This window comes from Acomys russatus, chromosome 28 (genome assembly GCF_903995435.1).
Source record: "Acomys russatus chromosome 28, mAcoRus1.1, whole genome shotgun sequence".
Classification (NCBI taxonomy): Eukaryota; Metazoa; Chordata; class Mammalia; order Rodentia; family Muridae; genus Acomys; species Acomys russatus.
The window spans coordinates 22154699-22226787 of NC_067164.1; the positions used below are offsets into that span (position 1 = coordinate 22154699).

At 44.5% G+C, this 72089-nt stretch overlaps 1 protein-coding gene across 1 annotated transcript; it reads right to left on the reverse strand.

The window, feature by feature from the left end:
- Positions 1-21052: 21052 nt before the first annotated feature.
- Positions 21053-57614, reverse strand: Rasgef1b (RasGEF domain family member 1B). Its single transcript, XM_051170183.1, has 14 exons — positions 57441-57614; positions 45290-45472; positions 43593-43715; positions 43022-43159; positions 36972-37184; positions 36567-36641; positions 34775-34870; positions 34558-34660; positions 32087-32166; positions 30906-31001; positions 26107-26202; positions 25482-25605; positions 24537-24609; positions 21053-21194 (listed from the first exon to the last, which is right to left on the reverse strand). Exons 2-14 carry the CDS (start codon positions 45464-45466, stop codon positions 21053-21055), a joined length of 1536 nt encoding a protein of 511 aa, XP_051026140.1. The 5' UTR covers positions 45467-45472; positions 57441-57614.
- Between the last annotated feature and the right edge of the window lie 14475 nt (positions 57615-72089).

A 72089-nucleotide genomic window follows, 5' to 3' on the forward strand; every position in this document is an offset into this window, starting at 1 on the left:
TTCAGAATCACCTCTATTGTGTCCTATAAGTTTGAATATGTTGGGCTTTCATTTTCTTTCAATTCTAAAAGTCTTTCATTTCTTTCTTTCTGCCTTGATTCATTTTTGCACTCTGTAGGGAGTTGTTCAGCTTCCATGGGTGTGTAAACTTTCTGTTGTTGAAATCCAGCTTTAACCTGTAGTGTTATGTCAATTTTCTACTACCTTTTGAGACTTGCCTTGTGTCTGAGTACATGGTCAATTTTGGAGGTTTCATGACATGCAGAGAAGAAAGTATATTCTTTTGTGTTTACATAAATTTTTCTGTAAATATCTGTTAGGTCTGTTTGTTTTGTAATGTCTGTTAGCTCCAATATTTCTCTGTTTAGCTTTTTTCTGGATGGTCTGTCTGTAGCGGCCTCTTGGAGTCTGTACAGAACAGACCCAGGTGCCAAGTTCTCCACACAAAGGAGATTACCCCAGATGGACAAGCTGGGAGAGTGGGGGCGAGCTGCCTCTGGATCAGAAGCAGATGTTTTTGCAGGAATCCGTTAAGGAGGAAAAGGGGGAAAGTCTTTGTATTAGGATGAGCTGGTAAGTCCTGATTGGACAGGCTAGCCAGGGTAGTCAGATAACTATTGATTGTTGGACCTTGGTGTTTTGATAGTTGGACCTTGGTGATCAGTTTCTGGAGTGAGTCAGTGCCCAAATAAGGGTGTGGACCTTGAGGAGCTAGCTTTAGGAATGTAATCTAAAGGTTTAACAAGGGAGAGGGAAGAGGAAAGGGTGAAACCTGCCGACACCATGTTTGCCATGCTTGGGCCTGTTAGAGCCCTTCAACTGTCTACAGGCGTGTTTGCTATTGCAGTCTCCCACGATCAGTGTATGAGGGTCAATATGTGATGTAAGCTGTAGAAGTGCCTCTTGTATGAAGTTGGGTGCCTGTGTGTTTGCTGCATACTTGTTAAGAATCACAGCGTCCTCTTGGTGTATTGTCCTTTGGTGAGTATGTACTGTCCCTCCCTATCTCTTTTGATTAGTTCTGGTTGGAAGACTGTTTTATTACATATTAAAACGGCTACACCAGCTTGCTTCTTAGGTCAGAATATCTTTCTCTAACCCTTTACCCTGAGGTAATGTCTATTCTTGATGTTGAAGTGTGTTTCATGGATAAAGCAAAAGACGGATAGAATTTCTGCATCCATTCTGTTAGTCTGTGTCTTTTTATTGGGGAATTGAGACCACTGGTGTTGAAATTTATCAATGAGAAACTTGGTGATTTCTTTTATTTTTATCATTGTTCTGGCAGTGTGAGTAGCAGCAGCAGAAGTGCTGGTTGTGGCGAGGGCAGTGGTGGTGGCAGTGGTGGTGGTGGTGGTGTGTGTGTGTGTGTGTGTGTGTGTGTGTGTGTGTATGTCTGTCTCTCTGTCTGTGTCTGTGTGTGTTTCCCCTTTTAACTTGCTAGTCTAGGATTATTTATTATTTATTTATTCCTTTTGGTTTGAGGGATGTGGTTAACCTCTGAAGGTTGGAGTTTTCCTTCTAGCACCTTCTTTTGAGCTAGATTTGTAGATAGATACTGCTTAAATTTATCATGGAATGTATTGTTTTCTCCATCTACAGTGATTGAAAGTTTTGCCAGGTATAGTAGTCTGTATTGGCATCTATGGTCTCTTAGAATCTGCAGCACATCTCTCCTGGTCTTTCTGCCTTGTTGAGCTTCCACTGAGTGTTATTCTAATAGGCCTGCCTTTATGTTTCTTGATCACCCCATCCCCAGCCCTAGCCCTTTGCTGCTTTTAATATTCTTTGTTCTGGGGCGTGGAGAGATGGCTCAGAGGTTAAGAGCACTGCTTGCTCTTTCAAAGGTCCTGAGTTCAATTCTCAGCAACCACATGGTGGCTCATAACCATCTATAATGAGATCTTTTGGTTAGGAGATTTTCTTCTATTATTTTGTTGAAAATATTTTCTGTGCCTTTGACCTGGGTTTTTTCTTCTTTCTCTGGTTCTATTATTCTTAGATTTGATGTTTTCATAGTGTCCCGGATTTCCTGAAAGTTTTGTGCCAGGATTTTTGTTTGTTTAGATTTAACATTTTCTTTGACCATGGTGTCCATCTCAGCTATCATGTCTCTAGCACCTGAGATTCTTTTCCACCTCTTTCAGTTTGTTGGTGAGGTTTGCCTCTTAGGTTCCTGCTCATGTTTCCAAAGTTCTTATTTCCAGTCTTCCCTCAGTTTTGGCTTTCTTTATTGGTTGTATTTCTACTTTCCACTTCCAGCTCTTAAACTGTTTTATTCATTTCCTTCCACTATTTGTGTTTTCATAGATTCCTTAAAGGGATTTATTTATTTCATCTTTAGGACCTCTAGCTTATCTCTAAGTGCTACTTTAAATCCCTTGTCTTGTGCTTCAGGTATGGAGCCGATCTCAGGGCCCACTGTAGTAGGGTTTCTGGGCTCTACTGGAGGCATACTATGCCAGCTATGATTATTATTGATTGTGTTTTTACTCTGACATCTAGCCATCTGGGTTTGGGATTATTGTAATTCTAGTTGTTGCAATCTGTTCTTACCTTTGGTGGGTGGGTGTTTTATTCATTGCTTTCTGTTGCTCTCTCTGGTTCTCAGGAGGGTATCCTGGTTGTGTAATGTCTGGTATTCTTCTGGGAATTCTTCTGGACTTGTGGCAGGTATTGCCACTGGGAGTCCTGGGTTAAATGTATCTGTAGGCATTGGGCTCAGACACTTAGGTATGGGGATGGGCCAGGAGGGACCCTTTCATGAGAGGGTCCACAGGAGGGAAGGAAGCAGGATTGTCTACAAGGATCTGTTTATTCCCCTGGGAATGGGGGCAGAGAGTGAGGAGAGGCCACAGCAGGTAGTCTGTTAGAGAGCTGGACATGTGGCTGGAGGATTTGGAGGACAGGAGGGAGAGAGAAGGTATAAGCTTGCCTACTTGTTTCTCTGGTCTACTTCTTCGCTGTAGGCTTGACAAGCGGGTTCCCAGGGAATGTCTTCAGGTGTTGTAGGATGGGATAATGGATGAGTGATGAAGAAGGCTGGAGAAGATGCGGGAGATGGGGCAGAGCCGCCATATTTTTAAATGAGCAACATTTGTATACCCTTAGCATCAATTCAAGCATGCTTGATACCTTTTTCTCTTCTTGAGAGGATGGGAAAGTATAAGAAGCTTCGTCAAAAAAAAAAAGGAGGAAAATAACTCTGTGTGTGTGTGTGTGTGTGTGTGTGTGTGTGTGTGTGTGTTGCTGATGTAGATAAGGCTGAGAAATGTATTCATTCATACAGAAGTGGCCGGACTACAAATCAAAAGTAGCATATTCAGTTTCCTCTAGGAAAAAATATTAATGTCGACAGTTAATTCGACTGGAGTCACAGTTTTGCCTGCAAATAAATTCTGATTTCAAAGGTCCTGCCTTCTCAGAAAGCTGATAGTACACACTGGCTAAGGTCACAGATCTTCTCACAATTTCCACAAGATGGCAGCATTTCACCAAAGACGCTCCTCTCGGTGGACTATAAGAGAAACAAGTAGCAATCAGTAGACAGCTGGTCGAGAATTCATAAAAATAGACAAAGCTCAAAATAGTTTCAAACTTGGATGGTCCCCCAATTAAATAACGGTCCTTTAACCCGAGCGGTTGATTTCAAGTGCAACAGCTTTCTGCCTCCTCCTGCTTAGCCCAAGTCCCATTTTGGTTTCTTCAGCACTGTCCCGATCTCACCACATGGGGGCAGTAAAGGCCCTTTCACCTCAGAGGTCAGCGTTGCTGTTTCTGAATCCATTCTGTTCAACATGCTCTGAGTTCCTCTGGAAGGAGGATGTGCACTCATCTCTTGGGGCTGCTACGCCTCCCTAAGCTGTCACTAACACACCATGGGAGCAAAGGCAGGGTCACGGGGCCGACTCACACTTTCTCCACAATCAACCTAATACATTTGGTTGTTTTTTTATTTTTACGTTTTATTTTTGGCCTTCATCCATCCCCGTGGTTCCACAGTTGATTAAGCCTGTTGAGCTTTTCTTCAAGCGCATCTCTATTTGGTTCTATCTGATTTCTTGAGGGATGATGACTTTTAGTATTTGCAGTCAGCAGACCACATACCCTGGGGGGCAATCCATGAAGATGATAACAAGATGGGTGACTCAGTGTCACACCTGAGACAGAAACGCCATGAGGAGAGTCACAATGTTTGGTGTGGCTTACAGCAGTAGTAAGGGACCATACAGATCCGTCCTCGCTGTCTGGGATGATACGCCTCCAGGATCAACAGCCGCTTTGAGTACAATGTCCGGGCTGTTGTAGATCGCTGCCTACACACGGCACACCAGACAGGAGTTATTTACATACCTTACACAGTAACGTGCTATTGCTTTGGCAATCAGTTCTCAGGCAAACACTGATGGAAAGAAACAATGGAGAAAATTCAGGAAGGCCAGTTAGGAGATGAAGAAAAGCAAGAAAAAGAGGCTTCTGAGGTGTGAGTAGTTTAAAGTTTATTGGAAAAAGGGATAAGTAGGTGGGTGAGTGGACATACTGACAGACGGTATTCTCAGCATAGAAGTAGGCTTCGTGAAATCACTTCAGTCATTACCCCCCCCACACACCCCTCTACTTCAGGATGCTGCGTCTGAGGCTCTGTCTGCCTCGCTACTGCTCAGATTGTATCTCAGTGCTGAGTGAGGCAATGCCTTGTTGGCACTCCCATCCTACACACATGGTGTTTGTAGACAGTTATCGTATCATTAGTCACCGCCTAGCAAGTCCTGCTTTCATGTTTCCACACGGATGAGGCCCTCCCACCCCTCCACCACGTCTGCCCCACTCTCTGATCTCCTTCCAACACTCCCTCTTCTTCAGGCACCCGGAGCTCTTCACTAACAACTTACTGTCTCAGGTAAAAGATCAAAGTTATCCGGGGAGGACGGGGGCGTGCTGTATGGACTCAGGGGAGAGTTAACACTTTTCACACAAAAGCCAGAACCAGAGTCAAAGAAGCTTCATTACCAGCACCTTATTCGTACAAAATGTCTAAACTTTTTTTTTTTTTTTTTTTTTTTTTTTAAGTATGTGACTATTGCAATTCAGATTTTGGGAGCATACCTTTAAAATATATTGAACACACTCAATGCTTTTCCTTTCTCCTCGTTAGAGAAAATCCATTACAGAAACCATAAACATTTGTAGAGCCAAGAGGAACAAGACCCACGAATATAAGAGGTATAGGGTTCACAGGAAGAGGCCTCAGCCTTGGACTTCTAAGGCCTTAGCAAGTGGTCCTGCTGAGAGCAGACATGAGCCAATTGGAAAAGAAGATGGAAGTGAGCTGATTTATGTCTCTTGGCCTCCTTTATCTTGATGTATCAGGAGGAGAGAGCGAATGGCAGTGAAGTATTTCTGCAGAAGGTCAGACCAGCACAGCCTCAGGAAAGAAAGAAAAAAAAAAAAAAAGCATTTAGGACTCAGCAAAAAGTGGATGCCCCCAACCTGCTGGGGCTTTAATCAAAGTCCAGTGCCTTCCACCCCACATGCCAGGGACATCCTCTGCACGTGTCATTCCGACTCGCCACATTCTTGATCCTGCCTGCTCTTCCCCATCCTGGCAGCTCGTCTCTCGCTACAGACCCGCTGCTTGTCTCACCATCCGCAGTGTCACACAGTTGAACCTCCTCCTCTGTGTCCCGGGTAACAGCTACTGAACCTCACTACATAGCTCCATGCCTTGTGTGTCTTCAGTGATGCCCTTGACTATGAGGCAGAAATCATGCTCCTTTTTTTTTTTTTTTTTTTTTTTTTTGATACATACAGTGTTTGAGTAAGAATGGCCCCCATAGGCTCGTTTATTGGAGTGCAACTTGACAGGGATTAAGAGGCATGGCCTTATTGGAACAAATGTGTCACTGAACAAGGCCTTTTGAGTTTCAAATGGCCAAGCCAAGCCCAGTCTCTTTCTCTCTCTCTCTCTCTCCCAGCCCCATCTCTAGCACCATGTCTACCTGCATGCGACTATGCTTCCCACCAAGACTATAATGGACTAAACCTCTGAAACTGTAAGCCAGGTCCAATTAAATGTTTTGTTTTGTTTTATAAGAGTTGCTATGGTCACAGTACCTTTACAGCAATAGAGCATGGGCTGAGACACAATCACAATTTTTCATCTCTTCTTTTTGAGCCATCTTGACTTGGGCTTAAATAAGAAAGCATGTGTAGCCTTCCTGATCTTCTCTGACACCCGGAGAAGTCCACGTGAAGAAGCTTAGCTCAGTGAGTCAGAGAGGGCACCACAGGGAGAGACTGAGCACCATCCAAGTTGCAGGCAAGAACATCACTGCCCAGGTAGGCCCAGCTGATCACACAAGAGTAGCCCAGCTGGATTCACCCCAAAATATTGACCCACTGGCTAATAAACTAAACTACGAAGGATTGGGAAGGCTGGAGGTGAGGCTTGAGATAGAGCAGCTGAAGCACTTGGGGTACAAGTTCCAAGACTGTGACCATGAATGCTCCTTAAAGCTCCTGTGGTCATGCTTATCTTACCTGCCTACGCAACATTCATTGGTTACATGGTCGTGGAAAGGGATGCAAGGATCTTCTTTACCGGGTTGCTGGAAATTAATGTCTATTTTATTTATTCCAATTTATTTACATTACATCCCAATTGTTATTCCCTTCGCTCTTATCTTCCTGTTCCCACCCTCTCTCCTCTCACGTAGACCTCTGATGGGGGGAGGGGATCCTATCCCACAGTCTGGCCACAGCCCATTATGTCTCATCAGAATAGCCTGCATCACCTTCCTCTCTGTCTCAGCAAAGCCATCTTGTCAAGGGGCAGTGACCAAATCATGAGCACCAGAGTGCATGTCAGAGGTACAGCAGAAGTCCCTCCCCCCACCCCCGGGGAGAATGAGCTGTCCATCAGCTACATCCAAACAGGGGGTCTTGGTTCTCTGCATCCATTGTCCATTGTCCTTGGTTGGTACATCAGTTTGTACAGGCCCCTCGTGTCCAGATCCGGAGGCTCTTGCTCCCTCCCAGACCTTCCATCCCCCCTACAATTCTGAGCACTCCACCCGAGTCCAGCTCTGAGTCCCAGTATCTGTCACGATTGCCTGCTGGGTGGAGTCTCTCAGAGGACATCTATGTTGGACTAATATCCACTGATAAGTGAGTATATACCATGTGTGTCTTTCTGAGTCTGGGTTACCTCACTGAGTATGATCCTTTCTAATTCCATCTATTTGCCTTCAAATTGCCTGCATCCCCTTCCTCTGTGTGCCTACAGATTTCCTTGCTTTTATTAGCTGAGTAGTATTCCATTGGGTATATGTACCAGAGTTTCTTTATCCATTCTTCAGTTGAGGGACATCTATGTTGCTCCAGATTCCAACTATTACAAATAAAGCTGCTATGAACATAGTTGAGCAAGTGTCCTTGTTGTATTGTGGACTATATTTTGGATATATACCTAGGAGTTCTTGAGGTAGCACTATTCCCAGTTTCCTGAGATAGTGCCAGATTGATTTCCAAAGTGGTTGCACAAGTTTGCACTCCCACCACCAATGCAGGAATGTTCCCCTTTCTCCACATCCTGGCTAACATATGCTGTCACTTGAGTTTTTGATCTTAGCCATTCTGATAGGTGTAAGATGGAATATCTGGGTCATTTTGATTTGCATTTCCCTGATGACTAGAGATGTTGAGCATTTCTTTACGTGCTTCTCAGCTATCTGATAATTTTTTGTTGATAATTTTCTGCTTAGCTCTGTACCTCATTTTCACTGGGTCATTTGGTTTGGTGGTGTTTAATTTCTTGAGTTCTTTATATATTTTGGATATTAGCCCTTTGTCAGATATAGGGTTGGTAAAGATCTTCTCCAGTCTGTAGGCTGTCATTGTTCTGTTGACAGTACCACTTGCCTTACAGAAGCTTTTCGGTTTCAGGAGGTCCCATTTATTAATTGTTGACCTTAGAGCCTCAGCTATTAGTGTTCTGTTCAGGAAGTTGTCTCTTGTGCCAATGAGTTCAAGGCTCTTCCCTACTTTCTCTTCTAACAGATTTAGTGTCTCTGGTTGTATGTTAAGGTCTTTCATCCACTTGAATTTTAGTTTTGTGCAGGGTGATAAATATGGGTATAATTGCATTTTTCTATATGTAGACATCCAGCTAGACCAGCACCATTTGTTGAAGATACTATCTTTTTTTCCATTGTATGGTTTTGGCTTCTTTGTCAAAAATCAAGTGTCCATAGGTATGTGGATTTATTCCTGGATCTTCAATTTGGTTCCATTGCTCTACCAGACTATTTCTGTGCTAATACCATGCTATTTTTATTATTGTTGCTCTATAGTACAGCTTGAGATCAGGGATAGAGATTCCTCTGGAAGATCTTTTATTATACAGGATTCTTTTAGCTATTCTGGGTATGTTTTTCCATATGAAGTTGAGATTTGATCTTTCTAGGTCTGTGAAAAATTGTGTAGGTACTTTGATAGGGATTACATTGAACTTGTAGACTGCTTTTGATAAGCTGGCCATTTTTACAATATTGATTTCCCCAATCCCCTGAGCATGAGAGATCTTTTCATCTTCTGATGCGTTCTTCAATTTCCTTCTTCAGAGACTTGTAGTTTTTTCATATAAGTCTTTCACTTGCTTGGTTAGAGTTACACCAAGATACTTTATAGTTTTTGTGGCTGTTGTGAAGGGTGCAATTTCCCTAATTTCTTTCTCAGCCTGTTTGTCATTTGTATACAGGTGGGCTACTGACTTTTTTGGGTTGATTTTATTTATTTATTTATTTATTTATTTATTTATTTATTTATTTATTTTGGTTTTTCAAGACAGTCTCTCTGTGTGGCCTTGGCTGTCCTGGACTCGCTTTGTAGACCAGGCTGACCTCAAACTCACAGCAATCTGCCTACCTCTGCTTCCTGAGTGCTGGGATTAAAGGCGTGTGCTACCATGCCCAGCTCTTAAGTTGATTTTATATCCAGCCACTTTGGTGAAGGTGTTTATTTACCAGTTCTAGGGGTTCCTTGGTAGAATTTTTGTGGTCACTTTTGTGTACTATTATATCATCCATGTGAATAGTGAAACTTTGACTTCTTCCTTTTCAATTTGTATCCCTTTGATCTCCTTTAGTTGTCTTATTGCTCTAACTAGAACTTCAAGCACTATAATGAAGAGATACGGAGAGAGTGGACAGCCTTGTCTTGTCCCTGATTTCAGTGGAATTGATTTAAGTTTCTCTCCACTTAGTTTGATGTTGACTATAGGCTTGCTGTATATTGCCTTTCCTATGTTTAGGTATGTGCCTTATATTGCCTAGCTCTCTAAGATTTTTTAACATGAAAGAGGTGGATTTTGTGTCAAATGCTTTTCCAGTATCTAATGAGATGATCACGTGGTGTTTTTCTCTCAGTTTGAAATTTGTCCCATCCAGTTGGCACCTGGACCATGGCCATTATCTCTCCATCTTCATCATGTTTCCTATCATATTAGTCTTCATGCGTCATGATACACACCATGGCTGGGCACATGCCTTAGACGTCCAGAAAGTTGAGAAATGCATTTGGGGTACAGAATCCTTGTGAGGTCAAGGCCACCTTTGATGATATACTGAGTTCCAGGACAGCCAGGACTACATAATAAGGAGAGAGAGAGAGAGAGAGAGAGAGAGAGAGAGAGAGAGAGAGAGAGATTCTTGACCTTGAAACAGCCCATATAAAATGCCCAGATCATGAGGATGCTGGATTGAATTCCAGAACTGGCCCCATGGAAGCATCATAGTGCTGTCTTATCCCCAGTGGGATTCCTATGTGATTGCTGCCTCCGTTGAGCAAGTGGACTTCTTTCTGACCACCCTTTGTATCCCCATGAAGCTGCATCTATCTCTCTAAGTATGTGTTCTATCCATCCCTTTGCTTGCTCAGTTGTTTTGATGGAAGACTCTCTCTCATGTCCCCTAATGAAAGATACTGTTGATGTTCCTGCTTCATGACATCATGTATATTACTCTATGTCATGTATCCATCCTCCAAGCTCCTTCTGTTTGTCTTGATTCCAAGGGCTCATCGGCCATACATATACTCGCCATAGAATTTTAGCACCTGACATGCTAGGAATGTTCCATCTTTGGCCTCCCTCCATCAAAGTAGCTCATAATCAACCAATGGGGGTGCAGGTACAAAAGCTAAACAAATACTGGGGTATATTATATGCTATAGAGTTCCCTTGGGAATCAAGCTGCATCTGGAACTTCACTTAAAATACCCCCTTGATTGGCTTCTTCCTGTTCTTATATGATGCTCTTAGCTCCCTTGTGGTTCAATTTAGAAGCAATTTTATAGCATTTATTCCCTAAAGAAATGCTTATGTTTGTAAATTAAAATAAATTAGCCTTTCTTTCTTTTTTTTTTTTTTTTTTTTTTTTTTTTTTGGTTTGTTTGTTTGTTTTGTTTTGTTTTTTGAGACAAGGTTTCTCTGTGTAACAGTCCTGGCTATCCTGGACTCACTTTTGTAGACTAGTCTGTCCTGGAACTCGCAGTGATCCGCTGGCCTCTGTGCCCTGAGTACTGGGATTAAAGGCATGTGCCACCATGCCCAGCTATAAATTATCCTTTCTATAAAGTGCCCCTGATCTCCTTGAGAAAAAGAATTAATCCCTCCTTTCTCTAGGCCACTACTGATGTTTAGTCATTGCAATGCCAATGATTGCAATTACACAAATCAACATCTGTAATTGACCAAACCTCCCCTCTTACGTCACTGAATATCAAAGAAGTGAGTAGTTGTTACTATCCACTGATATATCTTCCACAGCCATTAGCAATGAGAAACATATTTATTGATTAGAAAACTTTTGGCATTGACTTGAAATCTGCCTCTTTAGAATTTTCTTACTGGTGCCAATTCTTGCCTCTTCACGCAGCAAATTTAATTTCCCATCAAGTTGTAACTCTCTATAATTCTTCACCTAGAGACAAGAGGAAAGAGGCAGCAAGCGTAGACCTTACGCAACCTTACTCATCATTTGGAGGATAATAAACCATCATCAGAATATGAGCAATGACATGAGCCGTGTAAACAAACTGTTCTAAAGGACCACCTTCAGTGTTATGTGGTTAGCAGGCCATAGGAAATCAAAATCTGGGTGACTGCTGTAGAGATTTAACAGGAGGTGTTGGGGGTCCTGAACCTAGCAAAACTTGTGGATGTGGTAAGCAGTGGTCAGTTCTAGATATATTTCAAGATGCAGTATTCAGGATGGGTAGTGACAGATGGGATGAATCAAGGATAACTTTGTGATTCGGCAGAGCCTCTCAGTTTATGTTTGGACGAAGTTCACAAGAGGCACAGTCTTGAAAGGCAAGCCAGTGAGAGCAAGCTATGCTGTGGTAACAAATGTCCTCTGTGTTCCGGTGCTTTAATCCATAAAAATCTCCTCCTCCCTCTCAGCTGTGTGTCCAAAGTAGATTAGAATGGGACTCCACTCAGGGTATTCCCCCAGGAACCTAGGGTACCCGTGCTATCCTCTTGACCCTCTGGCCTATCACAGCCTAGCAGCAACAGACCGAGAACTGGAGACTGGCTTGAAAAGTTTCTGTCACAGAGCTCTGCTTGACTGCAAAGTAGTGAATGAGAAGTTCAGCCTACCATAGGCCTAGACACGGGGGAGTAGAAACTATTTGGTTGTTAACACTGGGAGAGGAAGGTGTGCCCAGTGGTACATGCCTGTAAAGCCAGAACCTTGGGAGGCAGAGGCAGGAGGATTGCTGCAAATTCATGGCCATCCTGGGGTTCATAGTGAATACAGGGAGATGAGGGGGTATGGAATCCAGTGTTTAAAACATTAAGCGGCCAATGGTATATATTTGATAAGATAATTTATCTTATTTTCCCATTTCCTTGTGCCTGCTCTCCTATGGGCTATTTATTGTCATCACATCATTCCTTAAATTGATATAGGATGGCATCTCTTAAACCTTAATCATATGTGCAAGATAGGCATGCGACCAACGGGCCACATTGGCAGTTTTCTGCTCTCTTGTCTTTTAACATCTGTGTCTCATCATGGGAGGAGGGGCAATAGGGGGATGGACATCAGACAGCTTGAGTTCCAGGATGACTTTAACATTTCCCAGCAAAACAAAGGGGAAAAAGGGCTGGGATCAGGCTTCACCTCTGGTCCTCTCACTGGTGGTTTGCTAGATCACATGTGCAAGGTCATATAAAGCCTCTGGACCTTGGTATGCCTGTCTACAAAACAAAGGATGTACCATTTTCTTTGCATCCTCTGTAGTTCATCCTGAGGAGGATTAGTCCTCATGTATAGACAGTACTAGTTTCTAAGATGAGTGTTTAACTGCATTCATGAATTTGAGAGCACACTTCCAATTTCAACTCGATTTACCTTAAGACCTGATACAATTGAATAGGATAAATAAGTCAGTTCTAAATAAAAAGATGTTTGGCGGCTATGCTAGTTATCAATTTGATGCAAATTAGAAGTACCCTCACTGAGGGATTTCCTCTATCAGATTAGTCTGTGGACAAGTCTTTGAGTATGATCTTGGTTGCTAATTGACATGGGAGGGCTCTGCCATGGGAGAGCTGTGGGAGGTGCTACTCCTGGGTAGGTAGTCCTGGGCTATGTAAGAAAGTTTGCTGGGGAACAAGCTAGTGATTAGAACTATTCATGGCCTTTGCTTGAGATCCTGCCTCCAGCTTCCTGCCCTGGCTTTCCTCAATGAGGAGTGTAACCCTCAAGCTAAATAAGCCCTTTCCTTCCCAAGTTTTCTGGTCATGGTGTTTTATCACAGTGATAGAAAGAAAAGTAAGACACACACCCACTCTCCAAAGTAAAAACCTCATGTGGAGATAGCATGGGGTTGCAAACCAGGAATCTTAGGCTATCCTAGTTAGGTCAGAGCAAAGGGGAAGACAAAAAAGAGAAAAGAGCAATCAATGAGATATATCTTGGTTAGGGTTTTGTTGCTGTGAAAAGACACCACGACCACAGCAAGTCCTATAAAAGAAAACATGTCATTGTGGCTGGCTTAGAGTTTTCAGAGGTTTAGTCCACTGTCATCATGGTGGGAGGCGTGTCAGTTTCCAAGCAGACATGGTGCTGGAGAAGGAACGGGGAGTTTTTCATCTTAAACAGCAGGCACAGAAGGAGATCCTGTTCCAGCACTGGGTGTAGCTTGAGCATAGGAAACCTCAAAGCCCCGCCCCCAAAGTGACACACTTCCTCCAACAAGGCCACTCCCACTCCAACAAAACCACACCTCCTAATAGTGCCACTCGCTATGGACTAAGCATTCAAAGACATGAGTTTATGGGAGCCAAATGTATTCAAACCACCACAGGATATTAGTGTTGTTTCACCTGTCCACACAGGCCTCTGGTAGACACAGTCCTACTCTTCAATAAAGGAATTTGATATACAAAGGAGCTAGTGGTGGGCTAAGTGATTTTTACCTTTTGATTCTGATCTCTATCTTTGGATCTTTCTACACTGTCCCTAAAGCTAGTTATTACACTGCACTGAGTCTTTTTATACTTTTATTTTCCACAGGTAACAATAAAACAGGTTTAGAACATTGACAGAGTATTGTCTGAAAAAAGAAAAAACTAGAAAAATCAAAGAATTGCTTATTGTGTGTGCTGAACTGCCCACGGGTATTCTGTAAGGAGGAATATTTGGGTAACAAGCCTGCACTCTTCATTATAAAACTTAAGCACAGAGTTAAAATAGCACATCTATTTTACTCTCTAGTTGGCCATCACAGCAGGACTGGATTAATGTGTGTGAGTAATTGTGTAGAAACCCCCCCCAACCAAAGTGTCCAGCCTATTGACGTTGCAATATGATGTCATTGTTACCTGCACTCTTGAGAACGCACCCTTGAGAACTGCAGAACTAAAGTAAAACAGAACAGAAAACAGTAACAAAAATAAGGCTGAGGTGACAGCTCCTTCAGAAGCTTGTTCATCCTGTAAGCATGAGGGAGGGCCTGCATTTGATTCCTAGAACCATGTTTTTAAAACGGGCATGGTAGCTGGGCAGTGGTGGCACACGCCTTTGATCCCTGCACTATGAGTTCAAGGCCAGCCTGGTCTACGGAATGAGTTCCAGGACAGCCAGGGATACACAGAGAAACCCTGTCTCAAACAAAACAAAACAAAAACAAAACAGGCATGGCACCCCACACTTGTAATCCTAGTGCTGGGGCGGTGGAGACAGGAAAATCTCTGGGTATTGCTTGCAAACTGGGGAGCTCTAGTTCCATACATGCATGCATGCATGCATACATACAAACATAGACATACATACATACATACATACATACAAACAGTATGGGTGGTGATTAAGGAATAACAGCCAAAGTTGTTCTCTGGTCTTTATAAGTGCAACACACACACGATTCTGCACAGATCTCAGCTCTTGTGTTTAAAGTAAGGTTATAATTTTGTGTGTGGCCACATTCTCCAGCCACAACAGACTTGTCAAATGCATGTTGGACATGCCCAGAGGAGAGCGCATTTTACGGTTTAGAACTTTGGGGGCGTGTTACAGTAGAATTAAAAGCATAAGGGAAACCAACAGCCTCCAAGCCACACTCTTTAGGTGGAAGCCTGCCATTGTCTCCTCCTGTGAGAGTTAAGCCACTTGAGCAGGCCAGCATCTAGACAAGGGACCACCCTCAGGAAGGCGAATTTACCTTACGCCATGCTAAAAAGACCAAAGAGATACGGAGCCCTTTAGTGAGATAATACAGTATTCCTTCCCAGAGTCCTTGCCCTAGCACAATGCTCAGGAGCCTCCCTATGAATCAGAAAAGCTTAACTTTTCCCTTTGTCTTCTCTTCTGTCTCTTTCAGGTACTGAACAGAGCCAATGTATGTTTTTCTTGTTCTTTGGGCTTCTTTCCTCTTTTGAGACAGGGTTTCTCTGTGTAGCCTTAGCTGTCCTGGACTCACTTTGTTGACCAGGCTGGCCTCGAACTCACAAGGATCCGCCTGCCTCTGCATCCCGAGTGCTGGGATTAAAGGTGTGTGCCACCACGCCCTGCTCCTTCCTCTTTCTATGAAGTTCCCCTCCCCATCAAACATCTGCTTGTCCACTGTATGGCTCACCTTCATGCCTAACTCGAACATCACAGCTCTCTTTCTCCCTCTTAGGCTCCCACGACTCTCTAAAACTCACCTTCTGTGGTCTGTAGATTTCATGAGTCAAGAACCTGAAAGTCACTGCCTTGGGTGGCCCGAGTTTTCAGGACCAGAGCTCCCCAGAAAGGTGTTGTTTTTCAAAAGCATTCTCATATAAAGGGGGATGGGGAGGCTAAGAATCCCTTGGGTTATTATGTTTTCTGCTATTCTGTACTCTTCACAATGGCCTCGTTAGTTTTGGGTAGGTAGAGAACAGCTGCCAATACCTTTTTCCTAGTATTTTACAGCGTTGACTGGGTCAGTTACTATAAGGGAAAATAAGCTTCTCAGTTACCTAATTTTAGTCACTTACCTAACACCTAATTTAATAGCAAATAGTTTGCAGGCTCCCAAGAGAACCATTTTCTTGCCTTCATTGTTTTCTTATTAGGTTTTAAATGAATTTGAGTATTTCGGATGCTCAGATCTGCTGGACTGGGCATCTCTTGTCAAGCTAACTCCCGTAGAACTATTTGCCTAGCTAGTCACATATCCCTCTCCATCACTCTCCCATCTAGGGGATTGGGTCGGGCTTTATCCACCTTTGATCCAGTCTCTGTTGCTGAGTCCTTACCTGGGTTACAATTCATAGATTGAGTATTACCCACCAGGAAATCTCTTCCTCATCCAGGGATGATCTGTGTATTCCCTTTCCGAGTTAACCCCTTCTGAGCAGCCATACTGTCCCCAAAAGGACGATGACAGATGCAGAACAGGACTGGGATCATTACTTCTCTAAATCTTGGTTAAACCAAAGTATGACTTTTGGTAAAGCACTAGGTGTGAAGAGGCATTTATGATGATTTTCATCTATATAACTACATTAGCGAGCACAGTTCTCACAGCTACTATAACAAAGTTGTAGTCTATACACCAAAGTCTTTGTGTCGTCCTTATGTGTTCTCAGCCTAGCACCTTTGAGATTATACATGGGATCTTGCATAAGCCTGTTTCCATCCGTGGGCTGGGTAAAGACCACTCTTTTCACTGAGGAGCCCTATCTTGTCTGTGGCACACAACCTGAGGGGTGAGTTGAGTTTTCATGTGCCTTTGTCCTTTCATGTACCAAGTAGCAGCAATCAGCAGCAATCTCAGGCTTCCTTTCTACCAACAGGCTTAAACAAAACTCTGAGGAGTCCGGCACTAAAGAAGGTGGCAGTTTGCAAACAGGATGCTATTTCACCTCTGAATCCAGCAGGCTGAGAAAGCAGATTCTAATGCTAATGACCTTTAGACCTCCTACAGTCCACGGGTTAGTCCAGACTCATTACTCACAAAAAAGATCCTGATGAGGTAGGTGGGAGGGCACTCCCCCAAAATCCCAGAAAACTGACTGGAGTGGGGCTCAGGAATTAGTTTTCACTCTTAGTGTAGTGTTTTCTTAGAATGAGGTTCAAACTTATTCCATGTCCGCAAGCCATGTTAATCACTTTGGTTTTTGTTTGTTTGTTTTTGCTTTTGTTTTGTTTGGTTTTATTTTTCAAGACAGGGTTTCTCTGTGTAGCCTTGGTTGTCCTGGACTCGCTTTGTAGACAAGGCTGGCCTCGAACTCACAGCGATCCGCCTGCCTCTGCCTCCCGAGTGCTGGAATTAAAGGCATGTGCCACCACCGCCCGGCCTTTGCTGGCTTTTTATATTAATTCCTGTGAAGGGTAGACCTCCTGTCATGTGTCAATACTTACAGGGGAGTGATAATCATGGGCGACATGAGCTAATGCAAGACAAAGTAAAATATCTTGGCTGTCACGCAGGGGAAGGTGGAGAGAGAGAGAGGGAGAGAGAGGGGGGGGAAGCAAACAGGCAGAGAAAGAGAGAGGAGCAAAAAAGGAGAGATACAGAAAGAGAAGGCTGGGGCGGGTGGGGTGGGGTATGGAAAGGAGATCAGGAGGTGAAAGAAAGGGTATCAAAATGCCCCGATTATATAGGATTATATAGTGAAGGGGATGCAGTGGGGAAGCCCCTGCACCTGGGGTGAAAAGTTCCGGGTAGAGGATGGGGCACGCCAGGCACACCTCGCAGCAGGTACAGACTAAGGAGTGCTGGGAGAACCTGGGAGCCAGGTCCATGTTGGTATGTTAAATATCACCTCACCCGCTTGTTCACTTGTTTGGGATCTGAAACCCAACAGGAAGTATTAACAGTTTAACCATTTAAAAAGCAAAGCAAAACAAAACAAAACAAAAACACTGGCTTGGATTTTCTTTGCTGGTCTCTGTAGGGGCAGTGCCACCCAGCATAGTTCTTTTAGAATCACTTTGATCTATTTAATTTCCTAAACCCATAATTATCTAACTAAAGAAAATGAAATCTGTGACTCCTGGGTGCTAACCGGACTAAGAACTGTCTTGCTAAAGTGTATTCACCAAGCACACATTATCTCCACATCACCACCCATCTATCTGTACTTAGGACTCGTCATCATCGCTTGAGAAAAAACAAAACACATGCTTGTCCTCCAACCACTTTGTCTCCACTCAGTTGACAACACTTTTGCTAAACTTACTTTCCCACGGTGACTCATAAAGAGAGGCATGAGTTCATACTAACTTTCATTTCCCCAAGAGGCGTAGGCGGAAAAGGAGGAAAAGCAGACTCCTGCCTAGGTACAAGGCTTGCTGGGTGCTCCATCTAGGGGCACATGATTTTACTCCTTATTCTAAGAAGGATCTGTCTCCCTCAGTTCCCTAAATGAGAGTCTCCACACTTTTCTGTAGAAGCGCTGAGTTGACACTATTCCAAAACAGCTGCCTCATACTGCCCAGACTTGGATACACACGGTTGCATAGAAGGAAGTAAGGCACACAGAGTGCAGAAGTTTGATGGATGGCTACTAACTAGCCCTACGAGGGAAACTAGCTACCTGGGGATTTTTTCACTGAAGTAAGTGGAAGGAAGGAAGGGAGGGAGGGAGGGAGAAAGGAAGGAAGTTAGGAAGGAAGGAAAGAAGTAGGAAGGAGGGAGGGGAAGGAGGAAGAAGAGAGTAAATAATCATCTAAAAGGCCTTGCCTCTTTAGCACAGAATTGGGGCACTGTTGTATTTCTCATAGAGCCCAGTCTGCAGTTGCTAAACTATGGGGCTTGGACACATAAACCTTCAACCCCAGCATCCCTGCCGGCACTGAGTGGAGTCAAGTGACCTTGAATACCTGAAGCAGAGAACTGAGGCAATTTTCAATCATCTAACACTGCCTGCCCCTGCCCCCACCCCAAAACCCCTTTGGCCTGACTTATCCAGGCAGGGCTCACTTTTGCACCCATCCCTAGAAGCCCAAGTCTGACCAAAGCTTTGCCTCTCATACTTCCTGAGGGTAAATAAAGCCGAAGGAGCTGGCGACTGCCCTGTCTTTGAGCTTTAGGTTTAGTTAGTAGTTTCCAAGTCCCCTCTTCTTGTTCAGGAACCACACTCATGAATTCCTTTGAAGCCTTAGCTACAGCAGAAGGTTGGCCTAACCCGCTTCATTCCCACCCTGCTGCTCGTCCCTTAGAGATGATTCTGGAATACCAGCGGGTTAACAAAAAGCATTCTAACGGTGGGGTTACACGAGTGTCTAAACACGGGAGGCAGGTGGACGGCAGGGGAAATAGGAGTGAGCCCAAAGAGGGTGGTAGAAGACAGGTAGCCACAGGACCAGCAGAGGCTCCAGCTAGCTAAATGAAAAGATGAAAGTGTAAAAACCTTCAAGACAGAAGGGACAGCAGGCAGTTAATTGTGGCATCCTCTCTAGATATGGAAAACAGGCCAGGCCCCAGCTAAAAGCCCTGAGGGCTTGGAACGTGTGGCAGGCAAGCCAGAACAAAACTACTGTCACTACCTAGCGCTGTTTTTGCTTGTGTTTCCTCAGGCTTCCTGCTAAGCACGGGGATTGGAAATGTATCTTAAGGTGCTGTGAAGGCCACATACACATGTGGAACACTCAGGAGTTTCCATAAAAATTCACACATGGTTTAAACCTCTGGTTCAGCTAGATAGTAAAGCAAGAGGCTATAGAGGAGCATGGTAACGGAAAACCTGTTTAAAACACTTTGGAATTACATTTCTAGCCTTAAGACTACTTTAGGAAAACAAACAAACAGTGGCCATATTTAGGTATCTGATGCCTGACAATTACTAGTCTAATGCAGAAAATAAACAACAACAAAAAACCCAACCAACAAAAAGAACTACTTAGATCAGGTAACCTTTCCATAAAGGGCCAAGTACGCATGTGGCTTTGGGGCTATATGGTCTCTGCCGTAACTGTAACACTATGCTTGTAGCAGAAGACAGCCGCAAGAGAAACATACAGGGCTAGCATGGCCACGTTCCTTTAAATCTTTACTGATGGACACTGAAATTAGCAGTTCGCATGGTTTCCATATGGCATAAACTGTAATTCCACTTTTGAGTTTTTTCAACCTGTTACCTATGGGCCATAGAGAACAAGTACCTCTCTAAATTTGGCCAGCAGCCTATACTGTGCCCACCCCTGAGAGACAGGTGAAAGATAAACATTGCTACTATCCATTACAATTGTGGAGTCCAGAGCAAGATAGTAAAAAAAAAAAAAAAAAAAAAAAAAAAAAAAGGGGGGGGGGGGGGGGGGGGGGGGGGGGGGGGGGGGCAGTATTGTAGAGCTGCACTAATCACATTTTAAAATTTTTTGTAAGATGTCTTAAAATCTTAAGTATCTTGCTGGCTGGTAACAGACAGACCCTCCCAAGGCCAGACAGAATTGCAAAGAATGAAAGTCAAGAGTAGACCTTCCGTAACCCGCCCAACTGATCCCTAGTCCGTCCCACTGGCCTTCCCCACCACCTCCCACATAGCATTTCTCCTGTCTCAATCATTCCAGCACACATAAAGACCACTCCCGGGGGGTCCTCCCACCCCCACCAAAATGAACGATTACATGTTTACCACTCGACACGTTTCCTGAAGATGTCTCCCTATAGGGTTGAGCCTCAGTTTCTCTTCTGTTTCTGCCTCCTGTACCTAGTGATTCCACGCCCTGGTCCTTCCCTGGTGTGCCCTGCTCCCTTCTCTCAATACATGTAAGAGCTCCTCCAATGATGCTGGCTCCCCTAATGCCAACCACTCAGTCACTTCCACTAACACAGATCTCCAGGTACAAATGAGACAAGAAAGCCCAGAGTCTAAGCTGGGTCTAGGGCTTCAGCATCCCATATTTCCCACTCCAGTCTTGGCAGGTTGGAAATCTTCAGGGACACAAGATTCCCCAGGCTGTCTGCAACAGCTTGAGATGCTACCGGCGGTTTAAAGCTTGGGCTCTGGATTAAAAGGCCTAGCTTAGCCCTGGGCCTCTCATTAGCTCTGTGGCCTCTGACAAACCATCATTAAAATATACCCATCTCTCTGTTCTGTACCTGAGGGTGGAAATGACCATAGCAGAATCTGTACTTACATACCTTACGACATGGCTGAAAACTATTAGTGATTGGATGCTTGCTAGGATTGCTGCTTAGGATACAAGCGCGAGCTGGGCATAGTGGTGCCTGCCTTTAATTCCAGCACTAGGGAGGCAGAGGCAGGTGGATCACTGTGAGTTCGAGGCCAGCCTGGTCTACAAAGCGCGTCCAGGTACACATAGAGAAACCCTGTCTCAAAAAACAAAAACAACACACACACACACACACACACACACACACACACACACACACACACACACACACCCCAAATGCGCATCTATGCTGGAGTCCTAAGGCCACTCCCTCAGGAGTGCTCACATTGTGTGTGTAAGCCAACCCACCCGCAGCTCCATCCAAAGAAAGACACCACAGCTCCTGGCTGCAGAGCGTAAAATGTATTGACATTGTGAAGGGACGATTTGGAGACAGTTCAGGCCTGTTGGACAAAGACATGCTGATTCTCAAAAAACGGCATCCGAAGGGTTACAAAGACAGCTGGGTTGTCATTAGCTGGGGTCACTAAAGTTTCTCCTAGAGCATGTATAACGGCTGCGTGCAGAGCAACTACAGACCTAGTTAGATGTTAGCAAGGTGAACTGGTTCACAGTTCTATTGGTCACAGAGTTAACTGCAAACCTGGTTTTCATCTGTTTTGTTTGCTGCGGTGGGGGAGGGGGGAACTTCTCCAATTTACTTTTTGTTTACATGTTTAGTCACCAACAGACTCCAGCAAATAATGGGAAATAAGTTGAAGAAAAAAAAAAAAAAAAACAGTTGTGGTTATGTCGTGGATTGTTTTTCCAAGACCCTTAAAGTCAGAGCATTTACATTTACAGGGGTTGGGAGCATCATGGAAAACTAAGTAACAACAACAACAAACTACTGAAAAAAATACATCTATGGAACACAGTGGTCAGTTGTAAACAGCTCAGAAAGGTAAAGAAAGCACAGTCCTTCCAGCAGGATCGGCAGGTCCAACGGCGACAAACTCTGCTTTGTTTTTTTCTTTTCCTAGTGGCTATTTTCCTACCACAGTGTTGAGCTTCATTATTATATTAAATAACTTATATGGGTAAGAAGGAGTTTGCTAGCCAGCAGCCAACTCAAAACCTCGGAGGAAGAGGGGAGAGAGGCGTTTACAATAACGCACTTGTGAGATGTCTACAGGAGACATCCGTCCACCCAGTCTGTGCCCTCACTGGAATACTGTTCAAGCTGAGGTCTGGGATCCAAACTGGGGGGAGAGGGGTCCCCTCCCTCCTCTCCCTTTTTCATTTAAATTAACAAAGAAACGCGGGCTTCCATAGAGCCTGCACTCAGCTGGTAAGTTCCATTAGCAGCAAATGTTCAAGAAAACAAACAAACAAATAAAACCCACAAAACAAAACAAAGCCCAACCCCCACCTCACCCACCCACACACACACACAAAGAAGAAAACTCCATCCAGGTGCAGAGCTATGATTCACATGGAAATTCCAGGAGATGATGAATCATGTGCAGAGCCGGGAGTTTCAGAGGATTCTTTCTCAAGTGTCTTCAGTGAACGGTTCAGTCTCAAGAACAACAACAAAAAAAAGAAAGCCATCTGAGTCAATCCGTCAGCAGTGGGAGATGAGTTTCCTATCTGCTCTGCAGTTGGGCTTGCTTGCAGGATCCGCCACAACGGTGGCTCCAGGTACTGGACGCCAGAAAACAAAGGCCAGCCCCTCCAGGGTCTGTTAGATGATGCAGCTGCAGCACCATGTCCCATCCGTTAGACTCTGCCTAAAAGGCTGGACCTGTGGAATAAAGAAAACCATGTCAGGCGGAAGGAGAGGACCACTTGTACTGCCTCGGAATGCCTTGCTTAATGCTTATCCTCCTCCATGTTTTAAATGGGTTCTTACAGAGTTAAGGTGATGGAGTGGACAACAAGGACTGAACTCAGTAAACCGCTTCAGGTAAACCGCTAGACACTGAACCAGCTATTGATGGACACAGCCAAAGCACCACCTATGGTAACTCTTTATCTTGAGTGGTTTTATGTTAAACCAAGAAGTGAATGCCATTAATGACAACAGACTTTTTATATGTGCAGGACAGTGATACACAGGTAGACTTATGTCTTAGGGATGGGGCCGTGCAGTGAGGCTATGATGATGGTTATGGGAAAGGATTAGACAGGAGGAAGAATCTAGGTTTTTTTTGTTTTAATTTTTCAGGTTTGTTTGTTTGGTTGGTTGGTTGGTTTGGTTTTTCGAGACCGAGTTTCTCTGTATAGCCCTGGCTGTCCTGGACTCTCTTTGTAGTCCAGGCTGGTCTCCAACTCAGAGATCTGCCTGCCTCTGCCTCTGGAGTGCTGGGAGTAAAGTGGGCCACCACGCCTGGCTAGGAATCTGCTTTTTAAGCTTCCTTAGAAGACAATTTTAACATAAAAACTAGTCTGTTAACCTTGCACTGTGTGCACAAGATGTCTTCTCATGGAGCCACTGCCAGAGCAGCAGTAGCAGCAGCTCCAACGCTGGTCTCAAACTCACTCTGTAGGTCAGGCTAGCCTCAAACTCACTCTGTAGGTCAGGCTAGCCTCAAATCTGTGGTTCTATTAACTCAGCTTCCCAAGAGCTCAGATTCCATGGGTGCCAACATGGTTGCCTTCCAGCCCCCAAACACACTCTGACCAGAAAAACATTCCTGTGCACTTTTTGAGTCTATGCAACTGTAAACAGACGGCCACACGAGTGTCTGGATTAGGCCAGCACATGGCCTCTCTCCGTCACTTTCTAGTTCCGCCTCTAAAGTCTTTGGGTTACCACACACTGTGTACAGTACATAAGAGCCGTGGGGAGAGGTCTTTCCTGTCTCGTCAAGCCTAGGACTTGCAACCTAACTACTCATCTGCTCTAGAACAGAATAACTATAAAGAGATTGCTGTAGGTCTGGGTTTTTTTTATAATGTATCTGGATTCCATGTGTAACTCAAATACTGAGTGTCTTGCAGAACTGCTTTTCCACAGCAAGGTCTTCAATCCTAGGATTCTTACCAAGGGGCATGATTGTTTAAAAAAGGGGGGGGGGGCGATTACAAAGGAAAAACCACGGAAGGCAAAGTCTGCTCTAAAATATAAATTAAAGGAGTCATTTTCCATGTTTCCTTGGTAGTCCACGTTGGCCTTGGACTCTCTGTTCCCCTTGCTTCAGCCTCCTCAGCGCTAAGATTATAAGTCTGGGCTATTCTGCCCCACTCCAGGTTTGTCTTAACTTCAGCGTGTGTCAGAACGGTCTTGATCATCTGTATCCTTTCATGTCCTGGCTGCTTTACCTGTTATAATATCTTAAATGATATGGGCTTACACATTTGTCTGAGAATACTGAAAGACTAGCCAAAGTTTGGGGTATTTTTTTTTAAACCCACTAATTACATTTTAAACCCACTAATTACATTTTAAGTCCAGATTCCCTCTCTCTCAAACTAAAGGGGGGCTGATATCTTATTGCTAAGTGGTAGCCCAACTTTAACCGATCTTAATTGTAACTGGTAGTTTTCCTGGCACCCCACCCAAGTAAAGTTTTAAGATTAGAGCTATTCGACAATAAAGTCTGAACTTTTAAACAAAGAGGAAAATATATTTTTTTAATTAATTTGTTTTACTATACCTGGGGTGATCTCAATTCTAGATTCTAGATTACATCATCAGGGAAGGACAGCAGTCAAGCTATTACTTGCCAGTGTAAAAAAATAAAAAGGAGGGGGGGGGGCAGTAATTGTGGCAATAAGAATCCCAGGCCACAGAGATTCTATGAACTGAGGATAAGACTCCACTGAACTGAACAAGTAGGCAGGACCCTGCCACACAAGGCACCCATGTGGCTTTCTTTAGGTAAAAACCAACATTTCCTCTATCTTTATACAACTACAAGAAGCAATGAGACTCACCTTAAAGACTTCCATCTGTCCTTCTCTATGTTATTTTCAGGCCCTTCACTCTCGTAGGAAGCCAAGTAGAGAGCTACAAAAAGCCAACGGAAAGAATGAATTAGGGGTGAAGCCTCGTTCTGTCACCATGAAGCCCCAACTGCTGGAGAGGCCTGTTCAACTTGAGGCTGAGCTCCATCCGGCATTCCCATCACATACAGTGAATTGTCCTAACGAACACAGAACAGCACTCTGCTTCTGGCTGGCCACCAGCAAACCCCCCACTGCTCTGAGCTGAGACGGCACGTAGGTAAGCAGGAATTTATGACTCCAAAGCTTTCAAGATGCAAACTGTCGTGCACTTGGATTTATATTCTTTCTGAAGGAAAGGGTCACGGCTCTTTCCTGGTGCCCTCAGCTCTTTAATAGAAAACACATGTCGGTTGTTTGAAACAGGAGGGAAAATCATCTTATTTATGGAGATGAAAAACAACACAACAAGGTTCCATCCCCAAAGAGGCAATATGAATTCAAAATGGCGACTGGTCATTGCTGCAGATACCATCAACATACTATGAGGAAATTACAAATCGTAGGTAAGTCCCCACGTATTCTACAGACTCCACGGGTGAATCATCCTATGCAGAACCAGGCATTTTTCCTGCCTCCATTGCCCAGTGCTCTAACGGTCAAGACCGTCCATGACTTTCTGCGATATCTTCTAATAGCTTTGCACTTAGGCCTATCCCTGTGCAGAGCAGGCCTCAGGAAGGATGTTTTAAATGTAACCGTGTCTGGCTGATTACAAAGTGAACACATCTTAGGGGTAAACCATTGAGACTTTCTGGGCAACAGAAAAAAAGGGTTGGGTCAGCTCCAAGGCCTGCTTCATACATGAGAGGCAACCAAGTATAATACACAGGATTTTGGGGGTATTCGAGGTGGGGTGTAAGCTAAAGGCCTCACCGTCTTCACTGAATACGGGCACTGAAAGTAGGTACTGTAAGACCTTCCGGTCCCGCTCGAACGGACACTCTACCTGCTTCCACGTCATAAACTCACTCACTTGTTTGGCCAGTTCCCAAAATTTCTGAAAGAGAATTAAAGAACGTTTTGAGGGCAGATGTCAAGAATTACGGGCTTGCAAGACACAATTCCATTCTAGATGCACCCAGTTCCGGACCCATCTCCTCTCCTTCCATCTAATAACCATTGCATCTGCTAGCTAGGGAAGCTAGGATTTACTCACATTCCCTCAAGTGACCATGCTAAGGTGGGGGGCAGGGTGGAGTGGGAGGGATGACACAGCTACTGTGCTGCTTGGCACCGCCGCCATTTAGGTTCTTACAGACAGTAGGACAATAGCAAGTTTGTTCCTTGCTGCTGGGCTGGGGCACTGAGAAACAATCCACTCTGGCTTTTATTTTAATTTTTTAGTTTCTTGAGATAGGCTCTCACTATGTCACACTGGCTGCCCTGGTACTCACTATGTAGACCAGACTGGCCTCAAACTTGAGGCAATCAAGCATCCCGCCTCTGCCTCCTGAGTGCCACCATGCCTCAGCATCGTATCCTGCTTCGTTACACTCACCTCAAAGTTGACATGGCCATTTGGAAGACGGTTGACACAGCCCTCGTTGAGGAAATAAATATCTTTGATTAAGAGACTGAAGAATGGTATCACAATCTAGGGGGAAAAAAAAATCAGGGTCATCTGAGTAAATAAGCCATGTAACTGCTAGTTACAAATATAAGGTACTAAGGAGCAAGGTTGACTTGGATTGCGTGGAACGCTGCGGCAAATTAAGGCACACTGTTCTGCACACGCCACACTTCCCTTCCTTACAGAGCTTAGCCTAGGATGCAAACGTCATCAACACCTCAGCACAGCGGACACTATTGGCCAGTGGATGGGTGGACATGCTCTGTACAATTTTTCCTATTTTCCTCAATGTTCAATTTGACAAAAATTTAAAGATTCTTGCCGAAATGACAGTACCTAAAAGAACTCTCTACCCATTTAGCGGCCCCTTTTAACTAGAGCAGTCTTCAAGGCGCACGGCACGTCTCCTTGCTATGCTCTGAATCACTCCATCATTTAGGCATCCACATCTTAGATGAGGTAGGTTTGGTTTTCTTTTGCTTTGCTTTACATTTTAACCCTTGAAGCCACTCCTCAAGGTAATGTGAACAGCTGAAGGCTTTAAGCCACAGTTGCTACAGCTTCCTGTTGAAGAAACCTGGCTGCCTAAGAGAGCAAGTCAGCGCATGTGTCCTGGAAAAGCCCCTTGGCAGAACCTGGCCTTGTCTGTTTCTAGACAGATGCGCCACCAGTGCAAGAGGGTTAGACATGTGTGAATTAACATTAACAACTTTGAAAACCAGTACACTTCTCTAATGATACCTTCTTGGCCTTGATTCTTTGGTGTGATGAGGTGAATCTCAAACAGAGATCAAAGTTCAGATACAGTAATTTTTTTTTTCTCAAATGCAACACATTTGAAGAAAGAAAGAAAGAAAAAAAAAAAAGCCGTGCAATGTAAATAATGCATGAAACAGATTATTTGGGAAATTCTGAAAACCCCAAGATCATGTCTTTGAAGTCTTCCTAAGCTCATGACTCATGAATGGGAAAACAAACTTCTTGGCTCACACACAAACAGTAAGCATCAATTTACTTCCAGAGAGAAACTCAGATTTCTTCTCCTCAAGTCATTTTCAAGAAGCCAAAATGCCTTTCGTTAGTTTTTGTTTCATTGATCTCTGAGAATAATCATGTTTGCCTTCCCTGACTGTCTTTCGTTTGCTCTTGTCTGTGGAGGCCCTAAAGGAGAAATAGCAAAGACTGTATGTCCTTCCTGTCTCTCGAGATATTCCTGGCTCTTAAGTCTACAGTACTAGAACTAAGTTTAAGACAGATTTGAACCTTGCCTCTTTCCAAAGAACACTTGTGGCTGGGAAATGCTGGGCTACGGACTCCATCAGACATCGGTTCAAATAACTGACTCCAAGGGCTGACGAGAGATAGCTCAGCTGTTAAAGGCTAGGCTCATGACCAAAAATATAAAGCTGACTGCACAACCAGCCAGTCACAAAACCTAGGGGCTGGCAAAAATGTAAGGCTTTTGTTTGCCAGCTTTGTTTTGTTTTAAATCTATGTGTTGTTATTTTTGGTATGGCCTAGGAGACACATACCTTACATTTTTAAGTGGCTGTGGCATGGCATCCAAAGAATGATATTTCAGGGTGCATGAAAAATCATGTGACATTGAAATGTCAGTGGCCACAGAGCTTCACTGGAGCGTGGCCATGCTCACTCACGTAGGCGCTGGCTGGGCCCGCCTTCTGTTACCACCCAAGGCATGGGGGCACTCAGAAGACAATAAACCTGTGACAGCCCCAGGGACGTGGGGACACAGTGACGATCAAGACATAGTGGATTACAGTGCAACCGCTTTTAAACAAGAAGCTCCTGTGCTCTCCCAGTCCTTAGGGCTGGGCTGTCTGTGGATAGGTGCTTAGACTGGCTCTGCAGATCTCGGCCGTGGCCTAGAAACCGTGGGAGGCAGAACGGTTCCTTCTGTGAGTTTTGCACTCTTGTGTCCCTACAGGATGGCCTACTACTAACTGAGTCATTCTTGCAGGAACGTGGAAAGCACAGCCAGCCTCACTTGGGGTGCTTGGCTACTCTCGACTTCTCACGCCCAGGACAAGAAGGGACTCTTGGACTTCAACTGCTCATTCACCGGTGAGAGTCCCCATCGGCTCTGCATAATGAACTGAACAGTGAAGCAGATGAGGATATAAGATAAGGAGAATAGGCTTGTTTCTGTGATCAGTGGGAGAACTCCTCCATTGGCAGATATGAACTATTATATATATGGGGGTGGGGGGAGGGGGCCATGTATTTCTGGCTGGCCCTCAAACTTGCTATGTATCCAAGGATAACCTCAAATTTCTCTAATTCTCCTCAGTGAGTGCTGGGATTTCAGGCATGTACCTCATACGGTTATGTAGTGCTGGGGACTAAATGTCGCTGTTTTTTTTTTTTTTTTTTTTTTTTTTTTTTTTTGTATATTCTAGGCAGGGACTCTACCAACTGAGCTACATCACAAATTTCCCCTTAAAAATATTCTGAATTCTGGGGCTGGAGAGACGGCTCAGTGGTTAAAAGCACTGACTGCTCTTCCAGAGGTCCTGAGTTCAATTCCCGGCAACCACATGGTGGCTCACAACCATCTGTAATGAGATCTGTTGCCCTCTTCTGGCCCTCCCGTGTACATGCAGGCAGAGCACTTGTGTACATACGCATAAATAAATCTTTAAAATATATATATATATTCTGAATTCATTTAGGCTTGCCTCTAGGGAAGCCAAGACAGAAAGATTGCCAAGTTGTAGGTCTGCCTGAGCTACTTGGTAAATTCCTTCTCAAAAACAAACAAACAAACAAACAAACAACAGTGCAGCTGGGGCTATATTAGAGCTGAATGGTAGAGTGTTTGTCTGGTGGGCATAAAAGTCCAGGTTCAACCCTGAGTACCGGGAAAATAAACTGCTCGTGAGTGACAGTCAGCCCTTATACGTTAAGGTAGTACCAGTTTGGTGTGTAGAGACAGATGCTAACAAGAAGGACCAGCTTACAGACACACAAGGAGAATAGCAAAGGGCCTGAAAACCATGTAATCACGTGAGGCATGGTTAAAAACTGACAGACTCATGTGCCCGCAGGAAGGAAAGTGCTTAGAGAGCACTTAGGGCTCCGGTACGTTAGACAGATTTGATTTGCTCCATAATAGGTCCCTGGAAGGGTGCCACACTGGCCAATGAACCTGAGATTTGGAAAAGATCAGAGACCATTATTCGAGATGTGCTGCCAAGGAGACTATAAAATGGGCAGTACTTTAGAATAAAGAAAGTACTCCCTCAGCTCAAAATAAGGAAAATAAGCTTATTTTTTAATTAAGAGTAGATTTGACCAGACATGTTTTTATTTCTTATCTTTTGAGGCCAATTATGAAAAAGGAGCAGTGTACTTCTTCAAATGATTATAACTGTGGCTGTTCTTATCAGCTACAGGGCACAACTATAAATCTACATAGGACAGGCTTTTGAAAATAAAGCAGAACAAATTTACTAAGTGATATAAAGTGTAAATAATTAAGTTTTTTTTTTTTTTTCTTTTCTGGGAACAGCTGTTCAAGTTGCACAAGTCTCTCGGTGGCTGCTGTCAGAAGTACAGCCTCCCCGGTTCCTCACTGACAGCCCTGTGGTGAGTCTGGTGTCCACCACAGCAAAATGTGAGGTGGTCTCCTAGCTTTCCTGCATCCTTCAGTTCAGGGTGATAGGGACCTCCCACACGTTTGCTCATTGTCACTCGGAGGCCTAACCCACTTCAGATTAGCTCTTTTCAGCAAAATATAAAACCTAGCAAACTGTCAGGCATCTGGAAATTTCCTCATTTAAAAATCAAAGTTAATACACCTGCAATGTTTCTCAGATGTTATCAGTGCCAGTATTTCTGTGGTGAGAGCAGTGTCAAGTCTTTAAAAGGAGGAGGTTTCGTCTTTGCTCAGTAAACCCAATGATTCTGTGGGGAAGTGACTTAGAAGTCAGTGAGTATTTTTCTCCTGTTCCTTCACACTGGCTGAAAATACCTTTTAGCCTGGGGACACAATTCAAGGAGACAATAGCTGCCCCCAAGAAATCAGCATCTGCTGTTCATAACTGGACATTTGTTTCTCAGACGCCATGACAGACAACCTGTCACTCCTCTGTAAGAAACTGAGACAGAGATGTGCCAGTGGGACCCTCAGGGTCCAGAACTCAGTAGATCTAGGATGAGGCTAATGAGCAGAGGAGAAAGGACAGGATCATTAATTTTTAGACATTGCCTCTGTATTTTTCATGCCACCTACATATCCAATTAGTAACAGCAGGCCTAATGCTATAGCAACTAACCTACTTTCTGAGAATAAATGATGTAACTGTGGGAGGTAAGTAAATTCTTTTGAAAGAAAAGGTTACATTAAGTGAGCCACCTTCTGTAGAGCTTAAATGCCTTTTCCCCCATTAAACCAAATTACTCTCTAATGCTATTAGTCATATTATCATATGACTTAACTAACTGCCTGAAATACAGCTAAGACACACTACAGAACACATGTCAGACGGATGATAGTAAAAGTTAATATGCAATTGCAAAGTTCCATTCCAAGGCACTTCTCTGTCCACGGCTCAACACTGCCCTGTGTCCCTCTCCCTCACAAGGGGTAAGAGGTCTGTAAATGCACCTCTCTGAGAGCTGAGCTGGTAAAAACAACGCCAGGCAGCCGTTCGCATCCCATCAGGGTACAACATGGCAAGAAGGCCACACATTTCACAGCATACCTTCTCTCTGCTACTGTGAGCAGTTAAGGACCTTTGTGCTGCCCCTCGCAGAGCTGTTCTGTAGTTATAGAAATTGCTTGAAGGGTCCATCTGATGCTGTAGAAAGAGAAGGCCATTAGCTGTCCACTTTTCAACGTGTAGACAATTACAAGGCCATGCCTTTAACTATACATACAAAGCCTAAGTAAGCTAGTTAGGGAATTCATTAGAAGTATGATTTGTCCAACACACACACACACACACACACACACACACACACACACACACACACACACACAACTACTACTACCACAACACAAGTGTTTTTCTTCCTGAGGGCTGGTTAATTTTTTATAAGCCTATATGAGCTTTGACAATGTCAATCCTAAATCAAATCCACTTAAGCTAATTATTGAGATCAAACCTAAAGCTGGTATAAGAGACCCACACTGTGGCATTGGAAAAGTTCCTGGTCCCACTTGATAGTCAATGCGCCAGGTCAAACACCCACAGAAACGTTGCTTTTTTGTATTTCCTAATAATCATTCATAAACAATGAAAACATACCATTTAAAAAATATACCATTAAAAAAAAAAAAACTTTGTTAGAGAACCTAATTTCCACTACGGGCAACTGGGTGAAAGAATGCTTATTATTTCTGATGACATCAGACAGGAAACTTTAACACACCAAACAGAAAAGTGAGCATCACACACACACACACACACAACCTCAGACTTAAATGGGAATGGCTATTTGGGTTAACCAAATTTGCTCAAAGAGTGGTGAGTAAATACTCTAAGGAGATAAAGGTACCATAAAGCAGCATACAAGGCAAACTGAGAAACAGACCTCTCTCTGCTGCTCAGGACTCCAGCTCTATTCAGGCATATAAACTTATATATGACTGGGAAGTCTGCATTTCTTCCATCAATTACACCAAAGTGACCAGCCCCAAAGCCAGCTGATTTTGCCACACTCCAGTCTGAATCACTGTCCTACCTCTGGGTCTGAAAAACCCTTTCCCTTGATGGTACTATCTGACTGAGAGGCAGCACCATATAGCTCAATGCCATCTTCCAGGCGCCTTGCTGGTCATCCAAGGCTGCCCTAAAGTCCACGATCCTCCAGCCTCAGCCTCCGGAGTGCTGGGATCACAAGCGTGCTCTTTATCCCACTAAGTCATCCCACCTTCACGTACCTCAAGAATGTCAAACTTTGCAGTCTTCACTTTGGCCCACGTTTTTTTTAGCCGCGAGACCGGGCTCATATTCATACCAGCTTCCCATTTAAAATGGACATGAAAAGAAGAAAATCGAAATAGAGAGATATAAGAAGCCATTCTGGCTTGTACTTCTAAAAAGCGTATGTTAATAAGCATCAGCAAACTAGTTCTGAAACTAGTAGTCACAGCCTCCAATTCTATAGCATTTTCTTGCTAACTTTCCATTGGTTCAGAAGCAACATAGCTGTGAACAAGGCTCAGCACATTTCTTAGACAAAACACAGTAAACATTGTAGGGCACAGAGGCCATATTTTGTGCCCACACCACCACCATATGCTCTATCACGTGAACATCCACGGTAACTATATAAACAAACGGCCATGGCTGCAGTCCACCAACACTTTACTTATAGAAGCTTAAGTTTATACGCGTTATTCGGTAGGTTTTGGTCCTCTGAGGCAGGACCTCGCGCAGTTCAGAGACTGGTCTGCACTTTGCTTTGGAGTCAAGACTTGAATTCCATATTTCCCTCCTTCAGTCTCCCATGTGTTAGGGTGAAAGGTATAGGATACCACACCTGACAAGATGCTGAAGTTTGAATGTATAGTATATTCGTATGTTAGAAATTTTCCCCCCTATTTTTCTCAATCATTTCAAAATATTAGCTCATTGGCCATTTGAAAACAAAAGAAAACAGCTGGTATCTGGGCCACAGGTTGTCATCTGCTGACCCATTACCTAATATATTATCCGTGCTTTGCATATATTTTCCCACATGCCCATTACACTTTCCTGTGAGAATAAGCTAAGCTCCAGGGCTGGGGATTTTTCCCAGTGTCATCTGGCTGCTGAAGTAGCAGAGTCACAGCCATGCAGCTCCATAGGCCTTACTCATTCCAACATGCCACACGGCGCCCTCCTCCCTGTAATAACCTACAGACTACTGCAGTGGAAAAGGAGTCCACAGAGACACATACACAGATATTAAGCGTACAATGAGATGAACTTGATGGGTATACAAGGTCATATAATCACCACTATAACCAAGTTAGGACAGACCATTCCATCATCCAGAAAGCTCGCTTGGACCCACTTCTGGGTCACCTATCGCCAGGGGTCACCTATCACCAGACACTAGCGAGTTTTGTCTGTTCTAGAACTTCACATGAATGCAATCATATCGCACACGCTCTTTTCATGCCTGGCCTGGTAAAGGCTCAGCACAATGATTGTGAAATGTATCCAGGTTATATACGTCTCAGTGACTCATCTTTATTGCTCAAGAGTATTTACCGTATGAATATACCACAGTTTCTTCAGTAGTTTACTTGCAAATGGGCATTTGGACCCTTTCCAAGCTGGGGCTATTAGGAATAAGGCTTCATTTATTAAGTCTAGCACAAATCTTTCTGTAGGCGTACTCCCTTTTTATGGGGGCAAACATATAGGTGTTGGAACGTTTGGGTCACAGGTTAGGTTTATGATTAGCTTTATGACATTGCCAGTAACTAAAGCAATAGAACTTCCCAAACACCCTCTATTCCTGTATAAGCAATCCACATCGCCTTTACCCTGAACAATATTTGGTGCGACTAGTTTTGATTATTTCAAGTTATTTTGGTATATAAGATGGTCTTTCACTATGTCTGTTTTGTATTCTGATCATCGTTTTATATACTTAGTATTGTCCGGCTATTTATCTCATGCAGTTCATGACTCTGTATGAGTTATAGAAACAAGTTCTTTGTGAACTATATGTTAATATTTTCGTCCCTACTATGGTGGGCGACATTCTCTATCATTAAGAATGTCAGCCTTTCAGGTCCCTGGACTTAGATGGTCACTCACTCTATCCACTATTTTCATGGAGTCAAACAAAGGTGGGTGATCCAGAAACAAAATGGAGGAGTTAGTGAAGAGATTTATCAGGGCAAATATTAACAAACTAAATCAGGAAGATTCTGTAACTTCAAAATGACCCAACTCTTCTTTTTCTTTTACACAAATAGTGACTGAGCACTTGAGGTGGGTAAGGTGGTCCTCAAGTATTAAGATGGAGCCACAAAGATTTGCTACTGAGTATGTTAATACATAGTGTCGGTCATGAAAACTCCCGTGATCCACTGGAGAGACCAATGCTGATGAAATGGGAGGGTTTAATCTCAGGCCAAGCACTTCCATAGTGCTTGGTATACAAGCTGCCCAACTACCTCTAGAAATCTTTGATTTAGACAGGTATTTCACTCTGCAGCTTTTACATATGGATCTTTTTACTGAGGATAAATGAACTACAGGTATTCAATGAGGAAAGACTATACGCATTTGCACTCAAACCCTCTAAAGTAACTCCCGGATTGAAAAGAGCACAGCTTCCGTGAAAGAACAGTTTTCAATGGATACGTTTCCCCAGCTCCATAAACCTAGGACCCTCACAAAAATCACTCACAGATTATGGCCATCAGGGAATTGAAGTTTCCAATGTTGAAACACTCTCGAGCCACGTCGATGAAATATTCAATCATCCTCGCTCGGTGTTTCTTCTTCACAGGCTGGAAGGAAAACACGACAGTGAGCGGGCAGGAGCCCAACGCCCACATCAAACACACACACGGAAGTGAGCAGGAAAACGGGATTTGATGGGGAAAAAAAATGCGTTGTCTCACCATGCAGATTTCTGTAGCAACCAAGTAGCTTAGTCGATTAAACCATTCTACGTAGGCTTCTAAGTTTCTTGTTTTCTTCCGTTCACTGTAGCAGCTCTACAGAGAGAACAGGACAAATGAAGCCTGGGAATACAAGCTGGTGAGCCCATGAAAGTGTCCTTCCCTCCTCCCTCCCTCCCTCCCAGGAAGCCACGTTACTCTCTCTGGGTGGCATGTGTCCTCAGACCCTCAATTCTAAAGAAGGATTTGCTGGCTAATGTTTTTTTTTGTTTATTTGTTTGCTTTGTTATTTTTGCTGGTTTGTTTTAAAGATTCACTTCTATACTATGCATACCGTATCCCTACTGCATGTGCGCCCGCAGGCCAGAAGAGGGCGCCAGATCACATCATAGATGGCTGTGCGCCACCATGTGGTTGCTGGGAATCGAACTCAGGACCTCTGGAAGAGCAGCCAGTGCTCCTCACCTGTGAACCGTCTCGGCAGCTCCTTGCTGGCTAGTTTCAACTGCCAACTTGACACAAGGTAGGCTCACATGAGAAGAGAGTCTGAGTGGGGAATTATCGAAATCTGGCTGGCCGGTGAGCAAGTTTGTGGAACACTTTCTTGACTGTTAGCAGCCGGAGGAAGGCCCAGCACACGGCAGGTAGCGCCATTTTCTCTAAGGCCGGGGCTGCTAACGGCATGAGAGGAGAAAGCTGGCTGGCAGCGTAGCAAAGAAGTACTTAAGCAACAGGCCCGGCTGCACTTATTTCTCTCTGCTCCTCCCCACCCCAAACTTAAAAGTTCTTCTTCAGAGGGATCTGTTATGTGCATTGTTGGTAGCAGTTGGTATTTGCACCCTCTTGGGCAGCCCAAGATTGTTTGAGGATGAAGGCCTGTTGTTTCACTGACATTTCTGTTGCTGTGATAAAATATCCTGAGCTGCCCAAGAGGGTACAAAAATACCAACTGCTATCAACACGCCAAGGAGTGGCTAAGAGGACAAGGGACCAGGCGGGAGACACAATTTTGGAGCATCTTTTACCAGAAGATAAATGTAAACCTATACTACCATGAGAGTGGGGTGAATGAGTCACTGTCGAAAAGCAGAAGTTACTCTGATCTTAAGAGTTCAAGGCCAAGCTCGAAGAGGCTTATTAGTCCCTCTTTCCTTCCTTTCAGAAGACACAAACAAAACAGTCCTCTAGCCTCCTATTGAAAAAACAGTCTTCACTTCCCATACTGAGAGAAACTAGTCTACAGCCGGAAACAGCTGGGGCCTTGTCTCGCAGAGAGACCTCATCAGTAGGTGAAGCAGCCACAGATGGGCTACTGACTCAAAACGCTTCCAGAGGTCACTCTAGAAGGGTAAAAAAAAAAAAAAAAAAAGGTCACGCGTTCATGAAATGTATACTGTGCAGCCAGTACCGCATTCTTAATATTTGTGCTTCACCGTGATGCTGTCATGACAGATCCTCTGACAGGAAGAGGACAGACCAACGAGAGCTTTGCTGGGCAAGCTGGACGTAATACATCCTGCCTCCCCTGCCCCAGCTGCTGAATCACAGGCAGGACCATTCTCTTTGCTTTTATTCTCTGGCTTAATCTGCTAAAACCATTATGCTTTTATCTCTTCCACTTTCATCAACACGTGTATCTGCTTGCCAGGAAGGGCTTATTAAATTCCCCAATAAGGAGGAAGTGAGGGGATAAGAGGGTTGTAAGCGCCCACAGACCCCGCCCAAGAAAACCTAGGATGACTCACAAACAGCTAATGAAAAACACAAAGACAAACAACTTGGTACCGGTTACCTTATCGTTGTCCAGAGGGTCCTTCTGCACGAACGCCTGAACAAATTCTTCTGGGCCAATGTAATTGAGTCTCTCCTGAAATAGAAGCCAAAAGCGTATTAAAGAAAACGGACCGAGAACAGATGTCACCCCCCTCTCTTCATTTTGGTACCACCCCGATTTTCTTAAAGCTGATTATAAAATTCAGCTTTTAACCCTGAGTATTTTTATCATCTTCAAGGCGTGAACAGAGGCAATTCTCTCCTCAGGTCGAAGAACGTACAGTTACAGGAAATAGCCAGAGGAGATGATAAAGAGGTCAATAACGCTATCCCATCTTGTTGAGTATGCGTTTATGAGTAAATTTGCAGGTCAGAAACCTCCATAACTAGCTGGCCGCCCAGGGCAGAGACGACCGGGCCTTACCAGCTCGATGTGAGTCAGCTGCTGGGCCAACGTATACGGGTCGCTGCAGACCGTCATGATATCCCGCTGTATGGACTGCGGCTTGGTCTTCAGAACCGTGAGCCGGTCTGTGGCTGTGGAGCTGAGTTTCGCCAGGACTTCCTCATACTGGCTGAGGGCGGCGAGTTTGCGGATCAGGCTCTGCATCATCTGCTGGACGTTCTTCCTGTATGTCTGCTGGGAAGTCAGTGGAAGAATGACACTCCTGCCCCGCATAGCCTCGTCTGGCATCGTGCGACCCCAGACGCCCTGGCTTCAAGTGCTCCGAGCTCTACCAAGCAGCACAGCTGGCGTTTGAAAACCCAGGCTTGTTGGCTTGTTCTTGTAGGTTGCTTTTGAAACCACAATTCCAGCTGGGGTCTCGCAAACACCTCAGAAACTTCAGATTAGCTATTGAGGCCACCTAGTGTAATGAATACTACGCGTATCTAAGTGTTGTCTAGTAAAATACCTGTGCACTCATGTTAGGCTAGGCCACATGGATCTCCCACGTTTTTATTGTCACCTTTGTGCCTTTTCCAGTCCTATCATTTCCAGCCTCCTCCTGCTAAGTGCATAGAAGCTACCTGACAAGAATGCGCCATTACTTTGCACTTCACCCTCCTGGCTTTCACATCTCAAGTGGAACTGGGCATTCATTTTTGTTATCTGACCTCCTCTTGACTCGTGCTCACTTCACCCCCATTCACGAGTCAGTACTAATGGTCACAGCCACTGTCTCACATGGCAGTGCTCACCATAATGCCACTCCCAGATGCCACCTTGTTCATGATGCCATCATGCTATACTCATGACACCTATGAGAAGTTGATTACAAATGTATTTTCTGGGGGCTGGAGAGATGGCCCAGTGGTTAAAGAGCACTGGCTGCTCTTCCAGAGGTCCTGAGTTCAATTCCCAGCAACTACATGGTGGCTTGTGACCATCTATAATCAGATCTGGGGACCTCTTCTGGTGTACAGACACACATGCAGACAGAGCAGCATATATGTAATAAATAAATATTTTTTAAAAAGTATTTCCTGTATTATAGGGGTCAACTCCTTGCCTTTTCAAATACTTGTTAGAGCAAACAAATGAATTCCCAGGCAACCCATCCTTTTTTCCTTCCTTCCTTCCTTCCTTCCTTCCTTCCTTCCTTCGGGTACACCTATTTGACATGGCATTGCTGTCATCTTCCTTTTCTGGCCCCAAATGGCTAACAGCAACCATTCTTCTAGGTAAACTATGGTGCTCATGTAGGCACAAGTCATGCAGGCTGTCTCAGTGCCAGCTGTGCACTTAGGCTGACAGCTCTATAGGAGGAAAGTCCCAGGGAGTCTACAGTTGCAGGCGAGCTATGCTTATGCCTCACTGGCTTCTTAAAAGGTGTCCAATATCACCTGCCAAGGTTAGCAATCTAAAATACATATTTTTTTCTAATTTGGCTTAAATTAAAAAAAAAAAAAACTATAGGTATTTACAGTAAGAAAATTACAAGTCTGAAAACGGTTCATTCTTAAGTAGGCAGTGACATGGTAGAGATGGTCAAATAAGCTCTTAAATATGCCCATTATATAATCATGTTTGTTTGTTTTGTTTTGTTTTCCATTAACAGTGTAAGCAGAGTTTGAGGATTGGGAGTTCAAAGCCATCCTCAGCTCCATAGTGAGTTTGAGGCTAGCCTGAGCTACCGCCTCAAACCAACAACCCTTACTCCCGTCCTGTCAAAAAGACAAAACCAAAAAAGCCTTTTAAGCAATCTTATCTCCCACTCAGGATTAAGGTTAGAAGTTGGTATTTACTTGTTAATATACTTATCACTCGGAGAAAATGCGTTTTTCTTTGGCATCGGAAGCAGCCAGGGATAAGTAACCTGCAGTTTTATTCCCATCCCAGCCCCATCTTCTTTAGGAACACTGAGATACACAGATCTAACTTCCTCAGTCATCTGTACCAAGTGTCCCTGTCAATGCCTCCGTGGGCGGGTGTCCCACTGCTTCTTAAAGTTATGCAAACAGTTCCCGACATACTCCTTTTCTTCAGATACTTCAGCTACACCACGTGCCATCCTGAGTACAAATCACGTGTTATATAAGCTTGCATTTTCACAGTCATTAAAACCTCTTTATGAGAGCGACCTGCAACTGTCATCACTAACACATGAAGCACAGCTTGGTGTGGATAAGGGACATATGGGTCACATTTTTCTGAGGAGAATAATCCAAAAGTTTCTAAACAGAAACTTAAATTTTCTGAACCCACTGTTCCTATGGGTGTGTGTGTGTGTGTGTGTGTGTGTGTGTGTGTGTGTGTGTGTGCGTGCCCATGCATGTTACATATCCAGGATTCGAGAGACATTCTGGGAGGGTGGACACGAATCTGACAGCGCTTGGTGCTGTCCAGATAAGTGGGGTTGGCGGTTTTACTTGGTGTAAACTTTTTTTTTACTCGATAGTCAGAACAGAGTGCTACACCACCTGACTTATTGTAAATAAAGTGAAAGCCTGCCCAGGGGAACTTCTAGGACACCATATGTGGGAGAGGCGTAAGAACGCCCATTTCGTTTGGACAAGCAAATGTCCATTACTTTACATCCTGCGTGAGTTGCTTCTACTCTCAGACCTCACCTCTCCCCCTTCTCAGCGTCCTCAACACGAGAGCCTTTTAGGTGGAAATGGCCACATTTCTTCTGTCACCAGCTGGAAGGGCCAGTGGAGAAGCAGAGAGGGCAAAAAGAAATGGCTGAATAGGGAGAGCCTGCAGCCTGGGCCCCTCAGGGAGGATGATTCTGGCTGGGCCGGGGGTGTGAGGCATGGTCTGCGCGGCACATGGTAAAGGCACCTCAGACAATTCTGCTAGGCAGCAGTGGGCAGGAGGCACAGCTCCGCCGCCTAAAAGCCTATCAGAGTTCTCCGCTTATAAAATATTATTTTGGAGAAGGATGGAGGAAATGTCGGTCACTCGTGAGCAAAAGACACCAGCAAGATACAACCCAAGAAAGTGCGCAACGGACATATTGGAATTGGTGTGTGGAGAGGGGAGGAGGGGGAGGGGGACCCCCTGTGACCCTCCCCAAAGTTTCCTGCTTTCATCTGATTCCACTTGGGAAATCAGACTCTGTGTGGTTCAGCATGCTTCTCCACTGAGTCATGAATTGCTAAATATGTACTTAGTCTTTTTTATAACTTCAGTTGCCAGCGACAGTAATTACCTGGCAAATAAAGACAGAGTTCTTGTTATAAAGACCAGCCCCTTAAGGAAGAGAAAATTGCATTCTGCCCACTCTAGTCATTTGTCATGTAATTCAATCATTAGTTTCATTTCATGTTTCTTCTAGGCGAGTCCCAATAAACCTCTTCATTTGGGGCAAATCCCCAGGGGAGAAGCATATTAAGCCAAATTATGTGGAACTGTCCTAGCAGATTCTAAAGAGCCCGACTAAATTATATACAGGACACACCTGGGTTCACGGATTGCCAAAAAATATTCCCTCAAGTCAGAGGCAAGAAGCAACAGGTCCAAAGTCAAACCTGGGGCTTCTGCTACGGGCGGAATAATGTTTCTCCATTCTTACAAATGACTTGTTTGTTTGTTCGCTCGTCCGTCCGTCCATCCGTCTGTCCATCCATCCATCCATTTATCCATCCAAGTACATGCCAGGCATTCAGATAGGAGTTAAAGATGCCACAATGAACAAAGGGGGCATAACCCAGAATCCAGTGGAACAACCAACAGCTAAGTACAAAGCCCAGAGTACTAAGAAACACAAGGCATAAAAGGCAGGAATGGGAGGGTCTGTGCCTGGAGTTGTGCGAAGACTCTCTAAGAAGAGAAACTTAAACATGAGAGAGCAAGGAGCCTGCCAGGACTATAGGTGCCGCGAGAGTCTCTAACAGATTAGCACAAGGCAGTTAGTGTCATGATTTGTGCAACAGGAAGGGACTGGGGGCACTGGCCAGAGCACACCCACATCAAGCAAGTGTTACGTGTGGAGCCAATTCCTCAATTCTGGATCAAAGCAGACAATAAATGGCAGCTTCCCAGAAGCCCTGGCCAGTCAAGGCAGACACAACCTCCACTTGGTAACACTTTCTCGTGCTAGACCACTCCCAAAGCCAGCTGCCCTTTAGTACCAACAAGAAGTCGGGGTCACGAGGATGTCTGACCCTTCCCTCCATTCTTCCCAACCCCTCAAGCCTCGGCCTTGTTTGTGAAGACCACATCTCAGTTGGCAAACAAATAGAAAGGATCACCATTTTTGATTTCCATGATAATAAAGACCAAAAGCCATCAATTTAGCATTTTCAAATCACTGCATGTTATCTTTAAAAAAAAAAAAAATCAAGTGTTCCTTTGGGGAAGAAACAAGTTTAGAAAGAAACAATTTCTAGTTTCTATCTCAGAAAAAGCAACAGAGAGAGAGAGAGAGACAGAGACAGAGACAGAGACAGAGACAGAGACAACAGGTCAGCCTGCAGTACCAATTGCTCTGTATAATTGAACTGAAATGAAAAAAAAAAAATGATTTCACTTTGATTTCAGGTCTTGGCCTCATACAACCAATAGCCTTAAGATGGAACTCATCTTTTGACTAGTTTGTCATAAGCCAAAACCACTGAGCCAACTCCTGGCTGCCAAGGAGCTAGGAGCAGTCACCCCTAATAGAACGTTTACAGCAAAACTGCACTGCCGGACGTTTGTGTAGGTGTTCGTTTATGTCTATCCATTCACAGTGAGGAGAACCTAAAACAGGCAAATGGACCAGAAGTCTGTACAGTTACAACCAGCCGGGAGTCCCATGCTGAGCGCCAGGCAAGAGAGCTACGGGCAAAGCTCTTAAGAGCTAGCTTTGCCTAATTTCATTGATCTCTGGCTGGGAAAACCTATCAAGGGCAGGTGTCTTGAGCTACTCTCTCTGCAGCACAGAGCTGAGGGAACCGCTTCTCCAGGGAGCTGTCCTGGAGGAGCAGGCACATCTCTCCTTCAGTGCCAGGTGCCTCGGTTGCCTTGTTCCGGGTGACAGTGTTACATCCGCGCCAAACTTGCCCACAGAAACTTATCTGCCACACGGAAACTACAAAGGTATCTTTGCCCTACAAGCCCCAACACACAAAGTTAGCCCTCCAGGCCTGCTTCAGATAACCTCGAATCTGTTCAAGCTGGTGAGTGCCTGCCTATCAAAGGCTCAGTTGAGAGAAGAGACTATTTGTGGAGGATGACCTAAGAGACTCACTTTGAGTCTCCGCTTACTCTAGGTCCTAGCCTTGAATCAACTTCCGGCATCAGACTCAGATTGTTTCCTGCATGCCACCCCCAACCCCAGACACCCCAGCCCCAGGAATTGCCTTGGCTTCTAATACAATACTGCATACTCTCTCTTTTATCAAAGAGCGGTCACTGTAAACACTATAAAAGGGCATGTTAAGCCTCCTTCACAAAATCCCCCAAGGAGGCTTTGTTTTCACACTGCCTTATGTATGCCAGCCCCAAATGTCTAAGTTTTTCATTTAATGCCCACAATAATTAGTATGCATTTTCCTGCCCCGACAACTATGTAACCAACTGTATTTCCCTTTTATGTGGAACTTACAAACCACAGCAGCCCCTCCCGCCCGCACTCACGCTCAGAGCTGACATATGTGCTTTCCCCTCCACAGCCTGGACTATTTCTACTTATGCTATTTAGTTATACCTAGCCTAAGTGAAGGCAGACACGGGGAGATGCATTAGTATGTGAACTGGGTCAAACCTTTGTAGAAGATGGACTGAAGTGAAAAACAACCGAGACGCACCTGGCAATGTGAATTAACATGAACACAGCCCCAAAGAGCCACATACACCTGCAGATCACACTCATCTGGCCCCGCTGACACACCTAGAAGGCCAAGAGATGCCGTGTAGAGGGGGCTGTCCAGAGGCAGAACAAAACGGCGCTACCACTGAGCTCCATGGCAACTCAGCCCCGTTTCCCACCCAGGCTCCGTCTGGGAACCCAGCCCCAGCGGCTTTGACTAAACACAGTGACCAACCTCCTCGCCGCTGGCCACTCTGTGCGCCAGGTCTTTTAGGTTTCTCATCATTCTCTCGTCCCGGAAGTCATAAGGAAATGTTTCCGTCCACTCTGTCAAGAGTTGAAGAATTTTGGGTGCAATTTTTCTCATCTGGTTCTAGGGAGAAAAAGAAATCCGCGTCAGAGATATCATTATGGTTTCTATTAAATAAATAACCAAATAACTGGTGCCGCTGACTAACTCCTGGTGCTTCCAATTCTCTGGAGTAGAAGAAGCAGCTGCCACCTTCATATCAACACCAAGTACTGTCAACTAAGGCGGGACTGAGGGCTCCTCTGTGACTTTTCTAGTGCTCTGTGGTTTATTTTGCCATGCTGGGGAATCTACCAACTTAGGGCCTTACACTGAGGAGGTAAGCAGTTCCAGCACTGACGCCATGATCCTCACTCACACCATCCATGGCCATGATGCCACTTAAGGCACATTAGCCTAGGGCAACGCTGGGGTTACTTTTGGAAATCACAGCGTCTGAGGCAGCATTAGCGGACCTGAGGACCTGACCAAAACAAGACGCAAAGGCTGCATTTACCTTCTCACCATCCCCTTCGCTCAGCCGCTGGTGCTCAACACACAAGTGGCAGACTTTGGCCATGAGTTCGAAGGGATGCATGAATAACCGAGAGCTGAGCAGGAAGGTGAAGATGTACGTTCTCTGCAGCAAGAGAAAAGAATCACCATGGTTACAATCTCCCCTGGGTCTGGACCATTCTCCATATTATAATCTTCCTATACGTCAAAGTTAACAGGCTGCAGGCTGGGGTAAACGCCTTCTAGTGAAACAGTGTTAAGATAATTTCACCTTATCTTTCCCCTTAACACTTACTAAAAAGAACAGGATAAATTCGACTCCTGAAACGATCCAGAGGACATTTTCTTCTCTGTCACCAGGAGCCAGGACATATTCATTTTCTGGTATAATCAAGGAGAATGCAATTTATCCCCAAAAGGCAAGGCTGCCTTAAATATCCTGCCCACTCTGAATAAGGTGATGGGTCCACATATTATTGCAACCAGTAAAAACAAACCGACAGCTAAGAAACAAAATCCACCTACCCTGCTCCCACTCAGCCAAGAATTCTCCTGTGTGTTCAGTGTAGCACAGTGTTTGTGTCACAGCACTCAAAGGCTCACTGCTGGCTGGCTCCAGACTGCGCGGCTTCACAAAGCACATGTGACACTATGGACCTTTCTTTAACTGCACTGTCTCCTGAGCTGGTAACGAAGCCGAACTCATTTGTTCTAACAGTTTCAGGCTCTCAGTGAAAAGAGGAATTCAGTGGCCCGTTTGCTTCCCCCAACCCTCCTTAGGCACCTTCAGTGGTTCATAAACACTTACAGCACTGAACAAGGGAGTCCTTTTACTTTTGATAACAAGTTTCCCCTATGTGGGAACATATTTGAAAATGATGTGTAATGGATCATACAGAGAGAACGCAGTGAGTAACATTATGGTGAATTACTATTGGCAAGCACACGCTCTCCTCGGCACAACAGCGTTATTATTGTGCTTATAAAAACTAATAAATGTTTCTAGGTATTTCCATGAACTCTCCATCAATAAACAGCTGCCTGGTAAACTCACCCTCCTTGTCCTCCTGAACTCAGGTCAATAGACACGGGAAGGGAGGGGAACTCGTGGAAAGGCGACACTAAGAGGAACCATAAATAGATGCTGTGGCATTTCTGCTGTCTCCCCCTTGCCTCTTGGGACAAGGAAGACCGAGGGGACATACAGTGGGGGTCCCAGGCTAGAAAGTGCCATGGAGACAGACTATCAAGGGACAGCAACACCACCTGATGTCCTGCCATGATTCCCTGTATCTGTGTGTGGCCTCTCTCTCTCCCTATGCAAGTTCCTCAGTCACATTAATGTCATATCATAGGAGCGTCCAAGCGTCCTCTCTGATGGCATCTTCATCTACGGATCAAGACGCAGGCACAGAGCAAGTCTACAGGCTCCGGGCTTCCCTTCATTTAGGCTGCCTAAAAGGAGGTGGACAACCAAAAGAGAAACAGATGCAGGGACTTTACCGCCACCTGACCCATCCCCAGGTTCGATTCGGTCTCAGAACTTTCAGTAATTACTATACATTTTCTTCTTCAAAAAAAAAATTCTTAGCAACCTAGGTTAATTCCACAGCAAAGGCAGCGTCCCATGCGTATCGCGCATACAGTACAGCGGTTTCTATCCACTCAGGTGATGGCTTTAGAGGAACCAATACCTACATCTGGGTAGTAATCCACGTTGGGTACCAGATGCTGTATGAGCGCTTCCAGAGACCCAGAAAGGAGGTTGTTGTCATGGTAATACAAGCCTCCACAGCTATCCTCTGCAGACTGGTAGAGGTTTCGGTTGTAGCCACTGCTGTCAAACATTGCTGAAAAGGGAGGTGTCTGAGGCATACTTTCCTGGAAAACAATGAAAAGCAAGAAAACAGTCATTCGTGGTATGCAATATGAAAAGTAAGATTTCATCAGCAATTCTTATAATAATGGAAGGCAGGCAAGGTAAGCAAACAGTGAGGGAGCACTGTCAGGAGCACAAAGAGCCAAACAGCTCTGAGTTCACACGTACACGTCCACTCAATCAAATATCACAAGATGCTTAGATCCAGTCTGGACTGTGATCCACATGGAGCCATTTTATGCTCACTCCTTTACAGCCACACGCGAGCAGGTAGAGGAAGCAGACTCCAGTTGTTTTGTGTCACGGAGTCATGGATTTTCAAACCAAGACTTCAGGGGACTCTGGGATGCACTGGACACGTGGAAGAGCACCAGAGCTGAAGTTGAAAAGATTGTAATTTGCAAGAGACCTGAAATTAAGTGCATAGTTTGTGTCTTTCCCTGGGAGCGTCTTCAGTGTGCGTTTATGTTTGCACGTGTCAAGGCATTTAATGCCGGCTCCTCGGCTTTACTAGAACATCAGATGTCATTGGACCTTTGGGGTGCTGGGTGTGTGGTGTGTGCAAAGCCTCTGTCTCAGCCAACACGCAGGATGAGAAGGCACAAGGAACAAGGAGTACTGGCTCAGGCTAGATAAATTGCTCTTGTCCATCTGTGTGGTTTGTCACTCACAAAACCCCTGTCAGGCGATGCTCAGTGCAGGCCAGAAGCCATTAACTTACTACTTGGCTTCCTGGGGCCTAGAGCAGGGTCCTGGGAGGAGACTCAGATTTCTTGCTGTATATCTGAACAATGGAGGCTTTTAGGGCGTGTGGAACCTGGGGATTCCAAGCTGAGAGAAAACCAAAAGCTGTGTCCTAGACTAACACGGGGACTATGTCTATAGAGTCTATAGAGCGAGTTCCAGGATATCCAGGGCAACATGGAAAGACCTTGTCTCAAAAAGAAAAACGGAAAGAAAGAGATCGTGGAAAAAAAAAAAAAGGTTCATATTGTGTGACCTTTATCCCATCTAAAAACCAGTGTGCAGAGAGAATTTCCAAAAGTTCCATAAGAAAACAAAACTGCTAGAAACAGGAAGAAAGTGACTCTTGAGAACCACACCACTAGGGTTTCCAGCACCTGGGAGCTGTGTCAGTCCAGGGACAAGGGAGCAGCTTGTGGAGGGTAGCAGGAAGGGATGCAACCTGGATTGATCCTTCTTTGCAAGATGCTGAAAGGTCTTAGCATCTTAATGAGGGGGGAAGGGAGCTCAGTCCTCCAGCAGCATCTGTTCCACCAAGGGATGGGGGCAGGGTGTATTAACAGCTTTTTAACAAGGTGAATTGCATGGGCTTGGGGCAGTGGTACCCAGGGATAGGGTGTTAGAAAAAAAAAAAAAAAAACATAAAGCCAATGTGGCAAATGAAAAACAGCATTTAGGAAAAAGAAAGTGTCAAGAAAAATAAAGAGATATACATGTGCCGGACGGGTGACGCATGCCTTTGATCTTAACACTCCAGAGGCTGAGGCAGGTGGATCTCTGTGAGTTCAATGCCAGCCTGGTCTATAGAGTGAGTTCCAGGATATCCAGGGCTACATGGAAAGACCTTGTCTCAAAAAGAAAGATGGAAAGAAAGAGATCATGAGGAAAAAAAGCTTCATATTGTGACCTTTATCCCATCCAAAAACCAGTGTGCAGAGAGAATTTCCAGAAGTTCCATAAAAAAAAAAAAAAAAAAAAACTACTAGAAACAGGAAGAAAGTGACTCTTGAGAACCACACCACTAGGGTTTCCAGCACCCGGGCCCCAGGGTTATCAGTGTAGCACTTCAGTTGCATAGGGCGTGGCCACAGCATCCAAAGGGCGTGGCCACAGCATCCAAAGGGCATGGCCACAGAATTCAAAGGACCAGAATGGACAGTCAAAGAGCCAAGACAGCCAGCCCTTCAGATGATGGCACCTGACAGGCAGAAACTGTAGGTAAATTAAAAACAAAACCAAAAACAAAGAAGACCTCAGTGTTACCATCTTATATGGCGGTAGACAGAAGTGGATTTCTTTCCTCTTCAAATTACCATTTTCCTGAATACAATTTAGGTGTAACCCACTTGTTACAAATGGTCAGTCCCTGATGAGGAGGACAGAGATTGACCCTTGTCCTCGGAAGCTGGCACCAACCTCAAGCTCGGAGGCTAGGGCCTGGGATGCCAGGCTCACCTAAGTTACTTCCCATGACCATGAAGAAGCCCTCTCCTGATTTGGTTTAATGTCGTAGGAACAGCTTTCAGTGGTGGCAGCCACACAGCATCCTCCAAACACAGGATAAGGAGTAAGACTCCCTGGAAGTGGGAACCATGAATTTTTTCTTGACATCTCGACCCACTTGTCATTGAAACCAATCTACTCAAGTGTCTCTGCGAGACAGCTAGCCAGGGCTTGAGAACTCCAGGAAATAAAAAAACAGTAAGCATTCAAAGGGGCCACAGAAACGGTCCGTTTCAAGAGGTAGAAACTAAATTTCATTTCCAACTACAATCAATCAGAAAAAGCCCGCTAGAGGATCAAGGATAAAGCCTGGAGGATTTGGAGGCTGCAACTTGGCAGTAAAGTGTGTCCTGAGTGATTAGGACCAACTATAAGATGGATGTAGAAGAAGCCATGTGCCCTCACAGATGGACCTGACCTCCTCTGTCTATAAATGTGTGGCCTGGGACTCAGGAAAGCGAACTGCAGTGACCAGGCTAATATAACACAGCCATGTGACACAGCAGTATGAAGTGGGTCTCCTTGGAGTCTTGTACCCCAGTGCCTGTGGTCTAGTATCGGTAAACGGTCTACCAGACAGTCGCAGGTCACCGCTCATCCCCAAAGCTACCAGTATATATAACTCTCATTTACTTTTTCATAAAGTAGGTAGAGACGTGGCTTCCATCCTCACTCACTATCCCCAAATTGAGACTCGGTGCTGGAGAGATGGCTCAGCATAGAACACTCACTCCTCTCTCTCATGGGACCTGGGTTCAGTTCACGGCACCTTCACGGCAGCTCACAGCAGTCTGTAACCCCAGTTCCAAGGACTCCAAAACCTTCTTCTGGCCTCTGCACACTCTTGCACGCACATGCTACACGTGTACTCATGCAGGCTCACATACATTTGCATACATAAAAAGCTCTTAGGAAAAAAATTCAAACTTACAGACATAAGACCTAGATAGCTCTGACATCTTTCGGAAGTTATTTTAACCCTCTCCCCCTTCCCAGGTACATTTCTCACCTGCCACTTTTAGTTTCGCTCACCTCGTCCCAAACCCTAAATGATACACACACACACACACACACACACACACACACACACACACACACACACACACACACACACACACACGTGTGTACATAAATATCCTGTCTGCTTGGCAAAGCCCTTCTTGGAATATTGTTTTGATTGTTGTGTCAGCAGCTTCTATACTCTTCTTTGGGTTCATATCAGTCTCTCTGATCACAATAGCAACACTCAGAAAATAGCTGCCCCCACCCCCACCCCGGGGCCAAGACTCCTTAAGAAAATCCTGTAAGTAGAGACGGCAACCTAACCGAGGTAAGTTAATTATGATGGCAGCTTATGAAACCTAAAACATCAGCTGGAAGGAACAAGTGTGTCCCTGACCATCATTTGCCCTCAGTTTGATCCAAGGACCTGGTTGCTATCATAGCAACAACCAGCTGCTGAGCTGCAGTCACGACAAGAGGCCTTGGCCCCTTATACACATGCGCACGTCCTTCTACCTTGCCTGTGCTCAGAACCTCACTGTCTGTCATCTATGAGCCCTACCCTCTTCATGAGCTTTCCAGTCTTCTCCCTGTGGTTCCTCAAATGCTCAGACCATTTTCTGCATCCCACACGGTTCACTTCTCCCAGTTCCAGCAGTGTGGCCAGCTCTGAGACCTTCACTGGCTTCTCCTGCTGTGACTGGACTGGCTACAAATGCCTCACTGGATTACCATCTGGTGACTGTTGGAGCTCTTATTTACATCTAGTTGTGGTAGACATCCTGTTTTGTTTTGTGTCTCCCCGCCCCCACCCCCCCTCCCCACCCCCCCTCCCCACCCCCCCCCCCTCCCCGCCTCACTTCCTAAGAAGAAAGACTACAGTAACTTGCCTGGTGTTACATATTAAGTGACAAATAAGGAAGAGTAGGGTTTCAAAACTAGGTCTCCAGATCCCAAGTACAAATTTTATTCTATCAGTTATATTATGGTGAAAATGGTCTTTGAACTTCTAACATGCAGCCATAACGTGAAAGGCCCATCATTCTGTCCCAAATCGTAGCTATTAGGATGATTTATACGTTTCACATGTCCTGCAGATTCTTTTTTCTAAGATATATTAAGACCATAAATTACTCTTATTTTAAAAAAGGATCTGACAGTCAATAGTAGTAGTTAAGCTACTGACTGATAATCAACAATTCCGTCTAGACAGAAAGTTCAGAGGTTCTAATATGAGCTCTGAGAAGTATACTCTCTTTAAAACTGGGAAGCACGTGAGAGCACAATAAACAGGGTTCAGCTGACAGTCGTTCAAGCAGCACATAAAATAACACAGCCTTAGATAGCGGATGGCACCCTGGGCTCCATAAGACACAGAAGTGTTTCCTTGTATTCACTCTACAGGTTACCAGCAAAAGAAAAAAAAAAAAATTAATGAGTCAAATGACAGTAGAAGATCATGGGACACAGTGTCCATCATCACTCACACTGGACAATCTCTAGCTAGCAGCCAAGCCGGGTGTTTTCTGAAAGGCTAACTGCCTAGGTTATGGGTAAACACAAAGCCAGCAGAACAGTACAGAACATACTGTTTGGAAAGCGAATCTTAAACACCTACCAAGACACACCCCAGCAGCTTGGTTTCTCAAGCATTCTCTGTACAGCATCGCTAGGGCTAGTTCAAGAGCACTCGTTCCTCACAAAGGCCTTTAGCTCCCTTAGATTCAGGTCCAGAAGGGAAGCATGAGGCCCAGGTGACAAGGAAGGCTGTTTCTTGTTAAGAAAGTAAACTCTATAGTCGACATTTTGGACGTGAGAATCAGGGGGCTTGTGGACCCTGGGCTCCACTATCTCTAGGATGGCTTGCCAAGGACTCCTCTGGGCGGACTCAGGCAGGTGTATATGTATGTATGTATGTATGTATGTGTGTGTGTGTGTGTGTATGTATGTATGTATGTATGTATGTGTGTGTGTGTATGTATGTATGTATGTATACACACACACAAAGTCCATCTTGTCCAATATACTTAAAAATGGAGACGTGTGTGTTTGTGTGTGTGTGTGTGTGTGTGTGACACAAAGTCAGAGTATGTGACAGCAGTCAGTTAAATCCTGGCTTGACTTTATAGCTAAATCAAACGTCAAAAGAGCTAATTCCCTTGAAAATGAGGCTTGTATGAGACACTTGAAAAACCTTTTGACTATTCAAACCACTAGTTAACATACGTTGCAGGCTGGGAAGTAACTCTACCCTACAGAGCATCGTTTCTATGTTGGTTGCTTCAAATTCAAGATACGTTCCAGTCAGCTAATAGCACAGATCTTAAAGAAAAAAAAAAAAGTCACACCTCTCTGCCACTGTCCCAAGATAATTAGGCCAGCATGTCTGCATGTGCGTTAATGGAGCTCCTGTCCAGTCCAGGACCTGTCCTAGGTACAGAGCCAGATGTGTCTACTCCCAAGAAAGAGAGTAACCTTCCTCCAACACAGGACCAGCTCCTTATAAATCAAGTGTGTGTGTGTGTGTGTGTGTGTGTGTGTGTGTGTGTGTAGTACCAATTCAACTGCCTTAAAGAAAATACAAGAATGACAGGCCTTTGGGGTAGAGTTCCTGAAATTTCCTGAAATAGGCTCCCTGCCCCGGATAGGGTATCAACTCTAGGTAAAAAACATAGTAAGTCAACAGGAAGTAGATTTTTTTTTCCGTTTATAAAACAATAAAGTAGGCTAAAGGGGGAAAAAAAAAGTACCATTCTGACCACCAGAATTAGCCCACAGATTACAAATTATGCTGGGAGAGTTTCTAGCAGGAACAGGACATGCCCAACCCAGGCAGGGAAGCCAAGTGTCCCTTCTTGAAATTGATTTGGTAAAGCTGAGCTCAGCTGTCAGACATCTTATAGGAGCTGCTAATTTAGGCACAAAATAGATCGTGTTCTTCCAAGGACCCTGAAGAAGTTCGGCCTGCCACTGATCCTGAATCAAGGGAGCAGCCTGTGGGTGATTTACAGGACGAATACATCTGAAAGGCATGCCTAATGGCCTCGGAGCTGCCCAAGCTCCAGCTGAAGAGCTGCCACGGTGGCAGACTGCATCTAAATTAGCCACTGCCTTTGCACGGGGGATTATTTATGACAAAGCAGGTGCACTGGGGGTGAGGTGGCTTCAGGTGATAACTCAAACTGCGAGAAAAGAGGTTGAGATGCAGATGGGCGTGGGCTACATCACAAAGAATCCCTTACTTCTGCGGCAGATGCTCTGCGAATCTTTCCTAGAACAGCGCATCATCGTCTTCTTCACTCTCCAGAGTAGACAGGAAATGTGCTGGTCAGAGAGAAATACTTCCTGCTCTGGGTCATAACAGGAGGCAGAGGCTCTGTACTCACTACAGTGTTTTGGCATCACTCTAAATGCCAGACAAGTGTCCCAATTAAAAAAAAAAAAAAAAAAAAAAAAAAAAAAAAAAGTAGGCAGAGACCTCCCCCTATCTCAGTTGAACCTTGAAAGTGTATCTGTTTAGTGAGAAGAGACTTCATTTAATGCTTGGAGTTCAAATTTCTCCCAACTCCTGTCTGGATTCCAAAGGAACCTGGCACTTTGCACATCCAACAACTCTTCCTAGAGTCGAGTTGAGGCTGCAGGCACTGGGTAAAAGTTCCTGACTTCCTCCTAGCTAATATCCCAGACTGACAGCTTCCTTTCTGTGACAGCAGACTTGGGAAGGCAGACAGACTGAAGACCCAGGTGACTGTGGATCAGCCCCCAGGTGAACAGCCAGGCAAGTGGCTGACCCTATCTAAAGCGTAGTTTGTTTGAAGCTTGAATAGGCCGAGCCGTTTGTCTTCTCGTTCCTTTTCTTAGACTGAGAAGCCCTTTTAGCAGAGACCTCAGAGAGCACCTGTGAAAACTGCAGGCATGCTGTCCCTCCTCTCGCCCCCGCACTAACCTTCAGAAAAGAGGCATTGTGTTGAGACGACAAAAAACAAAAACAAACAAACAAACAAACAAACAAAAAAACAGCCTAGAGTAGAGAGGCACAGTACATGGAAGCAACTCTACAATGTGCAGGTTGTAGAACTGAGCCCAAATGCTCTACTAGGTCTCATAGTTAAAGGAGAAAGAAGATAACTTATTTTTTAAAAATTTTTATTAATGTATATATGGGGGTGGGTACCTCAGGAGGCCAGAAGAGGGTGTCAGATCCCCTGGAAACTGGAGTTATAGGTGCCTGTGAGCCAGCTGGGGTGCTGGGAACTGAATCTATTTTCCCTCTACAAAAGAATAGCGATGTTCCGTGATTATTTTACTATTTTACTTTACCAGCTCTTAGGCTACTTCTAATTTTTTTAAACTAATTCCTAATTGGTGAAGGAAAAGAACTCTGACGCAACTACAATTTTCAACTGGAAGAAAACAAAGATTAGATTTATGGTCTTTTGTCACAGGATGATGCTAGCAAATTATTAAAGCAGAAAATGACATTTTGGTACATGGCGACTCTGAGTAGGTTTGGAGTGTCACAGGAAACCTTCCTAGAGCTTGTAGGAAGCCAGTACATGCATTAAAAAGCCTTTACCCTCAACAACGCCCTTGCAATTCTCAAGATTACCAGCAGGTGGCGCCTGGGTCCCTGTCTTTGACAACTGGGGCTTTCCAGTACTACCAGCTATGCTCCTGGGGGAGACTGTGGAGATCCCAGCTTATGACAGAACTCGGGAAAGGGGCACTCACTGCCTGTGCTGTACAAGTAAGACACAAACTAGCAGACAATGTCCATCAGCTCTATTCTCTGATGTCTCAGATGCCCATCGTGATAAGAATCAATTATTTCACCGAGAATAATAAAACTGACATCCAAAATCATCATTACCTGGTCTAGCATTGCCGCAAAGGCTGGAATCCTGGAAGAGTCACCTCTTCTTCAATGTCTGACAGTCACCACTGGCTGCAGTGACTGTGGTGACTACACCCTGGCTAGTGGGCTGGAAAGTGGCTTGGTGGCACAGTGCTTGCACAGCATATACAAAGCCCTAGGTTTCATGCCAGCACGAGAGAGGAACAGAAAGAAAGAAAGAAAAAAAGACAACCGGGAAACCAGTCATTTTGTTCAACTTAAACATGTTTTGGTTTCAGCATTTCCATGTGGCTAGAAGCTGTCATAATTAAACAGCACAGACACACTACAGATTATGAAAGATAGAGCTGAAGGTAAGTTATAAAGTGTCACAGGGGGTAACTTTTACTAAAATACTTTACTTTTCTCTGTGCAATTCACTTCCAGAGGGAAATGGTTTGATGCCTGGTAGGACATTTGTAAAAAGTCAAGATTATTTTTCTCTCTATTTTATTATGTAACATGGTAACTGAGATAATTTAACTTTTTTGGCTGGTGGTTCTTGAAAAACTATGGTTTTCTTGCTTGACATTTTGTCTTTTAGAGAAATTGGGAAAAGCTAATCATCTATAATGTGTTTTCCCTTTTACATGACCAAATCTTTTGGTATCAAATTTTCACATCAGGGTTTCCTACCATAATTTCAATCAACTGTATCATTTCTAGGTATATATTTACCTTAAGAGAAAAGAATAAATACATAAACATATGAAAACTGATTAGTATAAGAGAAATTGACATTTTGATTGACAAGAATGATGAGTTAATAAGCCAGATTTTTTTTCCTGGCTCCACTTTAGTGATAATTAGTACATTTTAAAAATATTCTCACAACGAAGAAGAAAAAAAGGAAAAGATAATTCAAGAAAATACTAAATTTCTGCCTAAGTTCACCACAGAAAGAATGTTGCTCATCTCTTCTCATTCCCATGTGCTCAGAAAACACCTGTACCTGTAACAGGCTAACTTCATCCTGGCCCACGAAGGGACACTGCAACAAACTAAAGCAGCTGCGACAGAAATACAAAGGTACCATAGCCCATCTCCGTCAGCTTCCTCTGTCCACTTCACACATATTACAGCTACATAAAGCAGGCAGGGGGTCTTGTTAGGGCTCCCCATCTGCCCACACTCATTTCCAGGGCAGAGGTCTGCTAAGCTACAGTGGTTATCTTAGAATAAGCAATGCCTGCACATAGCTAATCGTTGTAGGTTTAACTGATGAACCAATAGAAAGATGAACAGCTATATATAGCTATATAGCTGTGGAAAAATGAAAGGAGCGGAGAAAGATAATACTTAAATTCAATTACTAGCACGCCCCATCTGGACAGCACAATCAGCCAATGGAAAGACTTCACAAAATCTCTTTAAAACTTGCTCATTTATTCCTTAATTATTTGTGCCATCAGAATTTAGATTCTCTTCAGCCCTTGCTTGGGATTCCCGGCTCTCCTTTCAGGCAAGGCTGAGCTTCTTCCTTCCTCTGTCTCCTTCCAAGTGTTCTCCTTGGAGGTCATCCAAACACTCCAAGTTCAATTCCTCTAGGTAGCCTTGGGAGACTGAACAGGGTGGTCCCATGGTTTTCTGTACTATATACGAGGGACCCTACCTAGCCTGCATAGGCCCCCTGACCCCATCATCCTCTCTGCTTTCTTAATATTCTCCTTCCTTTATGAGTGGTATTTAACTGGTTCAGTTTGGCCTATTGTACTCTATTGAACAGCGAGGTTAGTGTTAGATTACAGGATGTTAATAACAGCATAAGGAATATTATGATAAACAATGAACACTTAACAATATTTACCTATATACACTATATACTTAACTATATATAAAAAACTATATATATAGCTATATTATATACTTAAGAATATATTAGATGCTGAGGTTAGGGACAAGACAATGCAGAAAACAGTCTCGTGATTATCATTCCTTCCACAATGCCAGGTAGGAAGTGTGGCAGCACAGACACAATGTATAGAGTAAGCAGTACATGACGTGGAGAGAGGTTGAAATAACTAAGAATCGAACATGCCCCCAAGTACAAGGCCAGTGTTCTCAGTAGCCAGAAGGGCTGGCACCTCTAGGAAAACAAAGGATTGACTGACACAGGAAGCCCAGGAAGCGACTTGCTCACCAGAGGCTGATGTGACTGCACTTGCCAGCAAGTCTGCTGGAAAGGGAAAAGGCAACCTGGGCTGGTTCTGAAGCTTGAAAAGTGCCCTGGTTCCCCGGAGAATCAAGCACTGCTCCCTGCCCCAAACAAAACTGTCATTAGTGAATAAATAGTGTTTAACTGGCTGTCATTTTCTTCTGTACATCCCCAGCAGCCAAAACTGTTTTTGCTTTTTTTAAGAAATCAATTCTCCACGTACTTTGAATGTCATATTACCAGTTATTTCCTCTCAAATTTTCATCACCTACACACACGATCTACCCTTTTGATCTTCGTTTTTTTAAATCTCCTGTTTAATCCTCTTTTCATAGGCTGACCACCGGGTCACAACTACGCTCAAATTAAGGCACAGTCATCACACGCCACGCTCCAGCTACTGTGCTCATGAGGAAAGAGTAATTATTCACCCATCTGAGTCTGACTGTACCAGACATCAGTCAAGAGCTCGATGACCACCCCTCCCCATTCCGATTCTTCCCCCCTTTATCCTCCCAGCTTGAGCCCCGTCCTCCCAGTGAGACACCATCAGGGCTAAATATAGATCTACGCACACCAGCAGTTCCTGACCATTGTCACATGGCGCTGCTGACGAAGGACTCCCTGGAGACGCGTTCGCCCAAACATACATACACAAGTATGCGTGCGTATTTATCCATATACACCATACGCCTCGAATTCATCTGCAGAGTGTCACATTTACATCCACCAGAGAAAACTGCAGCCTAAACGCTCTCCTTGCGCTGTTTACCACACAGCTCCACCCCCATCTCCCTGCACAGTCAGTGTGGGCTTAGCCACGGTGCTTTGCCTGAACTGCACCAATTTGGATGGGGTAAGGTGGCAGGCAGTAGTCACATCACACACACACACACACACACACACACACACACACACACACACACACACAGTTTCTCCGTTTGCCCTTTTCTCTTTTCCAGTCCTGAAGTTGTGTCCAGGGCTCTCCTATAACTAGGAGCCTCCCTCAAGCGGCTCAGCGCAGGAGGTTTCCAGGCACCCCAAGCCACGTTACTATCACCCAGACGGGTGTGAAGGCAACTAACTCACCTGGCCTAAGAACAAAACAAAACAAACACACCAAAAACCAGGCTACTCGTTCAAGTTTGCTTAAGAGCCGGGGGAACACAAGACTTCTGTTTCCCTGTCTGATCCTAAGAGTCAGACCTTAGATTATAAGGAAACTGCAACAAAAATAAACAACAGCCCGAACACTCACAAGCACCCCAGGAAACTAGCCAAAAAGTATATGGAAACAACCTAGGCGTGTACAGAAAGCTTAGGGGGAAAGCAAAACGCATGAATGAGACTCCAACTCAGACAAACCCTCAAGATCTAACAAGATCTCCAAATAGAAGGCCTGGCTGGGCAGTGAGGGGCATCGAGGCATAGCAAGCACCACGGTATCCACAAATCCCCGGAGCTGAGCCCCGCACCTGTTGGGAGTGTGGCAGCCCAGGGTAGGAAAGCAGCGGGCGCGGGAACTCCAAGGACCCGGACATTCGCTAGCCGGAGACCTCGCGCCGCGCCGGAGCGAACTGGGCAGCAAGCAGGCTCAGTCCCGGCCTGGGAGCAGAGCCCGCGCAGCCCCGGGGCTCCCGCCATCCCGCCGTGAGGTCCCCGGAGCACCTACCCGCACGCCGCCCTGCGCCTCCGCCTCCTGGCTGCTGCACGGCGGCGCCCCCAAAGGCGAGCGCAGGACCGGGAAGGGCCGAAGGCAGGAAGAAAAGAAAAACCCGCCGATCCAGTCGGGGTCCTTGTTTATACTGGAACTCCTGCCGCCGCCACCGATGCGCACACCCCCTTGCTCCTGAGTACCCGCCTCCTGTCCCTGCTGGCCACGCCTCCTCGCCGGCCACGCCCCTCCCCGCGCTAGCCAATCGTGACGTCGGTCCCCACCCACGCCGTCCTGCAGTGGGCGCTCCTGAAACCTGCCTGGGTCCCCGCGGGTTGGGACTCCCCTGACGCTGCTGCGGCCGTGCTCGCCCACGCCAAGGAGGCTGGCTTGCTGGCGCAGCGGGTCTCGGCAGCCAGGGCTGGGCCCACTCCTTCGTGCGTTTCCTCCTTCATGCCGCTGCCCGCGGCTGTTTGTGCAGTCATGTGTCCCCGAGTGTGTATTCATTTGCCTGGGTGCTCTACCTGTAAATACCGGCTCGACTCGTTGTACAGTATCTATTATCATAATTATGAGCGGAAGGTTACTTCTCCATGTAACTTTTCGGAGGAGATCTGAAAGGAACCACCAACCACTTGCTGAGTGCTAGGAATTGTGCAAAACGCCGCGGGCACACTGGTAGCTTACTGGCTAGTGGAGGGCAAACGCTAACTAAGTAAACAGCCACTCAATCGAGATGTAAAATTACAGGTGTTGGATGGAACCTTCACGCAGGAAAGGAACCTACTCTGATATGTAAGGCTAGTCCTCAGTGAAGGCTATATTATTGTAACCACATACTTGGATACCTGATAACTATTTTAGAAAAAAGCGGGGGAGGGGGGCTAAGAACTCAAAACTCTTGTAGAAATGATAGGAAAGGGAAGAAGTGGCAGGAAATGTACAAGAAAGATCTGGAGACTTTACAGCTGTGACGCTAAGCTAAAAAAAAAAAAAAAAAAAAAGTAGGGTTTTGTGAGCTCCAGTTCGTACATGAACACTGTTAGACCTGTGGGGCTGCAATCTGCATTGTTAAGATGGAGGAACACTGTCCTTCTAGAAGATCCCTGCCTTTGCTTCCTGGGATGGAAGGAGCCACCTTGAACCTAACGCTCACTGAGTGCTCTTGGCTGATTCCCTGTCTCACCCATACCTCCTTCTGCCTCTCTATTCTATCACACCCTTCCACAGACTGGTCTCCCTAGGCCCAGCAATTTATTCTAAAAAATCTGAGCCTTTGGCTAAACTCTGGTGTCTCTTTGCCATGGAGGAGAGTCAGTTCAGATGGAGAACAGCACTGTAGGCCTTGCAACTGTGCCTGAGCCTTCACCTTTCTTGATCTCACTTACGGTTGAGACCCCCTCCTCTTGATGGCCCGCCTCCTCTTTTTCTTACTGTCTCCTGTATAAAGTCTTGCCACCATTTGTTACACTGAATATTTTACTTATTACTGAATCTCTCCCCTCACTTGATTAAATGTGAGCTCCATGGAAACAGATCTCGCTATCTACCTTCCCAGTTTCCTCTGAAAGGACAGTGACCAACACATAAGCTGATTAAGTATATGCTGGCTTAATAAACACATGGGAGGGAGGGAGGGAGGGAGGGAAGGAGGGAGGGTGGCTGGGTGTCTAGCACATGGTAAGCACACAGTAGATAAATTTCGGTTCCAATTATGTCTTGCATTTTGTACACCTTGGAATTTCTTCCTGTTCTTTTGGCTCCATTGGCTCAACTTGTATCCACATAAAAAATGTTGGAGGGCAGGAAATATGACTTGGCAGTTTGCTACCAAACTTGACCACCTGACTTTCTAGCCTGAGGACTCACGTGGTGAAAGGAGAGAACTGAATCCTTCAATTTACAAACACACACACACACACACACACACACACACACACACACACACACACACACACTTAGTATAGTAAAAAATGTAAATATTAGTAAGCTCAACAGTAGCCATCAAGTTGAGGCTAGTAAAGCCCCACAGACTAGCCCCCATTCTCATTCCAGCGCTAAAGAGTAGTGACCCAGGCTACAGTTCTGTGTGAGGAAGGGTTGCTTTTCCTAAGCCTCCTGTGCTTCAGGCACACAAAAGAGGTGCAAGGATCATCATGAACAGTCCAAGTCCGACTTCTTTCCTTTTCAGCTGCCTTCATTTCCAAAGAAAAGTCCCCACTTAGATCATGCCCTACTCAATGGATTTTCCAACCCACCTTTTGTGAGCAGGGACGCTATTGCTTTAGGTATCACATGACTATGTTTACTTAAGTGTCACTGTGCACTCTTTCTCATTGTGCTTTCTCTCCTGGTCAGCCTGTGTTTTTAAAATAATTCACTTTGTTTTATTACTGATGTGTGTTTGTGTGTATGTGTGTGTGTGGGGGGTGTGCGTGTGTACAAAATGTGTGTGAGAGCTTTTGGAAGTCGGTTCTGTTTTTCTATTCTGGGTTCCACGGATGGACCACAAGTGTCAGGTTTACCTAGCAAGAGCTTCTACCTGCTGAACCATCCTGCTCACCCAGACGTACATGTTTTTAGTTTTCTTTCTTTCTTTTTTTAGATTTACTTTATTTTTGAATGTGGGCATATGCGTCTATGTGTGAGTATGTATACACGAGGCCAGAAGACAGTACTGGATGCCCGGGAGGTGGAATTACAGGTGGCTGTAAGCATGTTAGTATATGTTGGTGACATAATTTGTCTTATATAATTAGTATTGGGAATAACTGTTCTCCCCTGGTGGTTTGTGTAGCACCTTCTGATGCTGTGTGTTGTTACGGAGCTCTAAGAGCTTTATGAGATGTCCATGTGACTCCTCAGAATGTTTTTTACATTTCCTCACTGATCTTTTCTCTCCACCACTCTGGAATATGGACGCAGATGCGGGCAGCTGAAGGTATGAAACCTGAGGTCCCATTTGTAAATGAAAAGAAACAAAGGCACAGGTCACATTACTAGTCATCAGTTGGCCTGGACACCACCGATTCCCTATTGTCTGGCTTTCAGAACCAAGGAAGGCAAACCCACTCTTGGCAGGAATGGTTTACATGGCCTGTCTTATGCATTGACGGAAGACTGTGAGAATTTCCTGCAACATGAAGAGTGAGCAGACAAAGCATCGATAAACTGCACCCAATAGTTCTGAATATCACATCGTAGCCTGCTAACCTGCAGTATATCCAAAAACAGTATCTCAGTGACATACAAATGCAGTAAGTTTTCTTCTGACAGGTAAAAAGTAAGAAGAAGAAGAAGAAGAAGAAGAAGAAGAAGAAGAAGAAGAAGAAGAAGAAGAAGAAAAAGAAAGCCTCTAATACTTAAAGCATTACTTTAGTAACCACTCCCTGTTAGAAAAAGGAAAGTTCTATTTTACAACAAAGGCATTTTAAAGAGAGGAAGAAAATGTAACACCCACCCCCTCCCCACTACACAACCACAAAGGAGGAAGCACTGCAGTTGTTTGGCCAGGGGACCGGAGAGCACAAGGCTCACTCCTGGGGCCCTCTGCCTTTGAACTCTCATTCCTATTCAGCTGCAAGGGAAAGATGAGGTTACTGTGCCAGGGGCTTAGGACAATGAGACTAGCTTGTCTCCAGACCTTACAGAAAATCCCTATTTCCTTCCTTGTTCTTCAGTGTTGCTTTCCATGACTTCCCTTTCCTTGTTCTCTGAAGGCCTACAGCAGAAGGGGAAGGGAGGTTGCTTGGAGTGCTCTGGTTTCGTGCCCTCTTCCTGCTTTGACCTAAGGGAAGCCTGCCCATGACCAATCTGGCTTAGAACATGGCCATGCTCAAATTCCATAGAAATGCAAAGGTCGGGGTTGGGGTGGGCTCCGAATATTCAACATCCCTGGAGCATGGTAAGAAGGTCAAGGAAGGCCGGATCTAAAATGATATTCACTTATGATCCTAACTCCCTGGCCCAGGGTCATCAGTTCTTCGATGAACTCTGAAAATGAGCCCTGCTGCTTTTGTCGGTGATGGGACAAATGACCAAGTTAGCCTTGGAATGAACATCACAACAATCACCAACATTTGTCACTTTGCAAAGTTCTCTCACAAGTACTAGATTGCCTTAGGGAGAACACTGAGCCTGTGAGAGATGGTCTAATTTCATTTCCTGGGATCAGTGAACAGATTACATCCAACCTGCTAAGTGAGACTCCACTCCTATGTGGAGGGCTTGGATACAAACATACCTTCAGGGAGTTACTTTCACATATCCTGCCCATGCTGTTATCACTGCCACTCTTTATCTCACAGACCCTAATGTTCCCAAAGAGTGGAACAACTGCATGGGGAATTCCACCATGCGTATGATAGTTTTTCAGTTCCTTTAAGGATAGGTACAAATTCTAAAAATTACGATAGACAACAACTGATGAAAGGTGATGCTACTTTTTTTCCTTTAATAGGTATTATCATTTCACTGGCTAATTCGTACTTATTCTTAGACAGTAGTTATATGTGACACAAGGCAATGTCTCTCCTTATAGTAAAAGTTGATACTTTATAACTCACATAACGTGACATGATCACAAGGTCCTAGAACATGTGTTTTGGCTGATCATGAACACACAATAGCATATTTTTCTGCACTGACAAAGAAAACACCCAACAAACGTGGGTCATTTGATTGATTAAAGCGACTCACCATTTTGAACTGGAGTATAACTGTGCACGAATTTAGATGGACGTTCTTCATTGTATACGCTGTTATGGTGGACAGCAGGCATATTTCTCTATTTGTAACTTCTGTATTGGCAGGATTTGTCTGTTTTCTTCTGAATGAGTTGATTTTCAAGTGGATTAAGAATAAGATAGTTCTATGTTGTTTTATTTTGAGACAAGGCCTCATGTGTCCTAGACTGCATCAAACTCTCCACGTGGCTAAGGATGACCAGAGAGTTTTATATTTGAGAGACGTACAGCCTTTTTTTAGTAAGCTGCCTTATTTTTCTAGAAGCTCTCTTCAGTTCTAGCTAATTTTCTCTCTGTCCTAGAACACTGAGTAAAACGGAGGAAAGGGGGAAATGAATAATAGAATAAGACAGTTTTAGAGCTGGAAGGAATATTAATTACTATCTTTTCTAATCTTTCCTATCCTCATGCCACCAATCAAAGCACTTCTGAGAAGAAGGAATGGAGTCCCAGAGAGAATAAATGATCTCTCCAAGGCTAACAAGCAAAGTTACACTTGTCCAAGACCAGGAAATATCTCAGGACTTCAAATACCACCTGATTTGACTTGCTAATTATTGTCCCTGCAGGGACATCTCTGGGGGGCTACCTTGACATTCTAGAAGTAAAGTTTGTTGTCAAATGCTGAGGACAGATAGTCTAAACTAAAGGCACTTGATGAAATGACAAAGTAGAACTTTCTAGATCTTGCTGACACATTGAAATTTGCCAAACATTTCTAATATTGGTAATTTATAGTCTTACTTGCCATTTAAGTCAATAAAAGAATAAACTCTTTAATACCCTTACTAGTAAAGCAGTCATTTTTCTGGTTAGTCTATTAGTCAGATCTCACGAAATTCCAGTGGACTAAAGGCTTCTTCAGTGAGCATCTGCTGCATATGGTGAAAGTATATACATAAGGAGTCACTCCTTCAAAGAGGCACATGTCCAATCTCAAGATTACATCATCTTTTAAATCAATTGGACAACTTCTCTGAAGCAATGACTTCTGGGTGATTCTGTGAAGTTAAGTCTGTAAAAATACCCAAATAGTCAATCTGACATGTGGATAGGCATTATTTCAGTAGTTGAGCCAACATTCCAGCACAATATAGCTACATACTGTTAGCTATGGAAGAACACAGTGTTAAGTGTATTTCACACACACACACACACACACACACACTCACTCACACCTTCCATGAACAGATCTTAGAATTCATCTGTATTTCTCCTGATGGCTAAGAGAATCTCTGTCTCTGGGACCAGCTGAAACTAGGCATGGAGACCAATGGGGCTTTAACCTAATCTGTAGAATTCATCATCATGAAGAAAGACTTAGCAGATTTGACAGTGTGCTTACAATGATAATTTGTGTGGACACTTTTAAAAATTTTGTTAAGTCCTTAAAAATTAGAGAATTTATCATCAAAATTGGAATTTTTTCCGTATAACTATATGACATAACCTTAAACTTCTATACTTACTTAAACATAATATATACTAATGAAGATATAAAGTTATCTTTTATTTCTATTTATGGATTGGTCACATTTATAAAGTATAAGTGCCTATCAGTAGTTCAGGTAATTGTATTGGGTTCCACAGTGTGAAATGATGATACATGCTGCATAAGTTTACTAAAGAAAATGATGGCTCTTGTGTAGTTTATCAAAATAGCCATCTCTTACATTTTTATGTGGTTGCATGGGTCCTCCTCTATGATGGGACTGTGACACACAGTTAGCGCATGAATGGGCTTGGATTCTTGACTGGATCCTGCTTTAAAGTCAAACTTCTCACAGTAACACCATTAGCATATGATTAATGTTTCCAAGGCCTGGAATTAACTGGTGATAATTTTAGAATCTACAATTACCCACACAATTGTCTTTAATTAGCTGTCTCTAAAGAGTGGTCAGGAGTGGGAAGAAAATGGAGGTTGGCTGAGGATCCAGCTTGCTAAGAGTGGAACGGAGCATTTGCTGGAGATCTGTTCCAAGAGAGAAGGAAAGGCGCTGGGGTTAGGATATGAACTGGAAGGGCACGGCCGGCACAGAATGAGAGCTGGAAAAGAGTGCCGAGAAACGAGAAGACAAATGTTCTAAGCCAACCGCAGCTCAATGATTTAAGAGGTCATCAAAGTGTTAAAGGAGAAATCTGAGGCCGCCCAAGGCCTCCTCTACAGTGGTAGGAATTCAACACTTCTCACAGCAAAAAAATTCATGGCCATGGTAAAGGGCAAAACACAATATCCCAGTCTTGAGAAAGTCCCACAGATGAAGAAAACATTTGCCTTATATTGTTTGCTGTTGTTGTTGTTTTTTAAAAACTCACAACAAATTCTTTTCCTAAATACACAGGTTAAAAAGTCAAACAGCAGCTGTTACAGGTCATAAGCTCAGATATTAACAAGTGCCGTTTTCCTCCAAAATAGTTGAACTAGGACACAGTGTTTTGAAAACATCTCTAAATAGATATTGTTCGGTTAGCCCTAGCCCCTCTCACTTTAAAGATAATTGTAACCTTTTGATTCAGAGTACACAAGAAAACAAAACATTGCCAAACTAACCCTGTGAAGTGGATCATAGTGCGACAAACGAGGAACAAAGCCATTACAGGAAAAGTGTTCCTCCTCTATATGTGTCTCTTTGACTCTTCTACCGCCATCTCTCTATCTTTCTGTCCCCGACTCGGTCCACCCTCGTCTGTGGGAACCAGGCTATGGAGGTGGCTCAGTGGGTAAAGCATTTGCCTCACAAGCACAAAGACCTGTGTTTGGGATCCCCAGAACCCCAGTAATGCATGACAGGGTAACTCACGCCTGTAATCCCACTGCTCCAGTGGAGAGATGGGAGGTGGAGACAGAGGAGGCGCCAGTAGCTCTCAGGCCAGTCAGCTTAGTGTACTGGGGCAAAAGAGACCCTGTCTCAAATGAGGCAGAAGGCAAGGAAATACACCTGAGGTTGTGTACCTTGTCTCCCTCACCCCCCAATCACACAAACACACATGAACCACACAACAACGAAACAATGTTTCACTTCCAATCTTGGCGTCGTCATCTGCGTCTTAGGAAGGAGAAATGTCTGGTCCACTGAGCAGCAATGCTTTGTGGGGGGGGGGGGGGGAGAGACCATAGCAATGGGCATTTGCACAGAGGCTTGCAGAACTTGTTCTCCAGAGCTCTGAGGAAAAGCAGTGCAAAGCAGGAGGAGGACCAGTGAGAGCAAGGGAAGGCTGCTTGCCTTACCCACCTGCGGAGCCTTTGACTGTATTTCTTCAGAAGGACTCTGGTCAGATTAGAACAAAACACAACCAACCGGCTCAGGGAAGCTATTGTTTCAGACTCTAAAGGGTTCTATGTGAGGCTAAAGACTGCAGCTTGAAAATGCTGCTTTGTGTGAAGAACGGTTTTTGTTTGTTTGTTTGTTTGTTTGTGTATGCCTTTGTTTGTTTGCCTGCTTGCTTGCTTGTTTGTTTTGTCTCATATAGCTCAGGCTGGCTTTGAATTCAATACATACCTTGATGATAAATGTCTAATCCTCCTGCCTCCACCTCCCCAGTGCTAGACTTGCAGGTGTGTGCCACCGTGCCCAGTTTATGTAGCCCAAGGTTCTCAACCTGCCAGGGAAGCACTTTGCCAACCAAGCTATGCAATCCTTTCTCAAAACCTTGTTCTCCATTTTTGTTAGACTAAACATAAGAGATCTGTAACACCCAAGTGGCATGAGAAGGCCCAGGAGGGGCAGCCTTGCTCCAGTCCCACTGGCGTCAGAGAGTATGGGCACAGCCTGTCTCCAAGTCCATTTTTTGTGTAGTTACACTAATGTCCTGATATTCCTAATCTGTTCCTAGGAATCTGGTGTGCCTTTTTCTTACAGCCCTGACAGGGCCAAATAACAAAAAACAGAAACAAAACCACAGCTCTTCCCTCAGAGGGTTTGACAATATATCTTGGAGCCAAATATAAGTGACGATGGCCCAGGAAAACATGATTCAAATACAGTCTTCCGATGTGTTAACAGTTCAGTGATGTTTTTATAGTCTCCGAACAAAGTAATTCATAAACACTCTTAAAAGACATTAGAGCAGAGAAACTACTGTAGGCCTTAATGCTATCTGATGACGCACTTAGCTTTTGGTTGCTGGAGGCTAAGGAGTCTGTCCAGAATAATTTACGTAATAGCTGCAAGGACATCGGTCACATACAGAGGTGGGTAATAAGTAGTCATTAAGGAACTAAGATAACTCAAGGTAAGTTGGCTACTGACCTGCAGCATTCCTACTCCCCACATCACTGGCCTCTAGTCAGTTAACTAGCCTTGTAGAATGCCTGACAGAGGTGGGGCGTTTTTTTTTGTTTTTTGTTTTTTTGTTTTTTTTTTTTTTCTGGGATGGTAATGTAACAGCTGGGATCTACAACACAGCAGGTGAGTCAGGCTTTAGTGTACAAAAGGCATGGCATCACCCCTGCTTCAGGTCTGCTTAAAACAGAGTGAAGACTCAATTTCTGTGACAGATAGCATAATGTGACATTAACCCTTTATATTCACTGCATTCGCATGTCAGTCAGGTAAACAACTGTCCCGCATGGTCTGGGACCAGTCAGGCTTTACTACTGAATTTCATACTTAAAAAACAAAACCATTAAAAAAAATGTTATGGGGTGGGGGGTCGCATGTGCCACGGTGCTCGTGTGGAGGTCACAGGACACTTGGTGGGAGTTCTTTCCTTCTATGAGCTCTGAGGATCAACTGTGGTTGTCAGGCTTAGAGCAGGTGCCTTTACCTACTAGGCCTCCTCCCTGGCACTAAGACAAATCTTCAGATCTGGGTAAAAAGGAGTGGTTGATCTCCTAAATTCCAGGCATTGCTAAATGAAACAAAACCAAACCTTTCTGTAGGCCAGACCCTGGAGAGGACATTAGCAAAAAATATTGGGGACAGAATAGAGAAGGTGGCCACCCAGGATGGCAAGGCAGGTGACATCAGAGGTCTATATAAGCAGTTCTTGCAGAGATGCCCACTCCGGGGACAGAGATGTACTCACCATGGGCCTGTTCTCAGAGAAGCCCAGGAAGTCAGCTTGCCTTCCAGACCTGAACCACAAGAAGGGTTGGCAGGAAGTTCTGTCAGGATGGGGCCATCCTGCCTCATTTTTAAGTATGAAAAGCACATTAGGCTCTCTAGAGGATAAGTCTCTCTAAAATTACATGTCTATTTTTGTATCTTCTATTAGAACTAAACTGAGTAAAAATCTTGGTGTGGAGATGTACACCTGCTGGCAGAGTGCTCGGCTAGCATGTAGAAAGCTCTTGATTTCATCCCCAGTGCTCACAAACTGGACCCAAGGAGGATCAGTCATTCAAGGACACACACACACACACACACACACACACACACACACACACACACACACACACGCGCGCGCGCGCGCACATGTACACATACATACACGCACACACACATGCACTTGCACGTACACGTGCATGCACACACATATGCACGTATGCGCACACATGCAACACATACATGCATACACATATGCACACACACACACACAAAGCAAGGCAAGCCTGGGACAGAGGAAAGAGGACAGAGGGTAATTAGAAAAGGCACAGGCACAGCAATGACCTTGTCTGTACTTTGTCAGGATGCCATAACAATCCTTGGTATATAATAGGTACTCAATGTTTAATTAGTAAACATGTATGAAAATATTACTGCTTTTTTGTGGATTATGTTCAAGCCCTAAATTCACTTTCCCTGAATAGTTCCTCTCTTCTCAACCAACCTATCCATAAGCCTGAAGTAATTATAGATCAAATGGACCATAGATCAGGCGTTGGCTTCAGTCAGGCTAGAGGTATCCGGGGCCAGACTATACTGCTGGTTCAAAGAGACACTTTGTAAGCCTTTGCCTTTGCTCTGTGCTCATGTGTTAAGAGGTGTGCTACCCAAGCTGAGGTGAGATCTGTTTCTGTTTTTAAGCCCTGTGTGTGAGGATGATCTGGCTCTAAAGAGGGGTGTGGGGTGACCCCTGTTTAGAAGGCAGTCTGACAGTTTCACTGTTTGTGTTAGAGGATTTCTCGCCTCTTTGCTGGCAGTACTTCCTATCACTTTCTCCTTTCTGACCGTGCTCCTTTCTTGAAAGCTCACAGCCTCATGGACCTCAATGCCTATGCCGAGATGGAAGCTCTGGCCTCTCCTCTTTCCTCAGGAAGAGTGTCCTCTTCCCCCTGCCACTTCTGGCCCCATTGCGTTTTGAGATGAGAGACACATCAACCCATGTGACGATGACTACCTGCCCTCAGCAACAGACACACACGTGACTTACTTCAAGGTCAGAATGTCTCCCATGTCTGGTGTGACAGGAAAGGGGGTTGGTCCTTTGCTTCACAGTGGATAATGGCTTGCTATGTTTAAGCAATCTAAATCCTCAGGTGTATCTAGTGTTTACATTTTCTATACATAATAACCTGAATAAGTGGATTATTTACCTGTGCAGGAACAAGCTTGCCTACGTTTTCCTCTTCCAATGCCTTCCTTTGTACAGTTCTCCAAATACAGGATGAACTTTCAGAGCCCCCAGATAGAGTTTTGTAACTGTTGTTTCTGCCTTTGATTTTTATTTTTCATTTGTGTGTGTGTGTGTGTGTGTGTGTGTGTGTGTGTGTGTGTGTGCGCGCATGCGTGTGTGTGTGCAGGTACCCTGAGATGACAAAGGAGAGCATCAGACTCATGGAACTGGAGTTGCGGCAGTCATGAGCCACCATATGGGTGCTGGGAACTGGGCTCAGGTACTCTGCAGGAGCAGCCAGTGTTCTCCTTCTTTGCCTGCCTACAGAAATCTACTGACAATACGTTATTCTTCAGTTCCTACATAAAATCTTTAAATAGCTGGCATACACTAAGAAACCACAACAGTCAACACTAACACAACTTCCTGCACCCCAGTTGAGTTCTATAGTAGAGCTTAGGAATTTGATGTCATAATCCCAAGTGTCAAGTTGGCATTATGATCACTTTAACACAAGGATTTTTTTTCTGTGTAAGCTACAGTTTTTGGGGGATCATCAGGGTTAAATTTAAAGTAAAGTAGGGGACACAGTTGCCATTTATGAACATTTTTGTTGCATGGTTTCCTAATATGTTCTTAATCTTTTAACAATTATGCACAGCACTTTGTATTATTTCCATCATCATCAACATGGAAACCGAAGGTGAGGGAGGTTTTACTTCTTTGAATAAGTACAAACACCTAACAATTGGCAGAGCCGAGACATGACCCAATCGGACCTTACTCCAAAGACCACGCCTTTTTGTCTCACAAGCAGAGTTTACAGAACGGACACACACGCATTGGCTGACTTTCAAACGAGTGCTATAACACAAGCAAAACAAAGACAGTGGGTTTTCCACTCCCTCACAGTGGTTATGAAGTTTGGGGCAGACGCTGTTGCAAAATTATCAAGATTACCCAGCATAGAAAGAGGAAGAGCCTGCATCAACCCCCAACACAGAAGGAAATCATATGGAATAGTTTCCATGGACTCGAACAGACTCCCATTCATGCCAAGCGTCATGTCTAAGACTCTCCCCCTCCGCCACCCCCCATGTCTAAGGCTAAACCAATGCTTGTTTTAAAAATGAAGTTAAATGATGCATCCAAAGTCTTTAGCACAAACTCTGGAAAGTGGAACTCAATAAATGGTAGTTAATTAAACATAATTATCTCAACTATTCAGCAGCCTCTATGATGCCTCACATCACAGCCTCTCCCAGAGTCCTTTAAAAGCTAGGAGAGCCCAGCACTTAGGAGCAGGGTACAGGAGGATCAGGAGTTCAAGGCTAGCCTTGGCTACATAAAGAGTTTGGGGCCACACCTGAGAAACTGAGCCTATCTTGAAAAGAAACTCTCTCTCTCTCTCTCTCTCTCTCTCTCTCTCTCTCTCTCTCTCTCTCTCTCACACACACACACACACACACACACACACACACACACACACACACACAAAACATGTGACTAGCCAGCCATGATAATGAACACTTTTAACCTCAGCACTTGGGAGGCTGAGGCACTGAGGCAAGAGATTACTGTGAGTTCAAGCTGGTGGCCTGGGCTATAGAGCAAGGTCTTATCCAAAGACAACACAAAATAGAAAAGAGAATAAAAGAAAAGAAAAACAAGCATGTCTGTGTATCTTTCTAGTCCATATGATTTCATTCTGTGTTGTTGAAGAACTATTTAACTATTTGAAAAGTATAAACACCCTTAAAGGACTTGTGTTTGCATCTCCTAAAATATGTGTGTTATTATACATAAATCACAGTATATTATCCCTGAAGAATATCTGATAATCTCCCCGATCATCTAATTTCTACCACATATTTAAATTTCCTAAATGATTCTCAAAAGTATCCCTGAGAATAGTTTATGCTTCTTCAAGAAACTAGACATTTTTTCTGGGAGAAAGCACCATTTTCTGTATTTGCCTAATATTTTTCTGTGATTTTTTGTTCATCCAACCTCTATAATGCCTGTAAATCTGAGTGTAGCTCTTCAGTTTTATTGCCATTAACTTGAACATTGTGGTGAGAATGCTTTAAAGTCAATATTACGTAGCTCATACTAGAACTTTCCATGACCACTTCCCTTTGCAGACGTTCTGTGGCTTCCTCACTTTCTCTAAGGTATGGCCAGGCCAGGGGTTTTCAACTGTGGCTTCACTTAGAATCATCTATAGAGTTCTGCATTCTCAGTGGCAAGCAGAAGGCCAGACTACTTCTCAATAAGACATGAATTTCAGCATATGTACAGATGTCAACCTCTGTTCATGTTCTGGCTTTTTCTTTTTTTACCAAATGGCATGCTATGAAGTTAACGGGCTTAAGGCAGAGACCAACTGAGGGTTCGCCTCATTATGGTTGTTTACTTCCAATCATAAGGAGGAAAGGTGCTAGGACTTTGGATGGCTGTGCTTCTGTGTGTTCAAGCCCGACTTGAGCCAAATCTTACAACAGAATAAATGAGTGTATGAGTCACTGACACTTGTCACGATCAGACACAAACCAATTCAAATGAGGAGATAGGAATAGCTACCTTCTCCTAAAAAACCCTGTGTCTGGGTCAACTCAGGAAGTAGCTAGCATACCCGCTTACAACCCAAACTAAGTGAAAGTCATCAACAACCCAACAGGAAATCTGTAAAGCGTGGAAACTACCCTTTGTAGCAGAATGGCTTTCACATAGAAGAGAAATGTTCACTCTTGCTCATAACAGCAAAATAGCACATCTGAAATGTACTATTTACTCCTGAGATTGGCCCAATTCTGCTGTATTGGGAAGGGTTGTGAAGGAGGGAGGACCCTTTTTTGCTTTTTTGCTTCTTTGGTTTTTAGACGGGACCCCACTGTCCTGGTCAAGCTAGTCTGGAACTTATCTGTAGATCAGGATGACCTGGAACTCTTGACCTTCCTACCTAAGCTGCCTACATTGGAAGTGCTGGCGTAGGCACCGTGGCCGACTGAGGCACATATCTGTTCAGAAATTCCAGGAGGGAACATGAAGCACACATGCTCCTCTTGGCTGGGAAACAGCACATGAGCAAACTCACCCATTCACTAAGGGCAAGGAATGGACACTAGCTGAATGTCCGTTAGCATAGAACTGATGAGTACATTCTGAGTTGTTCATAGCAACAGACACCTTCCGGGTATAAGGGAAGCTCACACCAAAACATTGGGGATGGTATTCTATAATAGATGTGAGAGAGAGAGAGAAAGAGAGAGAGAGACAGAGACAGAGACAGAGACAGAGACAGAGAGACAGAGACAGAGAGAGACAGAGACAGAGAGACAGAGACAGAGAGAGACAGAGAGACAGGAACAGATATCTGTACTTTTTTGTTTTAACATAAAAAAAAACACCTTGGTTAGGT

Coding starts and splice junctions, on each gene's coding strand:
- Rasgef1b (XM_051170183.1), bottom strand. CDS start 45,466: ATGCCTCAGACACCTCCCTTTTCAGCAATGTTTGACAGCAGTGGCTAC. Junction 43,716..45,289: donor ACGTGGATTACTACCCAGAT/GTAGGTATTGGT, acceptor CTCTTGCTGCAG/AGAACGTACATCTTCACCTT. Junction 32,167..34,557: donor TTCCCTGATGGCCATAATCT/GTGAGTGATTTT, acceptor TTAAATGGGAAG/CTGGTATGAATATGAGCCCG.